At 43.9% G+C, this 72,089-nt stretch overlaps 4 protein-coding genes across 6 annotated transcripts in view; 2 read left to right on the top strand and 2 right to left on the bottom strand.

The window, feature by feature from the left end:
* The first annotated feature begins 15,859 nt into the window (after window positions 1-15,859).
* On the top strand, window positions 15,860-40,378 carry agbl5 (AGBL carboxypeptidase 5). Of its 3 annotated transcripts, none has more exons than XM_079290429.1 (17): window positions 15,860-15,916; window positions 17,593-17,862; window positions 18,004-18,175; window positions 18,301-18,467; window positions 18,626-18,803; window positions 21,065-21,243; window positions 21,819-22,350; window positions 22,553-22,722; window positions 22,921-23,056; window positions 27,919-28,136; window positions 28,249-28,451; window positions 28,976-29,137; window positions 37,667-37,803; window positions 37,932-37,984; window positions 38,213-38,406; window positions 38,559-38,692; window positions 38,786-40,378. In XM_079290429.1, exons 2-17 carry the CDS (start codon window positions 17,657-17,659, stop codon window positions 38,861-38,863), a joined length of 2,919 nt encoding a protein of 972 aa, XP_079146555.1. In that variant the 5' UTR covers window positions 15,860-15,916; window positions 17,593-17,656; the 3' UTR covers window positions 38,864-40,378. The 3 variants fall into 3 exon arrangements, with proteins under 3 accessions (XP_079146555.1, XP_079146554.1, XP_079146556.1); XM_079290428.1 differs by lacking the exon at window positions 15,860-15,916 and adding an exon at window positions 17,318-17,451; XM_079290430.1 differs by lacking the exons at window positions 15,860-15,916; window positions 28,976-29,137 and adding an exon at window positions 17,318-17,451.
* Window positions 40,379-40,779: 401 nt separating this feature from the next.
* ost4 (oligosaccharyltransferase complex subunit 4 (non-catalytic)) lies at window positions 40,780-42,608 on the bottom strand. Its single transcript, XM_079291049.1, has 3 exons — window positions 42,600-42,608; window positions 41,689-41,824; window positions 40,780-40,903 (listed from the first exon to the last, which is right to left on the bottom strand). Exon 2 carries the CDS (start codon window positions 41,821-41,823, stop codon window positions 41,710-41,712), a length of 114 nt encoding a protein of 37 aa, XP_079147175.1. The 5' UTR covers window position 41,824; window positions 42,600-42,608; the 3' UTR covers window positions 40,780-40,903; window positions 41,689-41,709.
* Window positions 42,609-43,013: 405 nt separating this feature from the next.
* On the top strand, window positions 43,014-58,247 carry selenoi (selenoprotein I). Its single transcript, XM_079290482.1, has 10 exons — window positions 43,014-43,177; window positions 45,529-45,597; window positions 49,117-49,225; window positions 51,254-51,328; window positions 51,739-52,001; window positions 52,083-52,191; window positions 52,281-52,329; window positions 52,420-52,600; window positions 52,711-52,890; window positions 57,589-58,247. The coding sequence occupies exons 1-10, from the start codon at window positions 43,121-43,123 to the stop codon at window positions 57,691-57,693; spliced, it is 1,197 nt and encodes a 398-aa protein (XP_079146608.1). The 5' UTR covers window positions 43,014-43,120; the 3' UTR covers window positions 57,694-58,247.
* A 10,259-nt stretch (window positions 58,248-68,506) lies between these two features.
* Window positions 68,507-72,089, bottom strand: part of LOC306793458 (uncharacterized protein) — a gene marked incomplete at both ends in the record, with an annotated part of 10,199 nt that continues 6,616 nt past the window's right edge. Inside the window, 5 exons of the mRNA XM_079291104.1 lie at window positions 68,507-69,291; window positions 69,384-69,663; window positions 70,216-70,299; window positions 70,403-70,580; window positions 70,940-71,075. Coding sequence (XP_079147230.1) covers window positions 68,507-69,291; window positions 69,384-69,663; window positions 70,216-70,299; window positions 70,403-70,580; window positions 70,940-71,075 — 1,463 coding nt within the window. The remainder of the gene's footprint in view (window positions 69,292-69,383; window positions 69,664-70,215; window positions 70,300-70,402; window positions 70,581-70,939; window positions 71,076-72,089) is intronic.

The raw sequence follows: 72,089 nt of genomic DNA, 5'->3' as shown, positions 1-72,089 counted from the left end.
CCATCCGGTCGGTTCTCGTGAACAGGAACAGGTTGAGCTAAATACTTCACACAAACATCCACTCAAGAATAAACTGATTAGTCAAGGTCACTGTGACCTCATGTCTGTCCGGCGATATCTAAGAGACACGTTGAGCCAATTTCTTCAATTTTTCACAAACATTCACTTAAACGATTCGATTTTTGTGATCAAAGGTCACTGTGACCTCACACAACACATTTTGGGCCATAAATCAATAATTCATAAGCTAATTATGACAATTTGACACCAATATCTAATAAATTATGAATTGATGACAGTTTGGACAGACATGGATGTAAACTGCATCATGACTGATTGGCAGAGGCATACAACCGCGAGGCGGACATTTTTTCATGTTGTTTTGTGAAATGCAATCATATTTATTTTGGTTCATCCATTTTTTGCAAATTAACTCCTTATTTACTGTTGCCACAGTTACAGTTAATACAATGCAGAATAAACACACTAATGCAGGGTTCAGACTACATGGTGACAGCCCAGAGAAAAACAACAATAAACATACAGTCAAATGAAATGAAAAGACATATGAAAACAATGGTTGGTGATGTTCATCAAGTAGCATCAACACCCTTTCCCTCAAAGGGTTATTACCCTTGGCTGCCATACAAATTGTACATTGGTAGAGATCAGCTATTTCTGGCTTATGCATGTACACAAACAAAAACATGTGCACCAAATACAAAATCTTCATTCTCGGTATTGACTGTAGGCCCAGTGTTTTATTATAACCTTGATAAGTAAAGTTTCAAAACTGTTTCCAGTAGTTTGTGGCACCATATACTATCTGATAATCAGTAAAGTCAAATGCAAAAATAAAAAATCCTGAGGTTTCCAAATGGACACACAGACACACAAGCCAGTAAGTCTGTCCACCATGACACCTCTACTCCACCACGCTGGTCAGATCAGTCAGAGCAACAGAACAGCACACATCTACCAGCCTCCTCTGATCTTACCAAGGAAGGAGACAACACCTTCATATCAATACCCTGTCATCTCACAATGTGGCATCTTCCCCTTTGAAGGCACAGCAGCATTGTTGCAGTTTCTCAGATGGGAAAGTCTGGCTTTTATCATCCTGTTTTGGGCAAGAAGGAGAGGAGTGGGAGATGAAGGAAGCGATTTCTTTTTAACTTGGACCCACCAAAGTGGAAAGAAACAGCATGTTGACAGGTGTGTGAAAGCAGTGCTGCTGGGTCAACTGGGGAACTTCAGAGACCAGTTTAGAAGGCTTCGTAAAATCTCTCCAAAGAGAAGGAGTAATGCAGCTCACTGGCAGCAGAGCAAGTATCAACACTACAAATCAGAAGGCTAGCTTTCTATGGATGCCCGCACATACTCTTACATAGATTATTGTTCTCTCAGATCGAGCCACATAGTGAAAGGCTTGCTAATGTGCCACCAAAGAGTCTTAATACAGAAGCAGTGAAAGATTTGCTCCTTGTCCTGAATTATCAGCCAGCTGTAAACTACAAGTCCCATTCCACAGCAGGAGGATCACTCCTCCCATTAGCCTTGGCATAGTGCCGGCAGCAAATGTGAGATCCGTGGTTGTCGGGAGCCCCAGTAGGGACAAGACCCTCTGTCACTCACGACGACGCATGTCATAAACTCATTGTCTTGCCATCAATCCGGGGACCTAACCACCTCCACAGCAGATGGAGGCCCAGCAGGAAGACAGGGGGCCATGCCCTGAGCCTCTGCTCTACACAGAGTGCACGCGGCAGGAGTGAGAGGGGCCTCAACTATAGGGGAGCCCCATACCCCAGACCGGACCTCCTGTGGATACACCTCTGGATGAAGTCCTAATGTTGTCCATGATTAATTAGAGATACATGTAAGTACGCCGTTACTGCTGTGTAAGAAAATAGGCTTGCTTCTGATATGAACATTTAGCCCATTAGATAACTATTTAAAAACGTCTCCTTTACGTCAGCATCATAGCTGCATCTATCAGTGAATACATAAAGGTGTAGAACTACAGTGAGCAACACATTTAGGAGTAGTGATAAACATGGTCTGCAAGGGATAAAGATGTCTTGCCTCTCCTGAATGGGTATGTAATGATATTCATAAAGAGACCACCTACTGGGGACACAGGGAAAACTGTTCCTAAGCAACAACATACACGCTCTTACAAGCTACATCTTGGGAAATTTTGACCGGATTGGGATGCAAACAACAGAAAACCCTTAACTAGGCCACATGTTATGTGTCTGTTCCCTATGACTGAGTAACTGGGTGTTTTGTCTGGCACAAATCCCCCCCAACCAATTATACATACTGTATTTCAACAAAAACAATAAAGACAATAGAAGCAAGCTTGTAGTATGTTGCCGAAGTAAATCTCAACCGTTGTTGATCAGTTCAAAATGTGAATGATTACAAGTCATATCAAATTCATCAATCCATCAAGGGTGAAGGTCAAGTGAAAGCTCTCATTTTATTTTGTTTAAGTCAAATGACTGTACAGTGGATACTTCAAAGGTCAAGAAGTGGTCAACCCAAATATCTAATAGCTGTTCTCCCTCCAGCACCCATAGACCATTACACAATATCAGTCAAACTCTGACGGCCCAGCTGCAAGGCTTATCCCCCTTTGATGTCATTAAGTGGTGAGTCGCTGCATCATGGGACTACTAACTGTCAGTGCTCCATTTGGTTAACAGAAAAATCACATTTTCGTTTGAGCATGTTTTTTACTGATGTTATGGAGGATTGAAGGAAGTAGAAGTAGGATTTAGACACTTAAAGCATGAGGTCCATCTTGGCGTCTGCACTACAATGCGGGTATTTCATGGCGTTACATTGAGTGTAAACTTGCTTTTATTCTCATCATCCGGAAAGGCCTAAAAACAATTACCATTCAAAAATAAGTGATGTTTGTTTCTCCCTGTCATTAATTACAGTGAATCAAAGACAGCAGATGACTTAAAAGAGCCACGCTGCAAAGAGCTCCCAGAGGTCAACTGACAAAATATCCTCGGTATAGCGCTTCCAGGAAAATGATCAAACAACAGCACAAAAAGAAATGTGTTTTTAAAGGACAGCATGATAGAACATTCTCACAAATGCATCACACAATTATGAATCAACAACTCACTATTCATTTCTCTGCAAATCAACACATTAAGCTGAAAAATGCAAGTGTTACAAATCGTTGTTTCTTTCTGATGACCCGACCATTTATAAAAAGATTCCGGAAGGCAAAGATGCTCCCTTAACTCTAATATGCATCAGCTTTTGCTGTCACCAAGTGATGAGTCTTTGAACTGTGTGTGAGTGTGGACCCAATCCTTTGCTATGGTTGAGGAAGAGGCCAGCAGAAAGGCTTTATTGCCCTCTTGTGGTGAAATCATGTGACATTCATCAAACTCTATACCATACAAAAGGCCTTTTATGAACCTCAGCATGAATACTGCATGTGAGGATGTCTGTCACATGGGGCACATGGCAAGGTAGGAAAGAGAAGAATGTTGACAGAGGGAACTAAGGAGGAGTTGCTATTCTTAATGCTCTGCTCTACCTGATGAGTTGAATTTTGATGGCACATTTCACAACTGTAGCAGGTTGGTGAGGCCGAGAGCCAAGTCAGACAGCTGGACAGTGTAATGATGAAAAATGTTTTAACATGTCCTCATCATATTTTCTGTAAAATATGCTGCAAAGACAGAATTCATAGCGTACCAGGAAATGACTGCTTTGACCACAAACGTCTCCATGCTCTTAGAGTGCACGGGTCGTGCATAGGTCGCAACACCTGTTTTCACCGCAACTCGCTCCATCTGCAGAGATAAGCGCTTCTCTGTCCTTGGACTCAGATAAGGTGTGAAACACGGCCCCCGCCTTCTGTCTCATTCTCCTGTTCTGCATGTCTCCTTTCACTTTTGGAATGTATAAATATCATGTTTGAAACTGTGTCTTCAGAGCATTTTCACAGTTCACTGCAATACGTGACTGTGGTTGTGTTCTCTCTTTGCAAACATTAAATTGACTCTTTGAAACTTTGATCATTCATCAAGACTCTGTTTATTTTAAACACAAAACCAACTTCTCTCCTGAACTTCTACATAGAAATATTCCACAACATCAGTGTGCAGACAGAGAGTGGGACGTCACAGCAAATTTGTCTCTTTACACTACAAGCAGTTTAACAGTGTATGTCAACTTTCAAGGAAAGGTTTGCATATCAGGTCCGTTTTGACTTTCTTGGTTGGTGACCCATGCGTAGGAGTTCAGGGTGTCTCACACTCTGAGACGGACTCCTACTGACAATCTACTCATGTAACACTTCGCAAAAAAGTGTATTCCCCAAAACTATTCCCTTAACATGTCTAGTACTCGTGGTAAGATGTACATCAAAACTAATTGCACCCATGCTAATGTAACAGAGTTCATGATTTCACTTGCCATCACTGGCCATTGGTTGCTAGTATTACTATATTATTTAAGTTATTGCTTATCCTTATCATTTTCATTTTATTTCCTTGTTTAAATATCATTTACAACGTATCATTAGTTCCCCATGGAGACAAGTGGGTTGTGTGTAACAGCGCCCTCTGCTGGCTGCTTGCAGACTCTAGTGGTGCGCCCAGCTTTCATGAACTAGTCTGAAGCAAGCTGTTTTCATGGTAGCTTGACCTGTGACAAGCTCCGTTGTGAAACATCTCATTCGATGTCTGATGTACATATATATATATATATATCTATATATATATAGATATATATATATAGATATAGAGAGAGAGAGAGAGATGTCGAGAAGTCCCTTTTTGTTTGTATAATTGTTTTAATTTATAATTTCTAGAGCAAATGGTTTTAACTGATTTAGCATTTAGCATGAGTAACATGCTAACAACAGTTAGCTTAAGTATTTGTCCCTTTTGACAGTGTTCCGGAGCTTGTGACCACAACGTTGTCTATGAGAGTCACTGAAGCTGTTCTGTCTTTTACCAGCTATATTCTGTCGTATGAATAAACGTCTGGTTGGAGCCATCAAAAGATATCGTGTCCTGAATTAAACACAACACAACCGAGAGTACGCAACTGCTACAATGGTGCCGTGACCCTTTTTCGCCGCCGGGGGATTTCTGCCGACTCATCGTGGAAGAGCAAAATAAAAAATAAAACGTTTTTTTTCCAAAACGAGGTGTAAAATGGATGCGGCTTTTGCTTGCTGCTAGTGAGTGTGTGAATTTATTTTATTTTCCACTCGTTTTTTTTTCCTGGACATGTTTAGAAGTTTAAAAATCTTAAAGTGATATTTATTTGTGTTTGTGAGCCAAGAGTGTATATTTTTTTTCTCCTCTTTCTCAATTTACACATTCTTTGATTTTGAGTTTTATGCTTTTCACTACCAATGGACAGGCCTGATTTGTTTGGTATTGGTAGGGGTCGGGTTTGTGGTTTGACTCACCATTACCGACCGTGGGTGGGCTTAGGGAGAGAACGCCTGTAACATCTACCCCTCATCATCCGATGGTGATTCAGAGTACATGTGATGACACATATGAGGCTGCTGATGTCGGATCGAGTGAGCAGTCTGCACCGTCTGTGGCTCAAGATGTGGAGCATGTCCTAGTGCAGCGGTTCCCAAACTTTTTAGGCCGCGCACCCCCTTCTACATCCCGACCGGGTTCGCGCACCCCCCCCCCCTCCCCCTTAATAAAAAAAGCAACAGAGCCTTTTAAGCCTTCATAGCCGCATAAGAATCGGACCAATGAGAGAACAGTTTGCTCGCGCGTGGCATTTGTTTACAAGATTTAGTCCGCTGTTAAATGTTGCAGTGTGAACACAAACCGAACAAAGGAGCAACTGCAACAAAGCAAACGAACTGAAGGTGTGAAAACGCCCTGAAACACTGCAACAAAGTTTCAATAACTTTCAGTGACACAAGGCGTCACTTTTAAAGAGCAATACGGATGCGAGCACACACGCACAGGCTCAGAGGCAGATTATCACATTTAATTTACAATTAATGAGCGACTAATGAAGCCAGGATGTCTTCGGACAAAGCATCGATGCGGCGCGACACAGTGTTGTTGGACACCGGGATCATGCACAACTTTTTTGCTTCTTTCTCCCCAATCATACATTCCACCATCTCTCTGGCAGCTGGCAAGCTCACGTCTTCGGCGATTGTGTGCGGTAGCCCCTTTCTCGCTGTTCTGTAACCAGATATGAAGCCCGTAGTGCGTCATTTATAGACCCAACACATGAATGAGACTCCAGTTGTTTTTGGCTGTTTTGTAACTCCTCCAATTTCGATATAAACAATGTAAGGGGCTTTTGACTTGCACTGGCATGCTTGGTGTTCAGGTGGCGACGTAAATAAGAGCTTCAGACTGTTAGCCAGAACCTCACTGCACACCACGCACTGTGGCTTTGGGGAATCTGCGTTGCCAATCCAAGTGAAGCCCAGACACAGATACTTTTCATCATATTTCCTCTTGTTTTTCCCAGTCTCTCTCGTTTCCTCTTTTTTCACCTTGACTCCGCGATGGGCCGATGTGCTCCTGATTTGTCTGTGCTATCCCTTCCTCCTTTTCGGTCTCCTCGTCTCATCTTCCTCTGACTCTGGCTCGATTTCTTCTCCCGGTCTCTCCCCAACGCACCTCTCCGTTCCCCTCGCCTCCGATTCCTCTCTCTCTCTCTGTCCCTCTCCTCTTTTACGACCGATAGCTTCAGATGTCCCACCTGACAGTTTTTAAATTAAAATTACATTTTTTTTTTATATTTAATATTATTACACCATCAGACCGCCATTACACTTTTCCTCTCGCGCACCCCCTAGAGGCAGCTCGCGCACCCCCAGGGGTGCGCGCACCCCACTTTGGGAATCCCTGTCCTAGTGGATGTTCTCAGTGACTTAGTGAAGCAGATAGGGACCAGCATTGGAGAGAATATTGTCTCATCTCTAAAGTCAATTTCAGCTAATGATGTCAGTGTGGCTCGTTCCACCATTGCTGATCTCTCCAAGGTTAACCTAACAATGATCAGCCACAGTTATGAACCACATCCTTTCAGGGGGGACGGTACTGACAACATTTCATTTGCTGAGTGGGAGGAATCCGTCAAAGTGTATCTGGTTAGGAGGGGCATTGAGGTATCTGAACAGGCAGAGGAAGTATTGAACAAGCTGCGAGGGAGGGGAGTGATGTTGTGAAAGTTGGGCTACGTAGCAAACCATCTTTAAACTTACAGTCAGGCCCTCGACCCATTTTTGAAACACTTAAACAACACTTTAGTGATAGTGTGACTTCTTTTATGCCCCTAGCTGACTTTTATGACACCAAGCCATTCCCCACTGAGACTGCTGTCGACTACTGGATTCGGCTTAACATAGCCATTGACACTGCTGTTGAGGGACTGAGAAGACAAGACAAGACACTTGACAACCCCTCTCGTGAAGTAACGGTCATGTTCATCACTCACTGTCCTGATCCTGAACTGTTGCTAGTCTTCAGCTGCAAGCCGCTTGAGGACTGGACAGCCACTGATGTTCAAGTCCGGCTGGATGAACATCACCGTAAGAAGCGACTCCAGCAGCGTCAGTCAACACGCCCAGTCAGTGGCTTACAATCTGCCCAGGCAGCGGATGTTCTGCACAGCCATGTTCAAACAGCAGAGAGCCGTCCTGCTCCTCAACCAACTGCAGCTGGTAGGCCCTTTCCAAGTGATGGTCAGTCTCTTGAGCATGTTATCACTGTCCTGGAGCGCTTGTTAAAGCAAGAGTCCTCTCAGCGTTCCAGGCCGCCGAGACCCAGAAATGACAATCACACCAGGTTTAGGGGTCCGTGTGTCATTTGTGGCAGCAACGACCATGACTGTCATGCTCCTGGACATCAAGCAGTGACTTGTTCTGTTACCCCTGGTCCTGACTCACCTGCTGTTCGATCTGGCGCCCCTACACAGCAGGAAAACTAGCTGGGCCATGCAAGGAGGGGACTTGTGGAGGGCCAGACAAAAAGTCCCCAATTGATGATGTTGACCGTGAATCTGTTTACTCTCAGTTCTGTGCCTCAACAGATTGCAAAGCCACAGTGGTATTTCAAAACACACAGAGACTGGCTGCAACAGATGACCTTTTCTACACTGGTGTGTCCATCCAAGATGCTCTGGAGCTGCGTGCCATACTAGACAGCGGCTCGATGGCCTGTTCTCTGAGTTCACGTGCGCTTCCTTTACTGGAAAAGGCCAACATTGTTTCTCCTGATTCTATCTCCTGTCTGATGTACATATATATACATAACGTATATATAGAGAGATATATGTAGAGATATCTCTAGAAGTCCCTTTTTGTTCGTATAATTGTTTTAATTTATAATTTCTAGAGCAAATGGTTTTAACTGATTTAGCATTTAGCATGAGTAACATGCTAACAACAGTTAGCTTAAGTATTTGTCCCTTTTGACAGTGTTCCGGAGCTTGTGACCACAACGTTGTCTATGAGAGTCACTGAAGCTGTTCTGTCTTTTACCAGCTATCCATATTCTGTCGTATGAATAAACGTCTGGTTGGAGCCATCAAAAGATATCGTGTGGTGAATTAAACACAACACAACCGAGAGTACGCAACTGCTACACTAAAACAAAAGCTAAAAACATTTCCTTGTTATCTACAGGAATCGGTGTCTGTGGCTACCAGCTCAGCTGTCCAAGTATCCATACTCAGCAAACCTGCTTCACCCTCCACGAGTTCACAGGCGACAAAGAGACCTCCGTCTCCTCATCCTGTGCCTGGCCCAAAGGTAATCCTCACAAAAAGTGTTTGATCCATGCAAAAAGGTAAGTGTAAAAATGTCTCACTGGGGTTTCTCAGGGGCTTATTTTCCTGACTCTCTTGGCACAGTAACTTCCTGGAGTCTTGTCGTCACTGTGACGGTGCCAGGCATTAGGGAGTGACTCTGACCGTCCAAGAATTAGTCCAGCAGGAAACCCACCGCAAAACCACAACTTGTAATTCTTACACTTTAGTTTTTGTACAGGTTAAACAAATGAGATATAACAAGATATAGATGAGCTAACCTTCTGTAATTACATACATATATAAGTGGTATCTATCTTCTCACCTAAATCTTGGCCAAAAAAAGCATATCAACATATTTCCAAAAATGTGTAAAAAATCCTATAAAATTACATTTTAGACATTTTCACATCCAAAACTAGTCAATATGGCATCTGAGAGTGAGACCAGCCTTTTCTCTTTGTAGCTGGTGGTCCTGCGCTGACAGGTGGTGAGTAGCTGGAACAGTGGCAGAGATGTGACGGCTCGCTGTGCCGTGGGCTTCGGTTTTGGACTGAAGACCCTTTAGCATTCTCCATTCTCCATCTCCCAGCTGAGATGGTCCCTGGCCACGTGTGCCTGATATGGTCATCCCAAGTTCCATATCTTACAGCTTTCTGCCTGACTGTAGACTGCAGCAGCACAAAATACACATTTGCACAGAAGAAAACACAAAGAATTTGACACATTGCTCGATTTCTATTAAATTTAGAAAAGTATAAAAACATACTAGTATCACAGAAGGGAAGGAGGTGGGAGGTCAATATTATATATATTAGTAAGTAATAATATAGTTTTTAGACCCCTCTATAATAAAGACAAGTCCATTCAGCCACCTTGTGCTTTTCCCTCTCTGAAACAAACAGAAATAAGTTTTCACATTTTGTGACTGTAAATTGATAGAGCATAAGCACAAAACCCAGTAATGAGTTTATAGAAATGATACATTAACATCGCTCGTTAAGAGCTAATACTCCGCCATTATTAAGATATAACCTAAAATCACATGTTCTTGCTGGAACCAGGGAAGGACTGGAGATTAATGTGGGCCGGGGAACTTCCCACCAGGAGTCTGATTTTAGACTCCACCAGGCCTGACCGTGTGTACAAAACATCATTTTCAGATAGCACTTCATCGGTGGAAATAAAATATGAAAAAAGAGTTTTGTCCTTTAGCGAGAAACACGGGCATGAATAAGCAGCATTCTCACACAACAGACTGTCAACAAAAAGGCCTCCACTGGTTCCAGCTTTACTTCAGTTTGGCTTCTCATTTTCTTTGTTCTGTGTACTCAACCTTTCAGCATGCTGCTTCTCTGTAGGTGACGTATCTTGCAACATAATGTAATGCCTTGACACATAAGAGACAGAACAATGGCAACAGACATCACAGCAGTGCGCCTTTGCACACTGGCTGGCATATTACTACATTAATCATATTTCCTGTTTTACCAATAGTCAGAGTTGAAGGAATTTCTGATCAATATTTAAAGCAGGCCAAGTTGCAGCACATTGTGTGACATCAGAAAACAAAAGATATTCATCGTCTTGTTATAAACTTTAAACACAACACTCCTGCAATGAATCTGCATGTAAAATCTCATTACAACACAACTGCTCACTGCTTTCTTAAGCTGGTGCTACACCATTAGCCACATCATGGATACTACCTGTTCTGACCTTCCAATTGCAAAAGACTTGTTTGATAAACAACAAAACGATCATGAAGAGTTTCAGCACAAAGTAGCACTTTTTTTTTGAGGGTTTAAGTTTTAATAAATCTGCACAAAGACAAACAGAGAATCCATTTCTTCTGAAATCACTTGAACACAACTCTCTCGACTTTTTCAGTTAAAAACAGTAAAACAAACACCTTTGACAATCAAAATCAGCACAAAATCAAATCACTCGCACAATAAATAAAAAATAAATAAAAATAACAGCTATGATGATAACAGCGGATTGCAAACATCCGTTTTACAAATTCATTACATCAAAGGCAACAGTTCATGTTAACAATTTACAATAGCAGAAGCGTATCGGTTACACATGATGGTAAATGGTAAATGGACTGTACTTGTACAGCGCCTTTCTAGTCATCTGACCACTCAAAGCTTTTCCTGTCGTGTTCGTTTCTCCCCCCCCCCCTTACTTTAGTGTTTAGTGTTTTAACTGCTCTTACATTAACACAAAAAACATTCATCATCACCATGGCGATGGGCACATAAGCGCGGTACAGAGATGGGTTCCCATAACAAACACCTGATTTTTTGTTTGAAGTTTGAAATGTGTACAACTTTATATATGGGGCTGTGAACAGGTGTTCACACAGGTCTGTGTGTGGGGCTGTTTTCAATCTGATGAATGGACATAATCTTGTCACGATCAGGCTTTGCCTTCTGTGTTCTGTGTGTAGCTCCTCCCTCCTCACTCTATCAGCCACTCCCTCAGCACCATGCCTAACTCCCTTCACCTGCCTCTGCTCACTAATCAAGCACTCCCTCCTCATCAGCACAACTCCTCTCGCCTGTTCAAGCCACTATATAAACTCCTGCCTCTCAGTCACTCACTGCCAGATCATTTCCATGTCTACCCGCCCGTTTGGCTCGTCCTGTTCCTGGTTCCCAGTCTGCCTGCCCTGTTGGAATCAGTAGGGAACAGCTAAACGCTGCGGGGAGAATGTAGCGTGAGTTTGTGCGTGTTGTTTTGCTTCCGGGGTCAGACGCTGACCCGGAAACTAAACAGACAGACAGACCGGTGTCCACCGAAAACATTATATTTACCACAATTTAAGCTTCTGCGTTTTCCAAATGCACCAGTAGTATTGTTCGGTTTGTAAGCCTTGTACCGAACGGTTTAAAATGAATACGTGATGTTACACCCCTAGAAACAAATAACCGTAGCTGTGGCGCCATCATGAGGTTATTAGGTGGTAAGACAGCAGTGAAGGCCCAGGTATAAAATGCACGGCCTGCCACTGTTTAATAATAACATGAAAATGGAAATAACTCCATTTGTAATATAGATTACAAATGAATACAAATGTAATACATTTAATACAAATGAAATGAATGCATTCCTTCAGTTGCATATGTAAAGGTCTCTATAAGGACACACATGCACTATTTGTAGGAGGAAATGTATTTATATATATATCTGGGATCAGAAATACAATACAAATAATATGTTCACCGTCTTCAGTAACAAACAAAACACGCACACAAATGACACCAACAAAGGTAATGAATAAGGAATAAAGACTTTAAACTAGTGCTGGGCAACGATTACAATTTTTAATCACGATTAATCGCATTGTTATGCGCAAAATTCAATAATGAATTCAAAGGAAGTGTATTGCTCACTTTTATTTTAAAAGTACTGCTATATGAACAAAAGTGCAGTAACATTTGGTTTGCAAACACTTTAAACACATCAGGTTATTTTTAACAGCAGTATTCCCTTCACACAGCAGCAGTTACAATACAGTTATAATGATTCTGACAATAGATATTCAGCCGGTGTTCACAACTTTATCTTCATGTGTGTTGTTAGGGTTTAAACAGAAGGATGCGAGGCTTCGGCAGGCTGCAGGGAGATTTCCGCTTCAAGCTTCCTACTGCACACGCGCATCAGAAAAACGGAACTGGATCCGGTTTCAAAATTAAACAATATTTAATGTACTACACAAAGTTCACTTACAAACGGAATTAACTATCAATAGTAATGTTCTCGAGAACAGAGACCACATGCACGCATCTCACTCACAGGTCTGAATTCAGGTACTGAAACACGAGAGCGGATGTGGTCTGAGGAATGCTCTCCAGAACAGTCTCTTATATGCCCCGACAGTTGGAAATGTCCGAAACAGTCATAAAACATCTGAATGACCCTCCGTGGCGATTAGTGATTGGCTCCATTTGACTTCTGTCCCCTCCCATTATCGATCCTTTAGCGAAACATCTTCTCTCTGGTCAGCTTGTCCTCCCAACTGACCACATCCTCCATTTGCTGCATGTCCCACTCAGAATCCCTGTCTGACCCTCAAACTATTCTTACAGTGTTTTAATACCTTTAGTGACTATACGTTTATGATTTAATACATTCAATTAGTTAATATACTGTAACACATAATATCTTCTATAAGTAAGAATATTGAAAACATATTGTGACTGACATATTATTATTGTGACACTTCTACTCATCAATAGGGGGGTTATTTAATCGTACTTATAATGCGTTTAATACTGAAATTCTCCACAGTGTAATAGATGCAATTTGAAATATACTTCTTGAAAACTGCAAACCTATCTACGTCATGTTTGTTTGTTATGTTTGTTCAATTCTCAGTAGCGATAACTAAATGATATGCTTATTATACACATTCCAAACAAAAACACTTTACAAACTCAAAAAAAAAAAAAAAATGAATCATTTATTTTTTGCTTTTTTGGTATTTTGGTCAGACACATAAGCAACGCTGATTACCGTAATATGTATGGTATTTGTTATAAATGTACGTTGGTACATAGAGGGTGATAAGAAGCTGTACTTGGAGGGACTTAGGACCCAGGGGAATGTAGGTGAAGGAAACAGGAAGAGACGGAAGAGATGTCACACAAACGGCTGTTCCCCGCACCGTTCACGGGCGAGGGGTTAGGGGTTAGGGGTTAGGGGCGTGGAGTTGGGGGTGTGGGGTCACCATTCGCCAAGCAGGGACTGACCGCACGCGCCAAACAGGGACTCACCGTTCACTGGTCGTGGGGTTAGGGCCGTGGAGTTAGGGGGGTGGGGTTAGGGGTTAGGGCCGTGGAGTTAGGGGTGTGAGGTCACCATTCGCCAAGCAGGGACTCACCGTTCACCGGGCGTGGAGTTAGGGGCGTGGAGTTAGGGGTGTGGAGTTAGGGGTGTGAGGTCACCATTCGCCAAGCAGGGACTGACCGTTCACCGGGCGTGGGGTTAGGGGCGTGGAGTTAGGGGCGTGGAGTTAGGGGTGTGGAGTTAGGGGTGTGAGGTCACCATTCGCCAAGCAGGGACTGACCGTTCACCGGGCGTGGAGTTAGGGGCGTGGAGTTAGGGGCGTGGAGTTAGGGGTGTGAGGTCACCATTCGCCAAGCAGGGACTCACCGTTCACCGGGCGTGGGGTTAGGGGCGTGGAGTTAGGGGCGTGGAGTTAGGGGTGTGGAGTTAGGGGTGTGAGGTCACCATTCGCCAAGCAGGGACTCACCGTTCACCGGGCGTGGGGTTAGGGGCGTGGAGTTAGGGGCGTGGAGTTAGGGGTGTGAGGTCACCATTCGTCAAGCAGGGACTGACCGCACGCACCAAGCACGGACTCACCGTTCACCGGGCGTGGGGTTAGGGGCGTGGAGTTAGGGGCGTGGGGTCACTGTTCAACCTCTAATTTTACTCCAGCAGGTGTGTCACAGGGTGCTCCACTAAGTCCTGGTTCTGCCTGCCTCTTTTCCCTCCAGCGGGCCAAAGAATATAGCCTGGATCTCCAGCAGTGTTCAATCTGGGGAGAAACGAGGCGAAGCTCTGCTCTTTGCCTGGGGAGGAAGATACAAAGCAAAAACATAGATGCAAGTCATATCGAAACAATTTCCGTTGTATTTCATCATCTCCTTGTACATTGGACTTGGAAAGTCCAAACCTTTTGTATACTCAAGATAATAAAGAGGTTATGAGATAATGAAGCCCTTTTGCCATCAAGCCAAGAGTGGCTTCCATACTATTTCATTTATCCTAAAGAGAACAGTTCGGCTGCTCATGTTGAACCTCTGAAACCACTGATATACCTGAACCAACTCTAACATGCTGCCCAGGGACTACAGACGAAAATGCGCTCTCTAGCTAACTTTGGCATATTTACATTGAGGTGGTAACTGAAATGTTGATTAATGTGCACTATCCCAGGTAAATAAATACATCAAAAAAACTCCAGCTATATGCAAAAAATAAATAAATAAAATACAAATTAAAAATAAAGAAGATATGACATGAACTAATTTGTCAGTTTTTTAGCCCCTAGAACAGAGGTCTTCAACAGTGGGTCCGTGACCCCTAGGGGGTCCGCGGAGGTACTGCAGGGGGGGGGGGGGGGGGGGTTGTGTTTTGTTAAAAACATTTACTTCACCAACGAATCCTTGTGCAATCATTTTTGCAAGATATTCCTGTCTAAAACACTGCAGCTCCGATCCACAACAGCCAACTACTGAGGCCAGTATATTATTATGCCAAGTGTTTGGACATTGTTATGAGCGAAAATGGATCGTTTTGTAACTCAACCAGAAAACATGAATCTGTCCATGACTTGAATAGTTCAGTATTGTATGAAAGATAACAGGTATGTTTATGTATGGCAGTGGCACTAATAGGCCATCACTCATTTTCGTTTCCACATTTATGTTTAAAATACAAACGTCAATTTGAATAGCTTGTATGCATGATTATCATGCAATTGACAGACAATGTTGATATTGGCATTTGTATCAGTTGACAAGGTATGTTTATACATGTCAGTGGCACGGCCTCCCAACTCACTGTACCTTGCACATGTTTAAAACAAAAACATGAACATATGAACCTGTGTATTATTAGAAAAGATTAGTATTGAATGCACAATAAAGAGGTATATGTATACATGGCACTCGGACCAGTTTAATATAAAACACAATTTTATACAATATATAGAGTCGGGGGTCCCTGCTCCATCTCTCTATCAGTTTGGGGGTCCTTGGCCTGAAAAACGTTGAAGACCCCTGTCCTAGAAGACATCCAAACCTGATTTGGGTTGGCAGTGAACCTGCACTGCACAACGTTGTTTCTTTGTTTTCGATAAGATTGGAACATTTAGTTTGTCTCTATGTGAAACAGTGTGTGTATGAATGCAACTATGGCTCTTATAATCTTTAAATGCTAATATCGACACATTACTTCTACAGCTTGTTTACACATCCCACTATAACGATCAGCGGCAACGTTTCCAGTCAGCGGTCATTTCCACAGAGAAACCTGAACGCAGCATCCAGAGCAGCGACGTGAGGGTTGAGAAGGACGATGAAAACAAAGATGGACATCGAATCAAAATAGCGTAGTAAGACTGAACATTCATTGTCTCGTGGAAAAGCATTGGCGTCGCTAAAATGTATTAAGCATGTAACGACTGAAGCTGTGCATTCGTTCAAAAATACTGTCGTCTCAAACAACGACTGCTAGTTCGGTAACCGAGCTAAATTAGCCTTCGTCGCCTAGAAACGTATGCTAGCGTTATTAGCGGTGTGTAACATTAGCTATCTGACGGTGTCCACTGAGACTATCATAGTAGAACCGTTAACTATTAGCTGACATTAGCGTGTTTGGAAAAGAACAAAGAACGCGTCTTGTTAACCGACTCTACCGCTTACAGTCGTTAGTTCCCACTCTGTGCCAGATCTCTCGGTCAGCGGTTGTTGTTGCTCCATGACTGAAATCAAACAGCAGACATTATGTTGTAGCACTGGACAGAGGAGCGGTCATGTTGTCATGCATGATAAATGATAAATGATAAGCGAACAACCATGCAATAATGTATCTGCGCCGTAGATCCAGTGAACATTGGTTTGTAACCGTCGAACATATTGTATCGTTTCGCCATGGTTGTATTTTCTCTACCCTCCTCAGATTGTCGCTGTTATTAATTTAAGCAAGTTCAAAAGTTTTCGTCTTGACCTAAACGATTTAATTACATCTTTACCAGTAAGACTGGAGTTGCATGTTTTGCCCTAGTTTATGTATGTGGCCTTTATGTAATTACATCTGCAATTCAATTTTTATCTGAACTGTGAATTCCAGGTACCTTCATCGTTATAATTAAGTCATCATTTCAATTATAGATAGCCTATATTTAATTTCTTAATTGGTGTTTAGTTACCAAAAACAAAGATCTTACTACCAAAGTGTTAAGGCCACAACTTCTGGACACAGGGAGAAGCGAAGTTCCCCCCCCCCCCTTGCAGCCATGCTGTCTCAATCGCCTCCAAAACACAACAGCAGGTTAAAGTAAAAATCAAATGGATTTATTATCCAAGAAGCATAAAAACTGTTACAAACCAAATCACACAATTATTAACAAAACAAACCTATGTATAAAATCAAATGTGAGATCCAATCCGAGCCACCCAGAAGGCTGGTCTGCCTCCTCGGTGGCCAGCAGAAGATCTGAAATCCCCCAGCGCTTCAAACCCTTTGTCCCCTCAAAGTTGCATTCCTCAGCTCATCGATCAGCTCACTGATTGGCTGAAGTCCAACAAGCCCCACCTGGGCCTATGCCCCATTGTCCTAAACTTCACAACTCTCCCTGCCACTTTCACACCACCCCCACTCCAGCACATTCCTCAAACCCCATCTCACAGACACTGAATGCATGAAATAAAACTTAAAACCCTCACAAAAGCCCACACATTACTACAACATGAAATTTCCGATATTTAGAACTGGCATCAAAGTTTATCAAAATGAATACAAATATATTCTTGCAGTATCCCTGTCCTGCATCCAGTAATGTGCATGCGTCACAAAGCAGTGACTTAATCAACGATGACAACCGTTTTGGATCAAACAATGTGTCGTTGCAATACAAGGCTGCACCATGTAAGACTGAGGGGCTGTTTGGGGTTGTTGGATTTGTATAGCATTCCTATTTGAGTTTGTCTCCACCAATAGTGCACCTTTTTCCTCCTTTACATTTTTTCTCTGTATAGATTTGATTGCGTTTCTCTGATTTCATTACAGGCTGTATGTCAGACGTCTGACTGTCACCCGAGGGGAGAAAAGTGAGAGCCTAGAGTTCAGAACCATGGAGGCTCGCTTTGGGAATATTGTGTTCAGCTCCAAGTTTGACTCCGGGAACCTGGCACGTGTGGAGAAGGGCAGCCATAGCCCTCCTACTAATGCAGCTCCCAGTGGGAGTGCCCTCTCAGGGTCAAACCTTACCCCTGACTATGAGTTCAATGTGTGGACGCAGCCAGACTGCAGTGGCACCGAACATGAGAATGGAAACAGGTATAAAAGAAGAAAACAACTTCTGCTTATGTTGCAATTATATTTAGTTATTCACATGATAATTGTGTTTACTAGCTGCACACAACCCGTACTATTGGTTACGTTGCTTTTAGAATCCCAAATCACATTTTTGTGTTTCAGATCGTGGTTTCACTTCAGTGTACGGGGTGCTGCATCTGGAAAGATACTGAAGATCAATGTGATGAACATGAACAACCAGAGGAAGCTCTACAGCCAGGGTATGGCTCCTCTCGTACGCACTTTACCTGGCAAGAACCGGTGGGAAAGGATCCGGGACAGACCCACAGCTGAGGTAAGTCCACTGTCAGGGAGAGGATCAGGAGCCACTCAGGCAGATTGCTGTCCGTTTGTTTCCTGACAGCTATTATTCTCTTTCTCATAATATGTCTCTTCTTCCTTTCTTCTGTCCCTTTGCAGATTGTGGATAACCAGTTCATCCTCTCATTCTCTCACCGGCTGTTGGAGGCGCGAGGGGCGACCACCTACTTCTCTTTCTGCTTCCCCTTCTCTTATAGTGAGTGCCAGGAGATGATGCAGCAGTTTGACAAGAGCTACCCTAATGCTGCTCAACTCATTCCGAGCAGGTACAACACAACACACACAAATGCCTAAAACACACACACACACACTCACTCACACACACACACAAAATATATGTTTGACACTGGTATTACTTTTTAAATTACCTCAATTGAAGAATTTCTGACTATTTTCTCCCAACAATCTCCATCCTCTCACTCAGTGCCCCGGACAGTGTGTATTATCATAGGGAGTTGTTGTGCCACTCTCTAGATGGTAATAGGGTGGACCTGATCACTGTGACCAACTGCAACGGGATGCAAGAGGAGAGAGAACCCCGTCTGCCGAAGCTGTTTCCCGACATCAACATGCCAAGACCACACCGCTTCTCCAGCAAAAGGGTATGACGGAATCATACTTGAACACACAATCAGTATTCTCTTTCGTAATGTGGCAACTTTAATGGAATACACTTAAGGCTCATACCTGCAAACTTCCCGCTTTTCGGCGAAATTTGCCGTTTTGAATCAAAATATATCATCCACGTGAATCGTGTAGATCCGTAGAGGTTTTTTTTCGGGGGGGGCGGGGGTCAACTGGCCAGCCAGCGTTTCTCAGATTGGAGTGAGACGAGGAGAAAATGTGATGTCGTGATCTTCGCAATGGAACATCTTTGATGTGACGAGTCTTGACCAATCAGCATTCAGATGTCTACAGCGTCTTCATTTCCCTCCGTTACAGTTTAAGTTCCGTTATGTTCCGCTACCGTTCATACTTGCTGGGTTAAGTTAACGTCCACTGCATGCGGAACTTTGTCGACTGTTGCCGTTCGTCATAATCGCGAGAAGGAAAAAACGTAACATGATGAAACGTGCAGCTCCCCCGTGTTCCGGTTCAGTTAACGCGGTCACTCGTTAACGTTAAACCGGAACACCGGCGCATCTTGTTGCAGGTTGTTTTTTTAACTCAAAGTAGAATGAGGATGATTTCGTGGTCAAAATAACTTTCATGACCACGAAACATGAGGCTCAGATTCTGATGAGATGATGAGGTCAAAGAGCTTCAGGGAGAGGAGGCTGTCTGTAGCGCAGCTTGACGCAGGGCTGAGCTGTGAAGGAGCTGGGCCTGGATAAAGGTGGAGGTCTAAACAGACGTGAGTACAGCTACCCGCTGTCACAGTGTTTTAAATACATTGATATTCAGGGTATGCTAAATGCAGCCTCTGCTCCAAGGAGATAAAGTACAGCAACAAGGGCTCACGTGTCCTCTCACATGTCCCCTCGTCACACTGTTCACTGTAATGACCACAGCCAGTGTACTAACAGTCCCAACAGTCCCACGTTGCTCCCAAGAACCCTGAAGTAATGAGAGGGTTAAGGTGCCTGTACCTTAATTTCGGTGGGTTGCTAATGCAGAGGAGTGTATAGATCACAGCTATTATTTTACTCTTGATAAACTACTTTAGCCAGAGTAGATTATCATTTTCATTTAAATAATTGAACTGGATTGAATGCATATTAATTGCAAATAGAAGATAGGCCACAATTCTAACAGCTTTACAGTAACAGTGGAAGTTAATATTAATATTATAAATGAAAACGAATCACTTTATTTGTACAGGCGATGGTTCTCGCTACTCTTGCTATCTTTGTTTTTATTTGACCAAAACTTTTGAAAGTGAGACCTCGGTCTCAATGGATTGTGTCTAAATAAAGGTTAATAATAATAGAGCTGGAAATCGTGATTAATAACTGAATAATACATTTGTTTTAAAGTAAATGTCTTATCACTTAATTTTCTTCTCAGAGTACACCAGAATGCTACATTTTAAAGCTCATATTTAAAATAAAATTCTTGGAGAGCACCCCCCCCTGTGGAGGGAAAAATCTCCTCACAATGAAAGTGGAGCAGGCCAGCACACGTGGACTGATAGCTTTTCAGTCACACGGCGCTAAAAACGTGACCGAAACTGGTTTACAGTGAAAAGGATTTAATCCCACTGATGCAAGTACGATTACAGTTAAACATTGGAGTACATACTCCTATGAAATATTACAATATTAACCCACTTTTGAAAAAACTACCTCTGGTCCCAGGACACAGCCGTCCCAGGGAACCACACGCTAAAAGAGGCAGAAAAACACTTCTATCCCCGCCCACATATTCGTTCGCGACTCCTCCCCTCCCGTCTATCTCAATTTCTATTGGCTAACTTCTCTATGCACTTCTGTAAACGCCTGTCTCCATGACTCTCTTTCCCTGAGTTCCTAACACAGTCAATGACCGTCAGTTATTGTTTAATCCCTCTATGCTAATCCTTCAGTATGAAAGTTAAACTTCTGCAACTTTGGCAGAAGCTTCATGTCTTTTAGCTACTAATCCTAAAACACTTTATGTTTATCTTAATTATGCATTTCCAAAACCCTTATGTTTATGACTAATTATGAATTCTTAATTATGAATTATTAAACACTTTTATTATATCTACTGAACATACAGTTCTTTGCTCAAATTTCTTACACCCCCCCCCCCCACCGCCGACAGGGTTTAGGGCTTGTCACCTTTTTCACCCCTCATGAGTTTGCAGGTCTGAAGGCTGATGTGGAATCACTGAATAATGTGGAAACAGTGAGGCTGACCCGTGGTCCTTGTGTGTTTGCAGGTGTTTTTTCTCAGCAGTCGAGTGCACCCCGGGGAGACTCCCTCATCCTTTGTGTTCAACGGTTTCCTCAACTTCATCCTAAGAAGAGATGACCCTCGTGCTCATGCGCTTCGGAACATGTTTCTTTTCAAGCTCATTCCTATGCTCAACCCAGACGGGGTTGTCCGTGGGCACTACAGGTAAGAATTGCACCATCCTCACTGCAACAATGTAAACCTTGTTTGACTCAGTGATCGGTAATATTTAAACTGATCTTAATTGCATGGTTTGCATTGATTGATGCACTTCTTGTTTCTTGTAAATGTTTCTGAAAGAGTTCTCTATTTCTATTTCTAATGTCTTTTTGGGCTTTGGAATGTGATGTCATGTGTTGGCATGCTGCACTGATCCACCATTGTCATCACAAAGCTAGCTTGCTTTCTCTCATCATATGGCTCAGTCTGGAGCAGGGCTACAGTTAAAGCTAGGGTGGGTTATGTATTTAAGAAACCGGTTTGTTAAGCAAAAAATCAGCTATACTTTCCCTGTCTGAAGTCTATGTTATGCACATGCTTACACGTTAACTCCTTATTAGAAACTTGGTTACCTTTTCAAGGAGAAATCTCGCTGGATAAATCTGGTTTCTTCAGACCCCTACTCCAATAATGGAAACTGTTTGTCCCGTCCACATGCCATTTAAAAGCACAGGTAACCCTGTTACCTCTTACCTGTGCTTCAACAATGTTAAAAGGCTTCTTTTGAATACTTTTTGCAGGACTGATTCCAGGGGTGTGAACTTGAACAGACAATACTTAAACCCCAGCCCTGAGCTGCACCCTTCCATCTATGCAGCCAAAGCACTTTTGCTCTACCACCACACACACAACCGCCTGCAGAATACACAGTCCAGCACTCACTGTAACAGCCCCACACACATGCAGACCCCGCCCCTTACCACCAAACCTGACAATCAACATCCATCTCCTCCGTTCACCTCCCTTGAAGTCAGCTTGAACCAACGAAATGCAGACAATGACACAAGTCCTGCGCTCACAGAAGTTCTGATGGTGATGGAGGAAAACGCCTGGGTCACCACAGAGATGGAGAAGGGGGACCACAACAGCTCATCAAGCTCCTCGGAGACTGTAGCTCCTGTTACTGTAGAGGTAACCGTACCAGAGGTGGAGGAACAAGAATCAATTCCACCACAGGAGGGGGGAGTGGCATACTATGTGGACTTACATGGCCACGCCTCTAAACGGGGGTGCTTCATGTATGGAAATAACCTTCCTGAGGAGAGCCAGCAGGTGAATAGTATTACATTTACTTACCCTCCCTCTGAGGTTTTTTCTGAAAAAGGTTTTAGCATTTAGTTTCTTTCATTTCAGTAGTTTTGATTTGTGTCAATGACATATTTGTTTATCACCATACAGCAGTCACAGAAGATGGTGTACTTCTTTCTGTTCCATACATCTAATGTTGTGTGCACTCTGCTTCTTCTCTCTGCAGGTAGAGAACATGCTGTATCCAAGGCTGATTGCTGTCAACTCTGCCCACTTTGATTTCCTGGGCTGTAACTTCTCAGAGAAAAATATGTACGCACGAGACAAGAGGGATGGCCAGTCTAAAGAAGGCAGCGGGCGGGTGGCCATTCACAAGGCCACAGGGCTGCTTCACAGGTCAGATTCACAAAACGTCAGTTTAGATTTAGGGCTGTCACCTCAAATAGTACATGGCAACTTTTGAAAAAATCGATTTTGAAGACTTCTTGGTGATATAAATGAACTTTAGTTCAATTCAACAAAAAACAACATCAGCTTGAATTTAGGTTTCCAGTTGTATATTTTGAACATGTTTTGTTATTGGGTCCCCACCAGCTATACTTTGGAGTGCAACTACAACACAGGAAAAACCATAAACACCATCCCACCTGCTTGCCATGACAATGGACGGGCAACCCCACCCCCACCCTCATCATTCCCTCCAAAATACACTCCAGAAATATTTGAACAGGTAGGTGGGTTCTTTCCATTCAGAGAGGAATTTGAGTCTTTGTTTAAAGTGAAACTTCACACCGATCATTATTTAGAAAGTGCAGATAATATGGGCAAGGGGCTGAGAGCAAGCCCTCGGGAAGAGCGTCAGGCTTTGAATCTATTAGCATAGTGGCCAAACCGTGGAATTACAACTTCCAGAATCAGAATCAGAATTACAAACCGTTTATTGCCATCGTATGTTGAACATACAAGGAATTTGACATGACGGGAGGTGCGTAACATTTAACAACAATCAACAACGAGCAACAATGCAAAGTAGAACAAATTCAATTTCCAGAAAATATAAGATAAAGTAAAATATAATAAAGTGAAATATAAGATAAAGTGAAGTTGAGTGCACAAGTGGTGTAGTGTGAAAGTGTCCAGTGTGATAGAAGGGATGTGCGGGGGAGTGACCGGAGGGAATTTGTCCTGGGGATGACAGAGTCAGTGGGGGTCCCGGGCTCTGTTAATGAGCCCGACTGCTGACAGGAAGAAACTGTTCATGTGTCGTGAGGTCTTGGTCCTGATGGACCTCAGCCTCCTACCAGATGGAAGGGGCACAAACAGTTCATGTCCAGGGTGAGAGGGGTCAGCTACAATCCTTCTTGCTCACTTCAGGGTTCTTAAAGTGGACAAGTCCTGGAGGGACGGCAGATTGCAGCCAATCACCCTCTCAGCAGAGCGAATGATGCGTACCAGACCGTGATGGAGGAGCAGAGGATGGACTCAATGATGGCTCTGTAGAAATGCACCAACATTGTCTTTGGCAGGTTGAATTTCTTCAACTGCCTCAGGAAGTACATCCTCTGCTGAGCCTTCTTGGTGATGGATCTGATGTTGAGCTCCCACTTGAGGTCCTGGGATATGATGGAGCCCAGGAAGCAGAAGGACTCCACCACGTCGACGGGGGAGCCACACAGGGTGATAGGGGCTGGTGGGGCTACGTTCTTCCTGAAATCCACAACCATCTCCACTGTCTTTAGAGCATTGAGCTCTAGGTTGTTCAACCTGCACCAGGTCACCAGATGGTCATTCTCCCACCTGTAGGCGGACTCATCCCCACCAGAGATGAGTCCAATGAGGGTGGTGTCATCCGCGAACTTCAGGAGCTTGACGGACTGGTGACTGGAGGTGCAGCTGTTGGTGTACAGGGAGAAGAGGGGAAAGAACGCAGCCTTGGGGGGAACCGGTGCTGATGGTCCTGGAGGATGAGATGTGCTTTCCCAGCTTCACGTGCTGCTTCCTGTCAGACAGGAAGTCTGTGATCCATTTGCAGGTGGAGTCGGGCACCTGCAGCTGGGAGAGCTTATCATGCAGCAGAGACGGTGTTGAAAGCAGAGCTGAAGTCCACAAACAGGATCCTGGTGTAGGTTCCCGGGGAGTCCAGATGCTGGAGGATGAAGTGATGGGCCAAGTTGACTGCGTCATCTCCAGATCTGTTGGCTCTGTAGGCGAACTGCAGGGGGTCCAGGAGTGGATCGGTGAGGGTTTTTAGATGGGACAGGAGGAGGCGCTCAAAAGACTTCATGACCACAGAGGTCAGGGCGACGGGCCTGTAGTCATTAAGTCCTGTGATCCTTGGTGTTTTAGGGACGGGGATGATGGTGGAGTCTCCAGGGAGGTGTCTGTAAACACCGGAGACAGCTGGTCAGCACAATACTTCAGGGTGGAGGGGGAGATCAAGTCTGGGCCGGCTGCTTTGTGGGGGATTCTGTTTTTTAAAGAACCTGTTGACATCGCTCTCCTGAATGGAGTGGTCTCGTGTGACGTCACAGTTTAGCTGTCGGCCATGTTGGAGTACATGTTGGAGTACACACAGCCACTGGCATGCACGGCTGAGTCGCAGAACCTATCGATCATGGTGAACTTTTGTGCTGTCTTTGGTTGTGGCAGCAGAGCTGATAGAGACAAGAAATCATTCTTTGGTTTGCCAGCGGTCATTACACATCAAGGAAATGACACGAAGGAGCTATCCAAGCGACGTCGCCAGAAATGGCTGTCGCGCATCTCTCGAGATATAAAGGAATCGAATTTGGGGTACACTCGAGTATGTGCGGATCACTTTATAAGTGGTCAGTGATTTTATTTGCAAATTCGTTTGTGAACAGTATTTAATAAAGGAAATATAAATTAAACATGGACATGAGAAGGTTACCGAAGCTTCATCGGCCCGTGACAGCAGTCGGTGCCAGAGACGTGTCGAGCGTGTACAACAGGCGAAACACAGAGATGCAGCCTCAGCATTGCTTGATATGAGTTTAACGTCGTATCATGTATATATATATATGTGTATATATATATATATATGTGTGGGGGGGGATGAAGTTAGGAGTTAGTTGAAAGTGAATTCCTACACACACGCACACAATGACATGCACGTACAATGTAAACAAACACACGTGTCTGTTTGCGCTGAGTAAACATTGAATATTGCTAAATATCGGACCAGATCTGTATATATTTACCCTTCCAATGACGAGATGAGAATTCTCGACGACCGTTGCTTTGACGTCTCGGACCCATCCACTGACAAACTGATTATAAGCGTCGAGCCCTTTGTAGCACTCCAGCTCGTCTTTCGTGTAAGGACTCGGGGTGTTCACGAGATACGTGTAGATGTTGGTGTAGTTTACCGATGGAAGATAAGTAGGATCGGCACTGAAACGATCTGCACTCATCGTATAAGGATCCAAGTTACCAATAACCTTCAATTTGGCAAGGTAGCGAACCTTTGATGCACTATCCAGTGATTCAAAGTATGGTATTTTCGCCGCACTTCCTTGTTTACTCGCCGCCATGGAGGATCTGTATGTACTCCAACATGGCCGACCGACCTGGTAACTAAGGAGATCGTGACGTCAGTGAGACCACTCCATTGAGAGAGTCGTCACTAGGGTGGGGGCGCTGGAATGGGTGGTACAGAGGCATGGGCCCCTGCTGAGCTGGGGGAGGGGGGACTGGTGATGGTTGATGGGGCTGTGGGGGATGGAGTCAGGACTGTCCCATTGTCTTTCAAAGCGGCAGCAGTACTCATTCAGCTCGTCTGCCAGGCGGAGGTCGTTCGTGGAGTGGGGGGTTTTGGGCTTGTAGTTGGTGATCTGTCTGAGACCTCTCCAGACAGAAGCAGAGTCGTTGGCTGAGAGCTGATGTTGCAGTTTCTCAGAGGACAGTCGTTTAGCATCTCTCACTGCCTTGCTAAACCTGTATTTCGACTCTTTATATAAGTCCTTGTCCCCACTCTTAAAGGCCTGATTTTTTTTGGCAGCCTTAGCTGTCTGAGTTCTGCTGTGGACCAGGGTTTGTCGTTGTTGTAACTCACCCTGGTCCTTGATGGAACACAGCTGTCCTCACAGAAGCTGATGTATGAAGTCACAGCCTCTGTGTACTCATCCAGACTGTTGGTAGCAGTCCTGAAAACATCCCAGTCTGTACAGTCCAAGCACGCCCGAAGATCCTCCATAGCTTCACTGGTCCACTGCTTGAATTTCCTCACCACAGGTTTACATAGCTTGAGTTTCTGCCTGTATGAGGGAATCAGATGGACCATGACGTGGTCAGAGAGTCCCAGTGCAGCCTGAGGGACGGCGTGATAGGCCCCGCTGATTGTGGTGTAGCAGTGGTCCAGAATGTTCTCCTCTCTGGTTGGGCATTTAATAAACTGATGGTATTTAGTGAGTTCATGGCTGAGGTTACCATTGTTAAAGTCACCAAGGACAATAACTGGAGAGTCCGGGTAGGTCCGCTCCACACACAGTATCTGGTCCAAGTCCGTCACGTGATCCCGTTAGGCGGCAACCTACAGGTCTGAAAAGTGAAGCCAGTGCAGAAGTGCCTTCAGCTTGCGTAGTTTCTAATAGCTAGCACGGAGAAAAGGACTCTGCTTCTTAGTAAATGATAGACCATAAAGAGGAGTGTGCTTTAGGGCGGGGCTACCTTGTGATTGACAGGTCCCTACCATAGAGTTGTCCGGTCTGAGAGTTTCTGTCTTACAACTTTAACACTTTATTAAAGTTAATTGTAACATTTTGGTCGCCTGCAAATGTCTTATTCAGCGTTCAGTTGTACTTAGCTCCACCCTCTTGTGGTTGCAAACAAGATAACAAGAGTCTTCAAAACGTCAGGCCACAAACCAATGGATGACTTCACTGCAACTATGTCCACTTCTGACATACAGTTTATATGCATTGCCTGAAAAATACTTTTTCCCACAGACCAGTAGTTCTCAAAGTCAGTTCTCAGCTGAAGGTAATTAAAAGAAAATATGACCAAGTAGGGCTGTACCGCTCCATCAGAGCTTTGAATAGAAAAGAAGACATTTGGTAGAGCCCTTATGTAAATCATTATGTGCTCAAAGTTGTGAAATGCACCAATGTCCAAATGGAGAGTTATTTCCGTGCTGCCGTTCATGTGAATGAGCCTGAGACCACGGTTCAAGGCAATGTTCTGTGCTTGCTCTATGGGACCATAGGCGCAGAAGATCCGTATCACTTTAGCTTCATGCACCGCTGAGCCACTCTCAAAAGAATGAACGGGAGCTTGCCAGTTCTCTGTATACCCCCATGACTGAGAGGGGGGTCAGGAAGGGGCTATGGAGAGGGGCGGGGTATATTATAGGGCTTTAATATTGTTTTTTAAACATAAAATTCATGACGTAGATAAGTCCCAACCGGTCAGCTCTACTCTTATTGGCCTTGCGAGGTTCATGGTTGGCTAATGTTAAAAAAAACAACACACAAAAAAACGTAAAGCTTTTGTACACTCTGCAATGTTGCCCTTTCAAAATAAAATGAGATAAAGATCTGGTGCTGAAGTGGACTAATGGATGTTGTGCATCAGGTGGGCCGTGCCGTGGCTATCTCTGCCCTGGACATGGCAGAGTGTAACCCCTGGCCACGGCTGGTGCTGTCGGAGCACAACTGCTTGATGAACCTCCGAGCTTGGATCCTCAAACACGTCCGCAACACCAAAGGCCTGAACACACACATCCACGCTCATCCTCTACCAAGAACACACCACAATGGCAGCAAGGCGTCACCGCCAAAGAGCTTCAACAGGTGAGTGTACACACCTCTCTTTATCAAACTCCAAAATAGCACACACTTTAGTTCCCGTGGTTTGTAACATTTGGTTCATGGGTTTCTGTGTTTGGCGTGATCTTCTGTCCAGCTGTTTGTCTGGCTCAGCGTCTGAGAACACACTCAGTCGCATTCGCTGCAACAGTCACAGCAGCAGCAGCCAGACGCCGTCCCCGAAGATGCACAGCTCCCCGAGCTTTACTTTTGGCTGCCCCCCATCCCGAACTCACACACAGCACAACGGCACACACACCAGCGGACGTGGAGTCAACAAGACACTCGGCCCAGTCAGGGGTAAGTTGATCTCCCCACCATCTGCTTGTGTTGCTGGCTGGCATTTTCTCTCCATCACCTCCATCACCTCTTCTTGGATGTACCTCCGCTCCTCTCTTTCTCGCTCTACATATCACATATTCTGTCATCTGCTTTCTCCTTGCCCTCTTTCTGCTGTTGGAGTTGTTAAGAAAGGCTAATGGGTGGTTGATGTGTCGCTGTCTGTGCTCCAGGTTTATTGTGATGTCAAATTGGGCTCAGATTTGAACACGTGAACAGATTAATGTGCTGGATTTCTGTGGTCTGGAACATCAGTATGACCCCTGCATGACGTGAGTGCATGCTTTGAAGATTAGTTATTGACAACATCAGCCCTGTTTAGGGTCGACCAATTCTTGAAGCATACTGATATCATTTTCAACTTCGACCCAAACCTATGCATCTCGTCTCGCATCGGGACATCTGGCTCATTGAAGGGCTTTAGCGTGTGCGTGGCCACCCGCATGTCTCTGAGCAGGTGCATGTGTGTGTCTCCCTCTCTGTAGACCCTAAGCCTCAGGAGAGGAGACGCCCACCCCACCACCGCTCCATTCTACGGCCTCCCAGCAACAGCCACACACCCTCCCACCCCCCACTCTCACCCCCTTCCTCGTCCTCCTCCTCCTCGTCTTCCTCTGTGTGTGCAGCAGCCTCCGTCAGTATGACAGGTCTGTACTCCCTCCAGTCCCCAAGTCTCTCCACCCTGCTCCCTTCCCTGCAGGCTCTGCCCCGTCCCGGGCTGCTCACCAAACTGAGCCCCCTGCTCCTTCAGGGCCTAACGCCAAACACCAACACTCCAGCTGGGCCCACCCGGGACTCACGCTGACCTAACCAATGAGAGCTTGGTCATAGGTGTGTGTGGGTGGACTGAGTGAATGTAAGCTCGTACTGTCGATCAAAACAAGTGCAAATCACTATTTGATCCTGTGTGTGTCTGAAATATCACTGGTGCTAGCACTTCTAAATTTTCCTCAACTATTATTGTTTTCCTTCTGCAAATATGTGTGTAGTGACATGTATCTACAGTATTAGCACCGAGGGATGTAGAATAGACTTGGGAGTGCATGTGTTGTGTTGAAGCCATGACTCAAGCATTGCTGGTTTCATAGCACTCAGTGAGTAGTTCTTGTGCTTGTTCTGCACACTGTTTAATGTGTGAATGGGTTTAGCAGAGAGTCAGGTGCTCGGCTACATAACCATCGTTGCAGAACTTTGGGTAGATATTTGCAGTATACATTAATATTGGAACTATTATACTCATGGATTACCTTACATTGACTGTATACAAGTAATAAGCTAGGGAGAATACCACATTAGTGTGCTGATTGGGAAATAGTCGGCGCTGTCAATGGTTCAATGTAGTTTTACTTTTGCCATGTTGCACTTACATTTTTGAATATTTTATTGGTTTTATTTTATTTTTAAGAAACATAGTGTGGCTGTGTCTGAAAAATAAGATTACGTTTTTCTTTTTTCAATGTATTTGTATTTCGCTCTGTAATGTTTATATGTGAAACAGTGCACGTCACAGTGCACATCACAACGCCCACTTCTAGTCCTCTGAGCAGGACAGAGCATTCTGTAGACTCAATTTCATTTATAATGACTGAAAATCACATTTGAAAGGAGTGATGTAGTTCTTAGTTGTGAAACCTGTATCATTCCAGTGTCGGTCCAATGTTGGTGTTATGATGTTCACAGTGTAGCCCACTGCCAGAAAGCTCATCACCGGGTTCTCTGAGGGGGGAAAGGTTGCTTTATGGAGCTGATTGCCAACAAGTGTCATATGAAAACACTTTGACTACATCAAAGCTGTGTTTAGAACATTTCAATATATGATTCCATTATTGATTTGGATGTAAATAAAATGTTAAGTTCTTTAATTGTATTACATGTTTCATCAAACTGGTGAATAAAATGATGATTATTATTTATTCAAACACATTTGCGTGTTTCCTAGTGTAACGTTTATTTCGCAGGCTGTGCACAGTCAAAGGTCATGTGTTCTATTTCATCCTTACTGACCGCCAGAGGCAGTGCTTAACACTGGATGTATCCCGTCTCGCGCATGCGCAGGTCGAATATTTATATCAACAAAGTCACGTGTGACCTCGGATGACCACCGTCATCTATAAGTTCCGGTGTCATCCTGAGCTCAGTCCTTTTTTCTTCTCGCGTCGCAGGTTAGCTACCATGGTAGCTTAAACAAGGATGTGTCTACGATCAAGACATATTAGAGCTCGTCGCTGTAGCCTTGTGACTACCGGTCGGAGTTGCGGTTCTCTCGCCCTCCAAAGGCTGCGACGAGCTGTCCCTCTTCGGAGGGAACGGTGTGTTCGCCGTTCGGACATCGAGCCCCGGACTGGTGGACGCCTCTATCATCGGTCGTCACCAGTCTGATAAGGGTCAGCTAAGTCGTGATGACAGCAATCGGTAAGATCGATTAACATTGTTTTCTATAACAGTTGTTTGTTCCACGGTTGGCAGAGCGCTTCCGCTCTAGTAATCGAGTGGCGCGCTAACGAGAGCGTAGAATTACGCTGTCGGCCCGCCCTTCACAGTGTTACGGCTATCACAGTTAGCAGAGTGTTCCTGCTCAGGCAAACTTTGTGAGACACTAGTCCGCATTGGCGTTGTGTACATGGAGATTTAATCTTTACATCTGACGTAATTCGCAGTTAGCAGTGTCTTCACTCAGGCTAACTTGGATGCTAGCTGGGACTGCGTCCATCAACTTTGTAAACCTTACGGCTGTCACAGTTAACAGAGCGTCCTCGCTTAGGTTAACTCAGTGGGAAACTAGCTAAACAAAGCTGATACTGGGGCTGTAGCCATCAACTTTGTATCCTTACAGCTGTCACAGTTAACAGAGCGTCCTCGCTCAGGTTAACTCAGTGGGAAACTAGCTAAACAAAAGCTGATACTGGGACTGCGTCCATCAACTTTGTATCCTGACGGCTGTCACAGTTAACAGAGCGTCCTCGCTCAGGTTAACTCAGTGGGAAACTAGCTAAACAAAGCTGGTACTGGGGCGGTGGCCATCAACTTTGTAGCATTACAACGATCACAGTTAGCGGAATGTGCTCGCTCAGGCTAACTCGGTGAATGCTAGTTATACTAAATCAACATTGAGGTTGTGCCCATTGATGGTTTTTACGCATTACGGCTGTCGAGTTCGCTCCGGCTAACTAGACTAAGCTAATACTCGGTGTGTCCATTGATTGTTGTAAACATTATGGACATATCGGTAGCGGATATCAGTTAGCAGAGTGCTCTCGCTCAAGCTAACTGGTAGGACACCAATATCTGCAGCAGCTGTCTTAGTGAAGAGTGTCCTCGCTCCCCTCTCACTGTAAGGACTGTGTTCTTTTTGTCAGTTTTTCACAGTAGCAGAGTGCTCTCGCTCAAGCTAACTGGTGGGACACCAATATCTGCAGCAACTAGCTTAGTGAAGAGTGTCCTCGCTCCCCTCTCACTATAAGGACTTGCCTGGCCTGTTTCCACAGTGGCAGAGTGCTCTCGCTCAAGCTAACTGGTGGGACACCAATATCTGCAGCAATTAGTTTAGTGAAGAGTGTCCTCGCCCCTCTCACTATAAGGACTTTGCCTGACCTGTTTCCACAGTGGCAGAGTGCTCTCGCTCAAGCTAACTGGTGGGACACCAATATCGGCAGCAACTATCTTAGTGAAGAGTGGCCTCGCTCCCCTCTCACTGTACGGACTGTGTTCTGTTTTGTCCGTTTTTTACGGTAACAGAGTGCTCTCGCTCAAGCTAACTGGGGGGACACTAATATCTGCAGCAACTATCTTAGTGAAGAGAGTGGGCTTAGAGAGTGCCCTCGCCCCTCTCACTATAAGGACTTTGCCTGACCTGTTTCCACAGTTGCAGAGTGCTCTCGCTCAGGCTAACTGGTGGGTCACCAATATCTGCAGCGGCTGGCTAAGGGAAGAGTGTCCGAAGGATCACTCGCCACTGACTGCCCCCTGCCTGTTCTCTTAACATTCAGCAGAGCGCTCCCGCTCGGACTGATTTGGAATTCCGCATAAACTAGTGGGACAAGGGTTCCACCAGAATCGCGGCCATGTTAAACTCTCCCGGCTGTAGGACCTGTATAGCTCCTCTTCAGCCGGAGGACGGCCCTGACCTCTTGCCCTAGCAGGGAGAACCCAGGCAGGACCTGCGGCATCACGCCTTGAGCAGTAAGGTCTGCTAGGCTGGCCGAAGTGGAACACCTGATGCGGGAGGGCTACCTCCCCCTGTCAGGGCAGCTGAATCCAGACCAACCTACCCTGGTCATTTGTATGGCGCTTGCACGCCGGGCATACACAGCAGCTGGAACATCCACCTGTGAGTGCCTTCTTCAGGCACCTTCCCGCCCTCACCACCTTTTCTGTTCCTCCCTCCGAGGAATATCTGAGGGAGTTGCGTGCATGGTGGAGACACCAGGGCTCTCTCCCGCCTTACATCAGACCATGCAGGAGGTGGCAAATCTGGCCTTGCACGTATGCCAGCCAGTTAGACGACTATGGCGTCCATCAGTTTCCCCTGAGGAGACTCTGAGGCCCGATGCCAGGTGCCCTCGACCCAATGTCGGGTCAAAGATGACCTGCTATCCAGGGCTTGGGACACAGCAGCGCTGTGCACCGTATCGACAACTCCCTCTCCCACCTCATGCTTTCCCTCGCAGATTCTCTGCAGCGGGCTACTTCGACGCTTCTGCTCAGTGATGCTTCATTGCAGGCGTTTGCGCTCATATCGAGGGAACGTGGATGTATGATGTCCACCCTGGTTCAGACTCGCCGCCAGGTTTGGCTGGCGCAGTCACCCCTATCTGAGACATGTAGGAGGACCCTCCATACTGTCCCAGTGGAGCCTGGTGAGCTGTTCGAGTCAGCTGCTGTACAGGCGCTTCAGCGGACTGTTAGAGCTAGCCAGACCTGGCAGCAGTTCTCTGGTCTTTGCAGGGACCTGCCTGCACCCCCAGACCTAGGGGTCCCATTTTTGGCCCACAAGGCCGTTTCTCAGCCTCCAGCTTACCCTAGTAGCGCAACAGGCCTCGGCGTCCTGCTGAGAGGCCGGACCGCTACCTATACAACCCAACTTACGTCCCCGTCCCCCCCGGCAGGGGTGCCAGGAGATGTCTCCAGGCCGGCTGTCGGGGTTCTTTCTCCCATCAGCGGATTTCCAAGGGAGAGTGGTTCACGTCTATCGACGCCTGTTCCCATGGTGCATCACCACAACTTTCAGTCCTGGGTGCTTCCATTCGGACTCTCCCATCTCCCCATGGGTGTCCACAGTGTGTTACTGCTGTCCTTTCCCCCTGCAATCGCAGGGCGTGAACATACTGCCGTACTTAGACGACTGGCTGACCTAGGCGCTGTCCCGGCTTCAGGCGCCACAGGACACTGCTCGCCTTCTCTCACGTGGCCCGGTAGGCCTCAAGGTGAACATGGAGAGGAGCTACCTGAGCCCTTCTCAGAGCATAACCTTCATTAGGGTGGCCCTATGAGGGCCTGTCTGTCGCCCCAGTGCGGATGGCTGAACAGCCTTCACTTGGATGCCAAGTGGCACAGATACAGGGCAATAATATTATCGAAACAGTGTCTATTCATCTATTCACTATCCCCATGGAGGGAGTGCATATCTGGCGAACAGTGTCCCAGGAACCGAGCCCCAGGGGCTCGGTTCCATTCCACCAGGAGATTGTCACAACAGTTACCTGCCTCTCAAGGCGGGTGCAGGGTGACAGAACGGGACAGCCTGGGGGCAGTTGTCTGCTGAAAGACCGCAGGTCCAGGTTCTAGAGCTAGCGCTCGAGCACTCCCTTCCATGTTTGAAGGGAAAGCATGTGCTTGTCCGGTGGACAGCACCTCTGCTGTGATTTCCCATGAACTATCGATGGGGCACCAGATCTGCAGAAGTTGCTACGGGGATCACCGTGGCCTTCTGACTTGGGAGGCCCCTTGCCTGACCAGCCTGTGGGCAATGTACCCACCAGGAGAATGGAACAAGGTTGTGGTTTTCCTGTTCCGTTACAAGCCTCCACCGGGAGAGTGGCGGCTGCATCCAGACGTGTCGACCCACTGCCCCCACTGGGTCTCCCTGACGGAGAGGACCAGCCCTCTGGGTCAAGATGCCCTGGCTCACACGTGGCCAGAGGATCTTCTTTATGCCTTTCCACCAGTCCCTCTGCTTTTGCTATAAGCTTGTCAGAGTTCTTCCCCGACAGGAGGGATCTCCTGTCGCAACTAGAGGGTCGGATTTGGCATTCCAATCCCTGCCGCCTTCAATTAGGGGTCACGGGAGGGCCCGACCGGATGCTGAGTGGCTGCATAGAACCAGTCTGATGGACTATTCTGAATGCCAGTGCGCGGTCTACCTGCCTGCAGTACAAGAAACAGGTGGAAGCTGTTCTCCGACTAGTGTGCGGCTCAGAACAAGGTCCCAGTACAGCGCCCGTGCCTGCTGTACTGAGTTTCTACAGTCCCTCCTGGATAAGGGCCGTTCTCCCCTGCATGGGACCTACCCTTGGTACTGGACAGCTTATGCTTGTCCTTTTGAACCCCTGGCACAGGCGGAGCCTAGATGGCTATCAGCAAGACGGTTTTCTCCTTGCTGTCGATTCAGCTCAATGTGGGGGCGAGCTGCATGCCCTATCAGTGGAAGAATCATGTCTGAGGTGGAACTCAGATGGCTTGGGTGTCACTTTCTGGCCTAAGGCAGTGTTTCTCCCAAGGGGGTGGATACGTTCACATATAAACCGGCCTATCCAGCTGGCAAAGTTGACCCCCCCCTCCCCCATCGGGAGAGGAGAGGTCAAGGCTGCTGTGCCCAGTGTGGGCCCTCAGAGCTTATATGGAAGCCACCGCCTGCATAGTCAGTTATGGTGAGCCTAAGAAGGGCTGTGCTCCTTTTTAAGAAAAAAAAGGAAAAACGGCACCTGTCCCACTGGATAGTGGAGGCCATTGCCGATACATACAAGGCGAGCGGCTGCGCTCGGCCATCCGGGGTGAAGGGTCACTACCAAGAGTGTCTCCACACCGAGGGCAAGCCTGAGTGGTGTGCCTGTGGGGGATACATGTGCGGCGGCCTCATGGGCATCACCGAGCACATTCACCAAACACTACAGAGTTAACGTTGCCACCCCTCACCCACTGGGGAGGGTTCTTGGCCAATTTTCTCTGCCGGAGCTATAAGGGGTAGTTACTGTGCTTCCTCGTGACTCTTTTGGTATAAGTCATCCAGTGTTAAGCACTGCCTCTGGCGGTCAGTAAGGATGAAATAGAACGAAAGTTACGAACGTAACTACGGTTCTATGAATCCTGGATGACCGCCAGAGTTCTTGGTCACTCGGAATCCCGTGAACTCGCGAGAAGATTCCATAGGACTGAGCTCAGGATGACACCGGAACTTATAGATGACGGTGGTCATCCGAGGTCACACGTGACTTTGTTGATATAAATATTCGACCTGCGCATGCGCGAGACGGGATACATCCAGTGTTAAGCACTGCCTCTGGCGGTCATCCAGGATTCATAGAACCGTAGTTACGTTCGTAACTTTCGTTTTGTGGTCAGCAGAGGTGAGGAAATAGCTTGTTGTCTTGGTCTATATGTGGAATTCTAATGTTCGGGCTGTGACTTTGTGTGCTGTAATCCTAGTACTTGATGATAGTCTGTGTTTTAGCACCAGCCACTTTAGCTGCACTGAATATGCAGAGGTGGAGCGTGTGAGACCTGGAGAGGGTTCTGGAGAGCAGATGAATATCTGGCTTCGACTCCCTGTAGCGCTGTAGGTCTGGAGTCTGTTGTAAGCAGTAGGTTGTGGAGGCTCTGCTCATTGCTTTTTTCTAGTAGGACATCCTTCCTGCCTCCTCATCTTCTTCATCATCAATAGGGAGACAATTGGCATCACAAGCCGCAATGAAGAGTGAAACAAGTTATCATTTATTTATAATTGAGTGGCTTTTTGAGTTTGCAGGCCTAAACCACTCTGTAGTTACACATATACATGCAGATAATGTTTGCACACTTATGTGTGTGTATATGTGGTACTGTTCTTGACCTTTAGTTTAGAGCAGATATCAAGCTAAAAAGAGGTGGTGTGGTGGATAGCACCGCTGCCTCACAGACGGGCCTTCTGTGTGGAGTTGCATGCTCACTTCGGGTTCTCCGGCTGCCTCCCTCAGTCCAAAGACGTGCAGCGCAGGTCAGGTAGACTGTGTGGACGTGATAGTCTGTAGACAGGTCCAGGGGGTGCCCTGCCTTCGCCTCCCCCCCGCAGCCCTCAATGGATCAAACTAAAAGTGATGCCAGTGACTGTCTTGCAGCCCCGTCCTGTCATACATAGATGGGGAAAATGTTTCCTATGAAATATGTGCTCTAAGAGAACAAATGATCACTCCTATGAGTGAAACCTTTGAGGGTTGTTTTGTGCTCTGGAGACATAAAAGTCACTTACTGCTCCTTTAATATCACCAAGACGATGATTTCCCTGTAGCCTCTGTCAATGCATTCAATGCAGTGGGACGGCTGTCACTATACATCAGTGCCATGGAGACTAGAGGATGTCGATTTCTGTAGTTGTATTCCGCTTTCTTTCTGTGAACATGTCCTGTTTCCTAGTTCTTTCAGTCCTAACGTTTATGTGTCTTCATGAAGGATGACAAACTCAACTTTAGGTTGAGTCCCACCTCATGCACAGTCACATGTTCACCAGGTCTTTCTGCTCCTTATGAGAGGTGTGCCGGTTCCTTCAATGTGGTGCTAACCTTCTGCACCAGACTAGGGTTGTAGTTAGTGTTTGTCTGTGTAGAAGACCACCTTCTTCAATGTGCTGCTGTCTGTTTAACCATTGGAATAAAAGATATCCCTGTGTGAAGCAACTTCTGTGTGTGGGTCCTCTGCTGTCTGTTGACTTAGTTTGTGTGTAATCTTTGTTTCTCAGCGTCCATGTAGAATGTAGTGGGTCAGAACTGCTGAGAAGTTCAACCTCTGTCCTATTAGATTGGATGAGAGTGTTAGTCCAAACACTAAAGATAAAGAGAAGGATCTGTTGTACATGCATGTGTTACATTTGTTGATTTATGAATCCATTTCCAAATAGTTTTTGTCTTGAACCATGAACATTGTGTTCCTCCTCTGTTACCTGCTGTTTCTCTGTTCCTTGTATTTATGTCCCTCCGTCTGCTTATCAGGCCTCAGCTGCCCAGACTTTCAGGCTGGCGGACCCACTTCAGCGGGTTGGTCCAGAATGCCTTTCCCCATGCGGCATGTGGGGAGAGGGTGCCGGACTCTTACAGTCACTCATCACCCCGCAGAGGACCGTACAGAGGTTAGCTGGCCTTGCTGGCTCACTCACAGAGAGCAAATGCTCCTCATTTCTTCTATTACTAGTTATTTTACTACAATTTCTCCTAGAGACAACATACTGTCTCACTGTGATGTCTCCATCTGTTGCAGACTGCTAAAGACTTGGGGCCTGAACATATCCTTTCCTCCATCAAATTTAGCAAGTGAGTCCAATCTTGTCTGTGTATTGTGGGGTTTTCTAAATCTCACAGGGAACATTCTAAGTCAAACATGGGTTGGAACTCACAAATTGAAGGAAATCCAAATGAAAAGCAGTACACACTATGAAGGGAATTCTGATTAAAAAGGTTACACATCTGCATTGTATGTTATCCCTACTATGATTTATAAATGAGTGGTGAACCATATTGACCTCTCTGTTGCCCGCCCAGGTATGAGCTGCAACCTCAGATGAGCCGCATCCCCATCCGGAGAGCAGGGTCGACTGAAAGCCATCCTGCACATGGCAGTAAAATCTCCCCTACCAGCATTAACCCAGTCTCATCTGGAGAGGAGGAGGAGTCTGCCACCATGAAGGTCTGGAAGCTGCTTAGACCTGGCCTCCATCGACACGCGTCACTGTCAGGCATGTATACATACACCAGAGAGGGTCATTGCTGAAGATATTGTCCTTTGTTCCATAAGTTTCAAGTGCTGCATGACACTGCTTTTAGAGTTCCTATTCCCAGTTTGTAAACTACCCATATCCACAGTTAACACATGGATTTCCTTCTACAGGTGTATCTGGGAAAGAGGGTGCCATGCCGCTGGCCTCTAAAGCACAAATGAAGAAAAGCCCAGAGAACAATCTCCACCACAGAGGAACTACTATTGTAGAAACGGCACACGAGGAGGATGAAGCGGTGGAACAGGTGAGAACAGACACGCATGAATGTACATTCAGACAGAAAGGAATGCATCAAATGAATAAACCTTGACCAGGCTGTGTGACGTTGTCTTGGAAGGGTGCGGAAGCTCCAGCGGTGCCTCTGCCTGAGACTGTGAACATGTGTGAGACAGTGGCCCTGTGTGGAGAAGCCTAGCAGCTGCACAGAAGAGGAGCCACTTGTGTGTATGTCTGTATTTCCTTGTGAGCCTAAATTAGGATATTGTGACCAAAACCATTTCAACTAGGAAACAGGAGGGGGCAGTCATCACAGCAGGGTTACTTGGGGCATCTTAATATGCAATACAGCAAGTTTAACAGTATTTATTCAGATTCCAGAGCATGCATGATGTTTTCACCCATGCTGTTCAATATAGTCCGACTGTGGAGCTGTCCAACCACTGAGCAGCTTCACTGGAGCAGCTAAAGGTTTAGTGCCTTGCTCAATGAAACCACAGCTGTGGTTGAGGTAGAAGTACACACCTTCCCCATCCAAGTTTTCCAACTGATCATGAATCCATACACTTGAAATATTCTGTATCCTTTCAGCTACCACCATTGTTCTTTGTAGTTTTAGTCCTTGCCACCTGATGTCCCATTGCACTCTGACCAACACTGTCATGCACTGGGAAGTATTTATACAGTCACCCACTTGTACAATTACAGCAAAGGGTTGATTTTTATTCAGACTGATGAGCAGCACCTTCATAACCTCCTTGTTTCAGTTGTGACTTTAGAAACAAATGTGAGTGAAGTGTGTATTTAATGTCGTTATTCCAGAAGGTTGTGGTGTTTTGCATATTTTGCCTATAAAAGGTTTGCTATCTCGACATTTTCAAGGTTTGTTTTACACTGATTTAAGTATGTTTTACTCCAGCAAAGAAACTGTAAAATAGTGTGTAATGAGTAAGTGCAAATATGAAACAATAAGTAGCTACACACGTCCTACTTAATCGAGATAAATGCGTCTGAAAGTACAGTAACACTGTTAGGTTACTGAAAAAGAACAAACCAAGGCTGTGAATATTGCTTAGTAACATAAAGAAAACAAAACATGCTGTATATCTGCCTGCAGCAGGTCAGCCTCAAGTGGGAATGTCTGTGAAAAAATCCCTAGCGTGGACACCAAAGCCCACGAGGCCCGGCAGTGGCTGCATCTCCTGCAGTCCATCAGGGGACTTGTGGGGTCCTTGAGATGTCAGTCCTGGTTGCTTTAGTTCCTATTTGAGTGAAAACAAAATAATGGAGCTTTGGGTTCAGCAGTCTCAAGTCATGGGCTGTGTCTGAGATCTATACTATTCTTCTGCATAGTTCCATTCTTTTGTGCGTATACAATGAACTGTTATGCAGCATTTTTTTCTGGAATGTCGCCACAGACACCCAGTTCGTAATACTGCAAATATATAAATATTGCAATACTTTCATCAGTGGGCTCAAGCTCGATTGTGTTACCTCCTTCAGCTATAGTGACTTTATTGAAATGGAAATCTTCAAAATTGCCACTTTAAAATCCATTTACAGATAAACATTATGCGGTCCAACGGGTGGGTTCATATTTTTATACTTTCCCTGTCATAATGTAAAAACTTGTACTATATATGTACAGATTCATGTGATATCAATATTTTGTGTAAGGTAAATGGTTAGTTGTTTTTTAAATGTAATATTCAGATCCAACTTATTTTGGCAAATTACTTACACTGACTGATACTGTGTTGAATCAAACGTGAAGTAAAAATAAATGAACTTGAAAAACCTCTTATTTGCGTTTTGCAATATACCGTAATGTGTCTAGTGTAAATGGACTGGACTTGAATTTCTCTTTCCTAGTCTTCCGACCACTCAAAGCTCTTTAACACTACATGCCATTCACACACTGATGACAGGGCTACCATGTAAGGTGCCACCTGCCCATCATTCGCAGTACGGGAGCAATTTGGGGTTAAGTGTCTTGCCCGACACATCAACACAGACTAGCGGGGATTGAACTGCCAATCCTCTGAAGGACGCAGGATTGCAGGACCAGTGAGCCAGTGTGCATGCATAACTAAAGGAATACATGAAACATTAATACAAATGGCACACACATTTTTATTAGAAAAAAACACTACTGTGCAACCGTAGAAAGAAATTCATCTCTTGGGACTTGAAGTGGGGAATGTTGTTTCCTTGGTGGTGGCATTGAGTCCTATCTCACCTGTGGGGAGGAAAATACTTTAAACTGGTTCACACGTGTTCAACCTCAGAAAGAATAATCCACTGTCGAACGAGACTATGAGGTCACCTACAAGCATTTATGTTTCTTCCACATATTCCACATATTTACTGAGGCTCAATAATCAAGTGGCAACTCATTCAATTCATTTGTATAGCCCAGTATCACAAAACACACATTTGACACAGAGGGCTTTACAATCTGTACAGCACATAACATCCTCTGTCCCAGGATCAGGGAACCCTCCACTGATCGGGGATCAGAGAGGGATCCCTCTCCCAGGATGGACGACACAAGTGTGATAGATGTCAAGTGTTCAGAATGAACAACAGAGTTAATCCATAAAACAGAAATGATACCTTTCATGATAGCAGTAGCACTAATAGCAGAAATATTAAGTAAAAAAAGTATAACTATAATAACAGCATCGGATATAATAGAATATCCATGATAACAAAAGCAGTAATAGTAATAGAAATGTGACAAATACTAGTATAGCCGTGGGTGTCAGGCAGGTGTAACCACGATCATGGAAACATGCAAGGCACCATGATTCCCTGCGTCATACAAACAAATTACGACACTGCAGTTTTCACTTTCATTGGTATACAATTAGAGGGAATTACTGAACTAATTAAACAATGTCACATTGAGTTGAAAATGTGACTTGTTGGAGGTCACAGTGGAACATGACTGACAATGGCAACCACAAAGCTACCCATCACAGTGCTGCACCGTGTTCGAGCTTTCACACTAGTGGTCCTCACCTCTCCTGTCACATTGGTCCTCTACTCCTGCTTCTTGGGGTTGTTCACCGCAACATAGTGATACAACACGACCAGCAGGAACAGCGACACGCCAAGCATGTTGGCAAATATAGCCAGCTGCACGTCCGTCACCATTCTGTAAAGCATGAAGACACGGATGCTGATTCAGTCTTTAAAAAAACCACGGATACTTTCGAGAAAAGCAGCGACGGAATATACCAGTGTTTAGCTCACTTTAGTCACCACTATTAAGTAATGTTTACTTCGCATCATTTATCAGTTTCCCCAAAGTCAAACGCACCTTTTACATCCATGACTATTTGATATTCACAATAAGAGGAAGCATGATGTTGACGTTTAAATCTCTGAAAGTAATTTACCAATTTCTAATGTGTTGAAAATGGTAATATAATAAGACTGTCTGGAAAGTTGGAAAAAATGCATTCAACATTAAAAAAAAACAAGAAAAAAATACATCTTTAGAAAGTGTTTAGCAGCGAGATTAACGTTGTATACGATTTAATGTACGATTAAGCTAAAGCATCCAAACCCACTGGCATAACGATAATCACAGCTCCAATAGTTAGCTGACGGACGCGTTCAGCTCACGTAGACACACCGCTAACACCTGCTAGTCGCAGTATTCTGTACATGATTAGCTTGTATGTGAATCCAAAAATCATCGGAATTATTGTAACAATCTTCGCTTTATCATGGATTACATGGTCGTCAATAAATCTGCCAAATCGTGGTCGATTTGGACCATCAATCTGAGTAACTTCAACCTAGCTAGCTAGGTACGTCAGAACCAGTACTGGCGTTAACCAATAGAGGAACGCTACATATGAAGATTTACTAAAATTACTAAATGACACCTATTGCAATACAACTTAACTATTGTTGGTACTTACATTATGCCTTCGGTTGGGATTTTTACTCTCGGATCGAGGAATAACTCAACTGGTCAGCATCAAACAAGCAGATCTGCCCCTTTCTTCCGGCTGGAGCGGAAAGCCACGTCACGTTTAAGAGCAGCAGAGCACTAGACGGCGGAACGCTGTGACCAACTAACACAATTAAATATAGCGTCAGCTGCGTCATCATCAGCAAACATTGCCCGTATTCGTTTACTCAAGTGAGAACATGAATAATAAAACCGTGTCATTTTGGACCATGAGACATCGTTTCATACTGATTTGTCTTTGTTTATCGCAAACATCCAGGCCAGAGGTGGCAGTAGTGAGCTCCAGTCCGCTAACGTTAGATGTTTGCGCTCCGTAGGAGTGGCTCAAATGTTTCGATATCAGCTCACCCGGCGTGAACGACAGCGGCCGAACTAGATGGTACTTCGCCTCGGAAGCTAACGTGTGGATTAGCTTTTCCAAAGGAACAGATATCCATTTATGTCCTTTTGGAGCCAGCCTGTACCACCATGGCTCTTTACGATTATGTCACTCAGGACCAGCTTGCGGGCTTCGACAAATACAAGGTATTATTAATGTGTTGTAATAGCATGCTAGCAACTAGCCATTGAGCCTTGTGTGATTGAGTGCGCGCGCGCTCTTGTGCATGCACGTGCGCGTGTGTGTTACAGTTAGCGCTCACAATCTACAGGGTGCATCCCTGGCAACAAAATGAAGGTAGCCAGAGTTAGCTAAAGGCATACCAGATGCCCCTCAAATTTACCCAAGAAAATAAAGGCGTTCCTCGTTCGTTCTAACTGCAGTATGATATGATTATGTTTATTTTGATTGTATCTTGAATGCTGATATGCGAATAATGTTGTTTATGGAGTGGTCCTCCCTAACCCCTGATGTGATAGCCGTCAAGCTTGCAGTCGGAAGGTGAAAGGCACCCTTGGAAATTGGAAGTATTTGCTCAATGTTCTGTGTGGTGATCGGACACTCAAGCTTTATGCCTCTCGAAATATACACATTGTTCACCGTGCTATTATAAGACTGGCAAATAGAATAAAACAAAAAAACGAGGACATTTCTTAATGTTGACGAACTAGAAACGTAACTATTTTGAAAAGTGACTGCCGGAAGTCTCATAGTTTGCCATGTTTTGCTTGACATTGACGCAAGTGTGCTAATAGTTAGCTAGCGACTCTTTCTCCTCGGCTGTGCTTGGCAATGAAAGACGGCGTTACTTAGTCTTTTCACACATTTCAGAGGTCCACCGTACGTCTGCTCGTTGTATCGAAGGCCATGTCTTTGACGTTTGCTTATATTGCAACCACAGAAGAGAAAGGAAAGCAGATAGCTGGTGTAATGGTAAAGTGAGGGGAACCAGTACACTGCCGAGGAAACAAACACTGACATTAAACCAGGACTGACAAGTGAAATCACTTTTCTCAGAAGTCGAGCGACCATAGCACTGTGTTATTGAATTGTTTAAAACAGTAGCATCTTCTCTGCATATTACAAACATTTTAGTGTTCAGTTTTTCCCCAAAAAGATAAGCATCAACATGGCAGAACAGATACAAAGAGCCTTTCACTGTCCTGTCACTGGCCGCTATTAAAGGACCGATCAACACAAGCCAATTCAGCTTTAAAAAGTGTCTTCATGTATTAGATATACAGCTTTGTGCCATGTGTTAAGACTGTGCTGTTGGTTTATTTGTACATAATGGCTACATTTTGTATGCATGCAGAATACTCATTATTTTACGTCTGCCTGTTTTGCACCAGCTCTTAGCGACATTTCTTTACTTTTGTAATTTCCTGGTCATCATCTCTGCCCTTAAATGACGTACGGATCTGCCTCCTTTGATTGCTGCTGTGAAACTGTTTACCAAGCGAGAGCTTTTCCCAATAAGGCTTCTTGAGTGACTCACACGCCATGCGTTGGCTACTATGCCTCGAGCATCCATAGCTGGTGGAGTGTCAGTGAATGAAAGGACTCTCTGTGCACAGTGCTCGTACTACACAGGTGCACAGAACAAGCATGCAAATGGAAAGCACATGAGATAGTTTCACTAATCCTCTCGCTCTGTCTTTCATGGTGTCATCCATTTTCCTGCCTCTCATCTTTTGTCACACTTAACAAGAGACTGCTGCCTCCCTTGGGAAGTAACTTGTATGTCTTTGTGGGCAACTGTGCAATGCACGTATGTGCTTTCATGTTTGTACAAGTTGAGAGTGTGGATTATGGTTACAGTGTGTGTGTGTTTTGTATATTTGGTGATTATTAATCACAGTGGTTATCGTGTGGGTTTGCCATTAGCATCATGGCTGTGTATCCACAATGAAGATTCTAAATGAAGTGTTTGAGTTATTGTCAATAAACCTGTAATCTGGGATTATTCATTTTTGATAATTGATGAGATGATCCATTGTGCAGACCCAGTTCAAGTGTGAACGTATGAGCAAGAGTACTGTGTAGTAAACTGGGCCCTTGGTTGGCTGCTGTAGGGTTAATTGCTTTGGTATATCTTTAGTAAACATGTTTGTAGCTGTTAATATGAACACCAGTCAGCATTTATTCTGAAGAAGAAAGCATAGCACAACAAAACACGAAAAAAGGACCTTAAATTGTATGAACACAAGAGAGGGTACATTACACTGTAGCACGCACACATTTGCGTCATGTCCGGATGAAGTAACAGACTGGGATCAGGTTTGTTTTGATCTGCATGATGACATGCCACCAAAAAGATCCAGTAAAGAAGCTACACGTGATGCCATGTGGCCTTTTTATTTTTAATTTAAAAACAAGCCGTAGTCTGCTTGCATTGAGATGAATCCAATGTAAGAAAATGTAACCAAAGAACTGTTTTTTTTATAAAAAAAATTTTAGTCTCACCTTCTGACTACTGATTTATGTCTCTTTGCAGTACAGCGCAGTGGACTCCAATCCCCTGTCAGTCTACGTCATGCACCCTTTCTGGAACTTCGTGGTGAAGGTGAGAAAGACCTGTTGAGCTCTGGATGTGTGTGTTGTGTGTGGGAATACATTGATGAGGCTTCCAACCGCCTGCTGTGATACCATAAAGCTAGGTTTATGCTTGTTGTAGTGAAGCCGGCGCGAGAGGCGTGCTAGAAAAGGACATCATCGCGGCTTGAGCATCATACGTGCATTTTTGAATTGTTGTAACTATGTGCTCGTTTCAGACACGACTGTCACAAATAGTTCACTGATGAAAGCATTATTAACATGTCTGAGTAGTTTACAAAGATGGTAGTATAAAGGAAGCTTAACAAGACGAGCTTCATCAACCTTCTTTTTCTGTGTAACAACACATCAGTCTTATGTTTTTTTCTAGTCTCTGGAGACACTCTTCTTTTGAATGCAGTTGTGTATCTGATAAAATACTTGGGCACTGAAACACATATTTGCTTCTCTATATCAAGACTTTCTTTTTTCTTTTTAATCTCTGCCTGAATGCAACCTGATATTGGTATGACAAAATTCCCATCCCTGTCCTAAAATAATTTGTTACATTACTGTCATTTAGCAGACGCTTTTATCCAAAGCGACTTGCAATAAGTGTATTCAACATCGGTATTCAAGAGAACTACTAGTAACCAGAAGTCACAAGTGCATCCCCTTATTTACGCAAGCATCTAAGAGCATAAACCAGAGCAGAAGTACAGTGCAGAAACAAACTAATACGAATACAATAAGTGCAACAAACTAATACATAGTTATGTAAGTGTCAATAAAACTCAATTCAATTCAGTTTTATTTGTACAGCCCAATACCAAGAATTACAAATTTGCCTTGGACCTGCACATCACAACAGGAAAAACTCCCCCCAAAATATCTTGGAACAGGGAAAAAAGGAAGAGACCTTAGGGCAAGAAAGCACAAAGACTCCGGAGAAGAAGCAAAGTTAGTAATGCACATTAATGGGACATTAATGCATGATGGAGAGGAGCTCAGTTTATCCTAGGAAGTCCCCCAGCAGTCTAGGCCTATAGCAGCATATCTAGGGCGGGTCCATGGCAAACCTGAGTCAGGCCCTAACTCTAAACCTGAGTCAGGCCCTAACTCTAAACCTGAGTCAGGCCCTAACTCTAAACCTGAGTCAGGCCCTAACTCTAAACCTGAGTCAGGCCCTAACTCTAAACCTGAGTCAGGCCCTAACTCTAAACCTGAGTCAGGCCCTAACTCTAAACCTGAGTCAGGCCCTAACTCTAAACCTGAGTCAGGCCCTAACTCTAAACCTGAGTCAGGCCCTAACTCTAAACCTGAGTCAGGCCCTAACTCTAAACCTGAGTCAGGCCCTAACTCTAAACCTGAGTCAGGCCCTAACTCTAAACCTGAGTCAGGCCCTAACTCTAAACCTGAGTCAGGCCCTAACTCTAAACCTGAGTCAGGCCCTAACTCTAAACCTGAGTCAGGCCCTAACTCTAAACCTGAGTCAGGCCCTAACTCTAAACCTGAGTCAGGCCCTAACTCTAAACCTGAGTCAGGCCCTAACTCTAAACCTGAGTCAGGCCCTAACTCTAAACCTGAGTCAGGCCCTAACTCTAAACCTGAGTCAGGCCCTAACTCTAAACCTGAGTCAGGCCCTAACTCTAAACCTGAGTCAGGCCCTAACTCTAAACCTGAGTCAGGCCCTAACTCTAAACCTGAGTCAGGCCCTAACTCTAAACCTGAGTCAGGCCCTAACTCTAAACCTGAGTCAGGCCCTAACTCTAAACCTGAGCCCGCCCTATCTCTAAACCTGAGCCGGCCCTATCTCTAAACCTGAGCCGGCCCTAACTATAAGTGAGTAAAAATGTGTCTTTAGTCTTGCAAACTATACCACCCCTGCTTTACTACAGTTATTAACGAGCTAACGCTAACTTGTCAAGGTGTGTGTGTGTGTGTGTGTGTGTGTGTGTGTGTGTGTGTGTGTGTGTGTGTGTGTGTGTGTGTGTGTGTGTGTGTGTGTGTGTGTGTGTGTGTGTGTGTGTGTGTGTGTGTGTGTGTGTGTGTGTGTGTGTGTGTGTGTGTGTGTGTGTGTGTGTGTGTGTGTGTGTGTGTGTGTTATATGGTACAAACAATGAATAGACGCTGCCGTATGTGGAGCTGCTACAATGTTAGCATAGCCTAGCACTAATCCATCCAAGCTAAACAGCGACGTGTGGCTTGCTAGACACAGTGTGAATACACCGCGATAAAATCCACGGAGCTCCTCTGGTCAATGTTATGAACCAGACATGACGGCATTTAATTTCCCGGGATATCTGTGACTTCCACAACACGTACTAAGCAGAAATAGGTTATTTTTCCATGGTTGATGGCGGACAGTTGAACGGATTTCAGGGCGATAAGCCCCGCCCCCTCTCCAGCGCGAATGAACACAAATGGTCCCCGGCGAGACTGGCGTTTGGTGTGAACATGGCATTAGGTCGTACTGATTTCTCTGCCTCCGCCATGTGTTTCAGAACAACGGGTCTCTCAGACGGTCTTTCCTCTACCTCCGCTCTGCTCTTTTTTTTTATACTCAACTTGTTGAGTGGCATAATAATCGCGCGACACAACGAATCGATAATGAAATTTGCTAATCGATAATGAAAACTATATTAATAATCGATTTTATCGATTCGTTGTTGCAGCCCTAAAGCTAATACAGGAGTAAAGACTGATAATATTGCCTAAAGGAAGCATATAGAAGGTGAATAGAATTGGTCCAAGCACAGAACCTCGTGGAACTCCATGACTAACTTGTACAAAATGAGATCGATCTGATAAATAAGACTCAAACCAGCTTAGTGCGGTTCTTTTCCTTTACCAATATAATGTTCTAGTCTCTGCAGCAGGATGTAATGGTCTATGGTGTTGAACGCAGCACTAGGGTCTAACAAGACCAGAAGAGAGACAAGTGCTTTGTCTGATGCCATTAGAAGGTCATTAGTTATTTTTACCAGAGCTGTCTCTGTGCTATGATGCTTTCTAAAGCCTGACTGAAAATCCTCAAATAAACTATTGTTACGCAGAAAGTCACACAACTGATTCGCAACTGCTTTCTCAAGGATCTTAGAGGGGAAGGGAAGGTTAGACCTAAAGACCTCTGGATCAAGAGTGGGCTTCTTAACAAGGTTTAATTACAGATGTTTTAAAGGACTGTGGTACATGGTCTGTTAGTAAAGACAGGTTGAGCATATCTAACTAAGCAGGCTAGTCAGGATGGGGTGTGAGAGATGGGTAGCATTGAAGTTGATTGGGGTGTGTGTGTATTAAATAACTTCTTTTTTTTTTTTATACAGCTGTTTCAAAGTTTGAGGATAGATCAGTACCAGTTGAGGGCAGAAGGTGATTAATATTGTCTCATACAGTTAGAATGTTGTTGTAAAAAAGTGTGACAACAATAATTACTGTCTAGATATCAGTGTCAGTATTCTGATTAGAAGAGTCTATTTATGAGCCAAGGGACTTGTTCATGAACTGTTACTCACTATGTTGTTGTCTCTGTCTACCTCTTTCCTAACAGTTCCTACCAACATGGTTGGCTCCAAACCTCATTACATTTACAGGCTTTATGTTCCTTGTGTTGAATTTCCTTATGTTGGCCTTCTACGACTCTGACTTCACTGCCTCTGGTAGGTCCTCAGTGATACTTTTTGTGTTTTGTCTAGTGCACGATGAAGTGTGTGTATATATATATATATATATATATATATATATATATATATTAGTGCTGGGCAAGTTAATGCGTTCATTTTGCGTTAATGCATTCATTAATTAACGCCGACAATTATTTTATCGCGTGTTAACGCAAAAAAATTTAAAAAAAAAAATTAAACTGAAAGACAAGAGACAATACATGTACATAACAAGAGGATGACAAGAACAGTGGGATACAAGCCAGCAAACATCCTATAGTCAGACTGCCTCATGTTTATGGTTTTGTATCAGAGATATGATGTCCCTTCAGGGTTGCCGTAGAGAAAAGGCGACTTCTGCTGCTCTCCCTGGAGACTACTGTACATCGCTGCGGTAAAGTCAGCAGACACTCAGATCTCCGTGGTCAACTCAGCAGACACTTACATGTTAGTGCACCTATATGCTGACATTCACCGTAAACGCATTTAAACGGCACAGATCGGGAGCGAGCGAAGGACTTTGAAAGTTAGCGGAAAGATTAACGTGAGACAACATCCGGTTTCTTCAGACGAACATCCGGTTTTCAGAATAAGATGCCAACAAAGTATGAATTATATTCACATTAAGTATGAAACATGCTGCATCTCGTGAACCAAATGTTATTGCCCTTTTGTTCATACAGCAGTACTTTAAAATAAAAGTGCGCAATACACTACTTTATAATTCATTATTGAACTTTGCGATAACAATGCGATTAATCGCAATTAATCGCAAAACATCCATGCGATTAAATATTTTAATCGTTGCCAACGAACATATATATTTCAAACATATTTTGCTAGTTGAATTCACCCATCTGCCCAGAGGGTGGAGAAAAACTAAAGGCATGTACGTTGCCACTTTGTTTATTCAACACAAAGTCCATCACATACTGATACACGAGTGATTGTGTGTAATCACTAACCCATTGCACTCCTACACACACACACAGAGCTACTACTCGCATGTACAACTAGATCTGTAGAACCTAGACAAAGACTGACGCACTACTCTGTAAAGATACTTTGCTCTATCATGTCTGCATTATATCTTTTTGTTCACATGGGTGCAGACATGACTCTGACCTGTCAAGATGTCCTCACAAGAACAGTCAGTCCATGTTAAGCCCACATGTTAATGCTTCACCTACACATATTCTCCTCAGCAGTTATCATGCTATACAGCTGTCTGTGCCTCCCCTTCACTTTAGGGTGACCATGAACAGTAGACTATTCAGTGATTTGATCTACAAGGAGCCTGATTCGACTGCCAACATCACAGTCGAATCGTGGCGGGGAAACAAAGGATCATAACAACATGGGTATTTCAAAATGTCTGCATTTATTAATCGAGCACTTCCAAAAGATTGTAGCACTATCAGAGGGCGAGATATATTTAGAATGTATGAATGATTCTCAAAAGTCAGCAGGGGGAGGCACTTAGGAACAGCTGGGAAATAGAATTTGGACCCAAAGTTTCATTTACAACCACGTAGAGCAAGAAGGACTAGAAACCATGTTTCCTTCTATTGATGTCCCCGTCAGTGCTACGGACAGCGCTCCAGCTACACTCACACATGCACACACACACAACAAACAGTGCTGTCGATTATCTGACACAACAGCTAACCAATAGAGAAATGTATGTAAGCCAATCTTTTTTTTTGTTGTTGTTTTGTTTTTACAATATTTCTATAGATGCCTAATGCTTAAATAGAGGGGGATTGACGTGCAAGGAAAAAATACACAGTTTGATGTTCATCCGACTATAGGCAAGACTTGACCAATCAGATTCGACAATGTCAATTCTTAGTCAGGGACACCCCTACTTCCGTTTGAGATAAGATCAGTTTTAACCAACCCCTGAAGACATTTGAGCTAAGTGAGAAAAGTGAAAGTTTGTCTTTCTTAGATAGGTAGAGATATATCTATGTCTATCTCAGTGTATGTGTGGTGTGCTGCATATTGAAAGTGTTTGTGTCCCAGCTGCAGGGCATGAACACGTACCTAGTTGGGTCTGGGTTGCTGCAGGGATCTTCAACTTTTTGGCCTATACGCTCGGTGAGTCCTAACCCCTGCAGCCCTTGTGTGTTGTTCTTCTGACCTTTTAAGAGGCGCACAGGCAAATTCTTCCTCATGGAGGCTGTTTGGCTGCTAAAGACATACAGATTCATGCGTTTGTCAAACTCCTTCTGTGTTTTTGTTTGTATGTAACCATGTACTCTGTGAACACACTAAAGTGAGTCAAAATCATTATGTGAACCATAACAACAATACAACTATCTATGTGGCAACTGATCTGAGGGTATGTTTGCAGATCACTTCCATGTGTGGATGAAATGAGCGTAGTTCAGTTGCTGTGGAGTGAGTTCAGTGAGTGTGGGCAGCAGCTTAGGCTGTATGTTTATGTGTTCCTTTATCAATGTTCACATGTCCTGTACTAATAATCCATGTCTTATTTTTATGTGTAGATGGTGTTGACGGTAAACAGGCACGTCGCACCAACTCCTCCACCCCACTAGGGGAGCTGTTTGACCACGGCCTGGACAGTTGGGCCTGCATCTTCTTCGTGGCCACAGTCTACTCCATATTTGGGCGTGGGGAAAGTGGCGTGGGTGTGGCCACACTGTATTACATCCTGTGGGTGGTGCTGTTCTCCTTCATTCTGTCTCACTGGGAGAAATATAACACTGGCATCTTGTTTCTGCCATGGGGATACGACATCAGCCAAGTGGTAAGGACACGCAAACACCGGCCCCCACCATGACATACAGCCTTCTGATGACCTGACATCTTATGTGTCCTCTCCTTCCAGACAATTTCCCTCGTTTACGTGGTCACTGCTGTGGTCGGCGTGGAAACATGGTACCAGCCAATCCTGTGGAGCCTTCTCTATAGAGACCTTTTCACCTTTATGATCATCGGTGAGCTGTGATTGGTCACTCTGAGTACATTCATTCACTACCTCACCTGAGCTGTGCACCTATAATAATGAATATCTTTTGATTGCCAGCCTGTTCCTTTACTGTGACCGTACCCATGAGCCTCTACAATGTCCTGAAGTAAGTCAACATTTCATTAGTGGTTCATTATATTGGAGCGTCATGAGTTCACACAGCACTCTGAACTCCTCCCCCTCTGTGGTTCTGCAGAGGTCACCGCAGTAACACTCTGAAGCACAGCAGCCTGTACGAAGCCTTCCTGCCCTTCCTTTCTCCCGTCCTCCTCTTCGTCTTGTCCACCATTTGGGTGGTGTTCTCTCCATCCAACATCCTCGAGCTGCAGCCCAGGATCTTCTACCTCATGGTGGGGACAGCCTTTGCTAATGTTACGGTGAGTCTCTGCTGATCTCTGACACGCATCATTACTCTTATTTTTGTGCTTTCAACAACCACGCAATGCATAAATGTCTTTATTCATGTGTGAATGTATTAATCTTGCAGTGTAAGCTGATTGTGTGTCAGATGAGTAACACACGTTGCCAAGCGCTCAGCTGCCTGTTGCTGCCCATGACTCCAGTGGTGGTGTTGGCGGTAACCGGGGCGGTCGCCAACGAGACCTTACTGCTCTATCTGTGGACAGCCGCTGTCATACTAGCACACATCCACTTCGGCGTTTCAGTGGTAAGAGCGTACACATATAGCACCTCTGTTGAAATACAAACATAATGTGTCTCCAGTAAATATGAAGCTACAGATAGCAGCCGGTTAGCTGAGCTGAGCACAAAGACTGGAAACGGCTAGACTGGCCCTGACACGGAACATCCACCTGGCAGCTCAGTAACAAACATGTTATGGCTGAAATGTAATAGTGTCAATGTCGCATTTTACCGAGGGTTATGTGCCGGACTGGTTCGTTCCTCTAAGTCGGGGGTCGGCAATATCACGTGACTCTTCACGTACACTGGGCATGCGGGTGGGTGGCGGTGTAAACAGGAAGTAGATGTGGTTGTTTAGTTAAGAAATACGACAAATAATGAATGTCGTGTTTGATACTTCAGATCTTCTCTGAAATCTTCCTCTATGAACTCAAACAGACACATTTAGTGGAAAGTTTTAGAAGTTTTATTTTTCAGACTTAGTTACAGCGCTGCAGGTCTTGCTCTATCTCTCTCTCTCATATCACATTTACTTTAATATTAACACTTACACATAAAGGTTTACTAGATTATGGTCCATAAATGTGGTCAACACACGTCTCACTCCTGTCCTTGGTTTCGTTATTGTCTGTTCTCACATGTAGGTCTGCTGGTGTCTGAAGTCTCTGTCCTAGAGAGCAATTCATGTTTTATTCCTTTAGTTTATCTGCGGACTTCATAATAGTTGTGCAGAACTAAATAAGCATTAATAAGGATAGCAAAGTCCTCCGTTTTGCGTCCGTCCTCCTCAAAGCCGCTAACCGTGACTTCAGACGTCTGCTCCGTAGGTCTGATAACACTACTGGTCACGCTCACTAATCGCTCCAATAACAGCTGCTTCCTCCGTAATAATGCAGACTTTAACAGAACAGCTGCTAGTAAAGACAACAAGGTCAGCAACACCTGTAATCAGTTGGCCATGTTGAATTAACCTGCTGGGCGATCGGTCATCAATGTTGTTGTTTGTGAATTTCCGGGTAAGGGTCACGTGACAGGTGTGTGACGAATCAGGGAAGGACACGACGTGACTGTTAAGAACCAATCAGGTAGTGAACACGTGATTGTTTCCAAATGTATGCGTCGTCCACACGAAGAAGCAACTCTGAGTTTTCAAACGTATCCGTCCTCTGGAGCGTTTTCAAACTCCTCCGTTTCCAGTGCTCTGAAAGTAGTGTGGACGCTCAGTGTAAACGTAGCAAAACATGTGTAGTGTGGACGCTCGGTGTAAACGTAGCAAAACATGTGTAGTGTGGACGCTCAGTGTAAACGTAACAAAACATGTGTAGTATGAACGCTCAGTGTAAACGTAGCAAAACATGTGTAGTGTGGACGCTCGGTATAAACGTAGCAAAACATGTGTAGTGTGGACGCTCGGTGTAAACGTAGCAAAACATGTGTAGTGTGGACGCTCAGTGTAAACGTAACAAAACATGTGTAGTGTGGACGCTCGGTGTAAACGTAGCAAAACATGTGTAGTGTGGACGCTCGGTGTAAACGTAGCAAAACATGTGTAGTGTGGACGCTCGGTGTAAACGTAGCAAAACATGTGTAGTGTGGACGCTCGGTGTAAACGTAGCAAAACATGTGTAGTGTGGACGCTCGGTGTAAACGTAGCAAAACATGTGTAGTGTGGACGCTCGGTGTAAACGTAGCAAAACATGTGTAGTGTGGACGCTCGGTGTAAACGTAGCAAAACGTGTGTAGTGTGGACGCTCGGTGTAAACGTAGCAAAACGTGTGTAGTGTGGACGCTCGGTGTAAACGTAGCAAAACATGTGTAGTGTGGACGCTCGGTGTAAACGTAGCAAAACGTGTGTAGTGTGGACGCTCGGTGTAAACGTAGCAAAACGTGTGTAGTGTGGACGCTCGGTGTAAACGTAGCAAAACATGTGTAGTGTGGACGCTCAGTGTAAACGTAGCAAAACATGTGTAGTGTGGACGCTCGGTGTAAACGTAGCAAAACGTGTAGTGTGGACGCTCGGTGTAAACGTAGCAAAACGTGTAGTGTGGACATGCTCTCAGGCTTTGACACAAATAACATGGAAATAAATATAACGGTTATTTTAATTTTATTTTTTGCACAGTGGACAATCTTTCAAAGGGAACAGCTCTTATCTTGGAGTTTGAGGTGATACTGTCACTGAAAAATAGCGATAAAATGTCAAGAGTTGTCTTTATTCTTGTTCTATAACGTCATCTGGGAGAGACTTCAGACTTGACTTGGTGGTGTGGTCAAAGAGCTCTGTGACCTCACAACACAGATTTTTGGCCATAATGCATTTAGGTCATACATTCATATGCTAATTATGATTGCTAATTATTGTCAAATGATGACATTTTGACAAGTTTAAACTACAACATCAGAATCAGAACCGTTTATTGCCATGGTATGTTGAACATACAAGGAATTTGACATGACTGGAGGTGCATAACATTTAACAACAATCAACAGTGCAAAGTAGAAACATATAAAATATAAAATAAGTAAAATATAGAATAAAGTAGAGTATAAAGTGCACAAACGAACAGATAGCAGGACTATCTTTCACAATTATTTAGTGTATTTTCAAAGTACGATCGTCACTGTATAATTGTCCAAAAATACATTTGTTTCCGTCAAAATGCGTCGCTGGTGTATAGTCGAAGCCTCGCGAAAAAGCATTGATAAATATGTCTTGAAGTGTTCGGAGAGACGCCCAAGCCCTAAACCAAAACGTTCCCTGGGCAGTAACGAGGTATGACCTAATGAATAAATACCTGAATGACTGATGCAGCTCTGTGATTAAGTGGCGGATCGCGGAGCACGACCATCTTTGGGTTTATTACTATTTTGCTCGCCAGAGTTCGAATCCAGGTCTTTCCATAAATATATTTTCTTCAATGTATTTCTCCATACGTGGCTGCAGCCGGATTACGATTGTGTAAGTGAGCACTACGATCACTTATCCATCACTTATGTGTCACTTATACAATCGTAATGAATATGAGATGTGGTTTATAGCTCGCCAGCAATATGTTTGTGAATGTTTGGCGACAGACACAGAAAACAGCTGCTGCGCACGGAGGGGAAACCAGTAGGCACGTAACACCGGTGCCAGAACGATCGCCGGCCAGCGGGCGTTCGGCATGGGCGCGACGGAAGCCGGCCGGTGTCCCTTACCGGTAGCCTTAAAATATATTTTGAACAGTATTTACAAACTAGCTTTAATTTGAAAAAAGTTGTTCTCTATTTTAAGGCACAATGTAATTTCCACCCTGTTACTGTGTGTCACCCTGTTATTGTGCAAAATAGTAACTGGGTGGACGGTAACAGGGGGGACATTTTATGCTAAAGTTAGCCATTACTACTCATGAGATAAACAAGCTAGCATTTAGTGACAACAGAGGAAGATTTTTAGTACATTTATTAACCTTATTTTCAAAATTACCAAAACTGATTGGTTTCCACTATGAATGAGCGTAACAGGGTGGACATGTTATGAGTTACAACATCATTCAAGCATTCTAACACATTGATTAAAAAGGTTTATTAAAGAGTGATACTTACTCTGCTACTTGTAGATTATTTCCCCCCAAAAAGTGTATGCTACTTCCTCAGTCACATGACTTGAGGAAATGTCAGGGGGCTTGTGCAGGGAGATTTGCATCATAGTAACAGGGGGGACAGTCAACTCAGGGACGAAACATATCTTACAGATTCTAAGCATTTAAAAGCGCATTAATAACAAAAAACATTTGGTGAGGAATATTATAAATATAGCTATACAACAATGAGGAAAATGTGGAATTTGTTTGATTTCTATTACCTCTATCTGTATCTTAATTTGACCAAACATGATTGGGGACATGGCAGTTTAGCCTACTTGTGCTAAAATTGGAGTAATTATTTTCAATTAAATTATTCCTGTGTACATATCATTTTCTTTTATGGTAGAGGGGGGTTAACCATGCAAGACAAGCTTTTAGAAAGAATTATAAGGCCATCTTTCCACAAAATATACCGTATTATGTAGTGGGGACTCAAATGGCACCAAATGCTAGGCATGACCCTGTTATGTGAGCGCAGTCCACCGAAAACATTATATTTCCCACAATTTAAGCTTCTGCATTTTCCAAATGCACCAGTATTATTCAAACGTATTGTTCGGTTCGTAAGCATCGTACCGAACGGTTGAATATGAATGCGTGTATTATTACACCAATAGAAACAAATAACCGTAGCGCAGTAGGACAGCACAGAAGGCCCAGGTATAAAATGCACGGCCCGCCGCTGCCTTTACCCATTTCCTATGCTTGTGCTAAGCTAACTGGCTGCTGGCTGTAGCCTTCTAGTAATGGACAAATATGCTAGTGGTATCAGTCTTCACAGCTTACTCTCCAACATCTAACTCTACCAGAAAGTGAAAACCAGAAATACAGTATTATAAGTTAAACCCTGACAAGATACAAACGGCATGTGGCTTAAAGCTAGAGTTGCTGATTTTCCTGTTGAAATTTTTGTTACTTAAAGCAATTAATAAATCAAATGCTCTGACAAAAATAGAAACAATTGTGTATCGCTGTCTGTCACAGGACTATGATGATGATGAGTTAATGGCCTGCTGGCCCAGATAAAAACTCAATGTTGAAATCTATGAAAGTTGTTTTTATTGAATGCGGTACAAAATAATGTTTTCCATTGATAGGTACAACAGCTCAGCAACCACTTCAGCATCCTGGCCTTCTCCCTGAAGAAGCCCAACAGTGACTGACAGCAGGAGCACATCTGCTTGAAAGAAGCTGAGGTTTAGACTCCGCCTCTCCTCGGCTTATCGACACTTCACTCTCTTCACCACGGAAGCCACATCCCCTCCATCCATGAGGACACTGCAAGTGGAATGGACTGTCTTTCCACTGTCCCCAAACACACACACACACACACACACACACACACTACCAACCAAACTCTGGTGTCTGCGATGGGGCGGGCCCAGGTGCTCTGGCTTGCGTCATTGGTGATTGGCTAACTTGGTTTAACCAATGAGGTGCAATTGTTTCCTACGGAAATGTGCTTCAGTCATGAGGACAGGAGCCACGCAAACACAAACATACATGCACATACATTATTCTGCTTTAGTGCAGGTCATTTATATCTCCAATACGAACACAAACACACGCAAACAGTTGCACTCACATAGTATTATGAATGTATAATATGCCTTGGGGAAACATTTCAGTTTTATTATATTAAAAAGAATGCTTCAAATAGTGTTGTTTTAACTCAACCGAACCTCTAAACTGTGTCCATCCACAGCTATGTCCACAGTTTAAAGGTTCAGTCACCTTTTATCATTACATGGGCTGAATCCCATTGATTATATGTTCATTAATAAATATATAAATATATATATATGTATATATATATATATGTATATATATATATATGTATATATATATATGTATATATATATATGTGTGTATATATATATATATATATATGTATATATATATGTGTGTATATATGTATATATATGTATGTGTGTGTATATATATATATATGTATATACATATACATATATATATATATATGTGTGTATATATATGTACATATATATATATATATATGTGTGTGTATATATATATATATGTATATACATATACATATATATATATATATGTGTGTATATATATGTATATACATATATGTATATACATATACATATATATATGTATGTATATATATGTATATACATATACATATATGTATGTATGTATGTGTATATATGTATATATATATATGTATATATATGTATATATATGTATATATATATATGTATATATGTGTACACATATATGTACACACACACACACACACGTACGTTAAGGGGGTTGGGGCATTTTATTTCCAAACTGAAAAATATGATTAATCCTGTAAAACATTGTATAAATTTCTCTCTAAGTCCACATTCTGCTCTGTGATGACTGTTGTTGAGGGTAAACACAGTTGGATTACTATCCCTCAACCTGGACCTCTGAGAGCCCGGCTCTCCTTCCTTCTGAGGTGTCGTGTCTTCATGCTGATGGGTTCTGTTATTTTCTTCTTTTTTTAACTTTTTTGATATACATATATATTTGGCAGTATTTTGTTAATCTGTTGCCATGGCAATGTTTTGTGGTTTAGTTGCGCAGCGCTTGAATGAAGAGTGCGTTCAAAAGCCGGTAACGGAGCGGACTCACTCTGAGGGAACGAGCCGTCGCACAGGACGCAAACGGCTCACGCACACATCACACTTTTTATACTGTGGGGCCCATCACTTGTGGATTGTTGCGGTTTTTCTTTCCGATCTGTGAAGCACTGTTTATCTATGTAATTCAAATGATGGTCCCATGGTGAGATTGCAGACTGGACTCTGCTTACCGATCATCAGTGTCACCTGTCATTTTCCTCTTTGTGTGTAGGTCGGAGGAAATCCATTCTTTTGTGTTTGGTTGAAAAGTGACTTTCCCAGATCTCCAGTATGTGTTGACAGGAGAGTGAAGCCCCAGAGACACTCACGTTGTCCACGAGGTTGTCTTCGTCACCAATATTTCTAAACGGTGGTTTTCAACCAAACTGGACAATTCTAGCCCACAAAGTCTGTTTGTGTTCTAGTTTCCATGTCACGGCTCAGTCGTCCCTGTCAAAGAGGTTCCAGTCAGCTGCACCGTCAGCCCAGAGTCTGCGTCTCAGACAGCTGTTGGGAAGCCGCTGCACTTGCCTTGTGAACGGTTATGTACCGGTAAGTCTGAGTGTGAAGTTCCAATAATAGTCATCTCGTATACAGTAAGTGTGACAATGCTCTATGATTAAGAGGTACAAGGAAAGCTAACATACACTGGCAATGAAAACTATAAAAATGCACTTGGAGCTTAATTTTACTTATACATTTTACCACTTCAGAAGTGTTGTACTTTGTTTTTGAAGTGTTGAGGTAACCCTGATTTAGATGGTCACGGCGGCGGTGTAGTGTCCCTATAGTGCGGTCATGATGGGGAGATCACACTCTACTACCAGAATACCCATAAAGTAGCCCCTGTTGGTTTGCAGCACCTCTGCACTGCAACTGGGGCTTTACTTGCAGTCATAAGCAGATCATATTAGTTGAAATTTGATTTCCCCCACGACTGACTTTGGACACTATTTTAGTGGCATTAGAACAACTGAGATATTTCTGGTGCACATGAACTGTCGGGGTATGTGCACATCCATGTGTACACGTCTGTTAATGTTTGGGAGTGTTCTATGTATGTGAGGATGTCTGTGCAAATACATTGATTGTTTCTTCATTTTAATTGAATCTTTGTAAACTACTATTGTTATCCGGTAGACCAATTTCTAGCATCTCAGTGGCAGTTCCTCTTCTAACAGTTCTCTCTGCTGCTCCACGGGCTGGTCTGGATCAGGTCTTGTCTCTGGGATAGCTCTGGGTGTGAGGACCTTCATCCCAGGCTGCAAACACTACAAACAACACTGTGTTAATAGAAACATGTTGGCTGGCTGAGGAAATGTGTGCCATTGAACAAAACAAACTCAAATGAGGCAGCAGAGAGAGAAGATCGAACCCAATAAACCAACTGTCATCCAGCTGCAGGTGAATTATATTGGATGAAATGAAAAAGACTGGTCATGTTGGTGATGGGCTCCCCCTGCGATCAATGACCCCAGCTGTTCAAGTTGTTTGCTTTGGTGTGGCTCCGTGTGATGTATTTAACATGTGAAAGAGGACTGTGCAGAAACAAATAAAAGTGAATTTCCTTTAACTACTTTACGCTGTCGTAGCCAGAGACTTCAACTTTCATGATCGTTTTTAGAAGGTTGAGTAAATCTCCAGTTCCTTCTATATCCATGCGGGACCAGCAGAGAGCAGCATTGGGCCTTCTGTGCTTTGACAGGTAAAGCCTTTACATCTCAAGTCGTTGTATTTGCTCACTGTAAACATCTCCTGTGCCGCAGTTGCATCAACGACATGTAGCAAGCTCTAAACGGAGCTCTCGTTCATAGCAGAAGAAGCTGCGCTATACAAAGCCTCCAGCAGGTGGAGCTGCAGAACCACACACCTTGTAGCCGACATGCTTTTCTTCTGATGGTTGCAGCAGTTGAGGACAAAGAATGGAGAATGATGATCGTAATGTTTCTGCACACATTTCCCTGTAAATGAGTTTCACAGGTAAAGCAGTCATTGTAACGGTCTTCTAGTGTGACCGTGTGCTGAACTTGGCACCTTGAGTCAGGTGCCTCTGCTTCCTATAACAGACTTCATTAATAATTGAGTGTCTCCTCACTCACAACTTTGTCTGGCAGTAAAAGCTTGTGCGTGTCTTGTTTTTATCATCTTTGCTTACAGCAACTCTTAAGACCCACAGGGATCATGTGCAAGGCCTTTGTGACGTTTGACTCGGAGGGAGTGACACATTTCAAACAGAAATCATAAATCCTCCCGTAATCCTTAAGAGAATCTGCCAGAGAGCTTTAAGACAAAGTTCAGTTTGAACGTGGAGGCCCAGAGGGTCGTCTTGGATCATCTAGTGTTTATGTGTATGTGCTGAGGTCTGGCTGTCCAAACAGCTGGCAGCCGATCATGACTGTCACTTAACTTGATGGAATCTCTTTCATTCAGAAATATGACTAGTGGAGCAATGATTCATTCAAACAGTGCGGTCAGTAAGCCGGGGGTTCGCTCGTTCAGCGGGTTCAATGTGTGCTTTGACTTCAGATCATCACACAATATACTGAAGTACATGATGGGCAATCTTTTTATGCAGATCCTATTAAACATATTTATATAAATCTGTGCATTTAGGCTCCTCTAATTCCACTTCTGTGTCAGCAAAAAGGGAACTTTAATCGAATGAATTATCAAGTTTCATTTGAGAATATTTTTTATTATGTTCAAAGAAAGAGAAAATACAAAAAGTACCAAAAGTCTATAGAAACATCTCCAGTTATTAATGAATTATGAGTATTTACAATTGCAGACTTGTTGGATTATTGTAACTGACTTGTCATAAAATCAGCAGCAGTATCGCACAATACTGACGATGGAAATGAATAAGTGCTTCAGAACATAAAAGCAAAGAACTAAATTGCAAAGTATGTTAAGATAAATAGTAAAAACTATAACAGTGAAAAACAAAACCCAACATGACAGGCTGATAACAATTACATAAAAATATATAAAATTAGAGAGCCAAATAAAGTAACATCAGCGTAAGCTATTTAATAATATGTGATTTAAAAGACAGAGCTCAGCACATCTAAAGCTGATTCCACCAAAGTATAAAAACCTTAGAGATGACTTCTTAAATAATGATTGCAGATGACTCACTAAGTTTAGCTTAAAAAGTGAGAAACTTTAATATTTCATTTTGTATTGTGTAACTGCTAAATTCAGGTTTTCAACTTTAAAGGGATAGTTTGTGTTGTACGAGCTACTTCCTGCAGATCTACCCCCAGTACTCTCTCAGGAGCAAAACAATGCACTGATACAACACAGCTAAAGAAAATCTATCAATGGCGGTGTATGCTATATTTAGAATATTTCCTTCGGAGAACTGAACCGTTTCACATGAGTCTGGTGGCCTTGAAGAGAGCATCAAAAGTTTCACTTCACTGTCCCGTCAGAAAGGGCTCTCCGAGGGCAGGAAGAACCTTAAAAACTATCCTAAATGCACTTAACGTGACTTACTTAGGTGAGCCTTTCTTCCACGTGTAACAGGTTTTGCTGCTGGCCCTGACCATTACAGTACACTTCTGTTCTCCATGCTGGTAGTCCTGCCTGCTTCTTCCAACTCCTGTGAGCAGTGCACTGACTATGGATCAGTCCCTCATACAACCACTCTTCAAACCATGCAAATTATCTCAAATAAATGACTTATCAGCACTTATAAATGAGAAACTATAAGAGAAGAACTCATGAGCATTTATTAATGACTCAAATATGAACTTGCCACATAACCTGCCAACTTACAAGTTTAGATCTATAAAGTATTCGTTAATGACTTGTCACCCTTCCATGAAGAGTGCCTTTTGATAAAGAATCTCTGTTTTTTATTTGTAACTCAAGTCAAATAATCAAAACTGGACTTTGGCGCCCCCAGTGATAACAACACTGAAAGACAGCAATGCATACCATTGCTCATGACGTTTCTCATTTTTGTACAGATGAGACAATCACAATAATAAAAAGTATGCCATCATGTCATTTTCAAGATATAGGCTTTAAATGTGTCTTAAGATCAAGGTTCGCTATTGTAACTCCGTTGGGCTTTCCCTTTAAAGTGAAGTTCATCCCGTGTCATAGTTGAAAGCTTTGAGGAGCTTAATAGGAAAAGCAGCTTTCCCTCCTGAGACACACGCTGCTGTCTGCCCGGTAGGTTGAGTTCCTGTGTGGAGAGGTTAACGTGACACAGTGCCTCCGGTCAGGGGGTCTTTCAGTGAATTAGCTGGTGTTGATCCTGAACTGACAGTTAATCAGAGGTGGCATGAATTAAACAGCGTTCAGCTCGGGTTGCTGCTCTGTGGCGCTGGACGTTTTGTGCGCTGCTGACCCTGTGACTCAGACACACGCTGTCATGGCGAGCAGCCGGAGCCCACTTAACCACTGGACTGCTCCCCCTGTGATGTGACACTCAATTATGGATGACCATCATTAGAAATCAGACACGCACACAAACACTGTTATGGGCATGGCGATTATTCTCAGACACTCAAGAGTATTGAAGTGCTAATCGAGTAACAGCATCCATTTCATCCCATAACCTCTGAACCCGTGACCCCTCACCTCCAGGTGACCACCAGTATGAATCTTCCATATCGGTATGCAGTGTCAAGCTATGATACGCCAAACTAATTACATTTCATAGCAAACATTTTTGTGTCCATCATACAATAACAGCATGGTATTCATATCCATTGTGTCTGAAAGGACGTTGGGGGCAGATGCATGTTCGTTATTTTGTCTCGGCTCATAGTCCTGCATTCGTGCTATGAAAAAGCAAACGCAAAAGACATATCTCACTTATTAATAACAGGGATTAAGCTGCAATCCATCAAATGATAGCATAGACAGTCACCATGTGCTCACACACACACTCACACACTCTCAGACTACAATCTGCGTTTGTCAGTTTGCATTTCTTTGCTTTCTGTATTCGCACCTTGTCTCTATTGACTTCATCTTAGCTATGACAGCTTTAGGGACGACAATGGCTGAAATATCTATATAATATCTAAATAAACATTCTAACATGCTAAAATAAGATGGTAAACATTGCTTCACCATCTTAATGATCAGCATCATGATAATTCAATTCAATTTATTTTTGTATAGCCCAAAATCACAAATTACAAATTTGCCTCAGAGGGCTTTACAATATGTACGGTGTCAGCATACAACTTAAAGCACAGCATGGCTGCAGACTACTGTGTGTAGTACATAGTGTTATTGGTGTAGTCAGAGCGACCTCATTCTCTAATCAATAACTAGCTCATCCCCGAAATGACAAACATCAGAGGATGCAGTAGACATGTCCAGGCATGTTTGTGCCTTTCACAATGCCAGCAAACAGAAGCATGACTACCTCCTGGGGCCCACAGCTGGCTGTCTTTATAGCGTATACCTGATGGAGCATGACAGTGGCTGAAACTTTAATACAACTTAATAACATACATTCTTTCACATTACCAACTGAGAGCGGGGGAAACTGAACCGAGTTTTTGTGGAAGCCACATGGGAGAGGTTTGCCTTCAAGCCTTTTTGCAGGAAATCTCCTTTGATAAAGACCCCACGCGTCAGCAACCCGCGGCTCCGGAGCCGCATGCTGCATGCGCCCCTTCAGCCCCTCTGTTGCAGCTCCCTCAGTCTACAGCCACACTAATACGTTTTAAAACCATCTCCGTCCACACGGCGTTTCAGCATCGGTTTCGAGATGATCTCGTCCAGACTAAACCGCCTGAAAACGAATATCACGTGACTCTTCACGTACACTGGGCATGCGCGTAAGTGTCGATGTAAACAGGAAGTAGATTGGTTGCTTGGTTTAAAAAAATACGACAGAGTAATATAGTAGTCTTTAATAATGAACGATACTTCAGATCTTCTTTGAAATCTTCCTCTATAAACTTAGACACATTTAGTGGAAAGTTTTAGAAGTTTTATTTTTCAGACTTAGTTACAGCGCTGCAGGTCTTGCTCTATCTCTCTCATATCACATTTACTTTAACATTAACACTTACACATAAAGGTTTACTAGATTATGGTCCATAAATGTGGTCAACACACGTCTCTCACTCGTTTCCTCAGTTTCATTGTGTCGTAGCTCTGCCGGTGGCTTAACTATCTGTCATACTGAATAGCATTTACTGCTTTTGTTCCTTTTGCATTTTATCTGCGGACTTCACAATAGATGTGGAGAACGAAAGGAGAACAAAATAAGTAAAGTCCTCCGTTTTCCTAAAGCCGCTAACCGTGACTTCAGACGTCCGCTTCGTAGGTCTGATAACACCGCTGGTCACGCTCACTAATCGCTCCAATAACAGCTGCTAGTAAAGACAACAAGGTCAGCAACACCTGTAATCAGTTGTCCATGTTAAATTAACCTGGTAGTCGATTATGGGGTCAGATCAGTCTCAATGATCACAAATGCACGCCGAACGATTCACAAATACATTCCAATGCACAAATGATTCCGCGGTAGTTTAGCCTTTATTTGTCGTTATTTGACATTATGTGACAATAGAGTGGTCTCACCTACGTCACGATCTCCTTAGTTACGAGGTCTGTCCGCCATGTTGGAGTACATACAGATCCTACATGGCGGCGCGTAAACAAGGAAGTGCGGCGAAAATACCATACTTTGAATCACTGGATAGTGCATCAAAGGTTCGCTACCTGGCCAAATTGAAGGTTATTGGTAATTTGGATCCCTATACGATGGGTGCAGATCGTTTCACTGCCGATCCTACTTATCTTCCATCGGTAAACTACGCCAACATCTACACGTATCTCGTGAACACCCCCAGTCCTTACACAAGTAGAATATGGGATGTGTGGTTCTATAAAATGGTATAGAATTTGCAGGGTTGAGAAGTCCGGCAGTCCAGTATAATATCTCACTTTTTCATCATTATTTTCGAAAAATTCTGAATCAAACATGGATCGTTCATCGGAAAGTTCCTTTTTCAAATTCAGATTTTCCGAGAGTAGGCGCTGCATCTCAGCTTGCATTGCTGCAATCGTGGCCCCACCGAGGTCTGTCTGGTTGGCTTGGTTATTCTTATCCTCGTCCTCATCCTCTGCTGCTGGTGGGCTGTCATATGCATGATCCGACGTTAAACTCATATCAAGCAATGCTGAGGCTGCATCTCTGTGTTTCGCCTGTTGTACGCGCTCGACACGTCTCTGGTACCGACTGCTGTCACGGGCCGATGAAGCTTCGGTAACCTTCTCATGTCCAAGTTTTAGAGACGGAGACCAGTCTGGATTATCGGCATCTTGGAGAGTAGAGGGTTTACCTGAAACAGTTTGTAATTAACATTGAAATACAAGTTTACCGAAGTAGTCTTATCGGATTGATTTATATTTCCTTTATTAAATACTGTTCACAAACAAATTTGTAAATAGAATCACGTACCACTTATAAAGTGATCCGCACATACTCTAGTGTACGCCAAATTCCATTCCTTTATATCTCGAGAGATGCGTGACAGCCATTTCTCGCGACGTCGCTTGGATAGCTCCTTCGTGTCATTTCCTTGATGTGTAATGACCGCTGGCAAACGAAAGAATGATTTCTTGTCTATCAGCTCTGCTGCCACAACCAAAGACAGCACAAAAGTTCACCACCGATAGGTTATGCGACTCAGCCGTGCATGCCAGTGGCTTTGTGTGTACTCCAACATGGCCGACAGCTAAACTGTCACGTCACACGAGACCACTCTATACATTCAGGTCTTACTTGACTTGGCCAGTTGACCATTAACCAGCTATTGTTGTTGAGTGTATATATTGTGCAGTGTGATTGTGTTTGTTTGTCTGATACAGTATCAGAGCTTACTGCTTCGTATTGTTAAGTAGCCTGAGAGGTAATTGGAGTTGGAGATGTATCCACCTCAGTGGGTTCAATCTGTCCTCATTAGGCTCATGCAACATGAACCATACCCCAACACACACACACACACACACACACACACACACACACACACAGGTTTGAGTATCAGGTAACAGCCCTTCGATTATTTAGCAGCCACGAAGCAGCAACCAGATTCCTCCACATCTTGGTATATGAATGAACCAGAGACAGTGACATGAGCAAAGAACAGACAGGAGTGTATGACGGAGAAGATGCTTGTCAGAGATTTGGGGTACAGATTTTTTAAGTTACAATTTTGTGGTATGAATTAGTTTTGCAGAAGTATGACAAATCATTGAGCAAGCACAGCTGACATCCTCACAGTAGTGAAAATTGGTTGTGTGGTGGAAATTTAAATAGGGCTTCAAATCTGTGTTGTTAGTTGCTTTATCAATGTAAAAACAATGTTTAAATGTTATTAAAACGTGTCAAAAATGTTTCCAAGTATATGTTACCAGAGCTCACCGTATCTATTTTGGTGCTTGTCCACAAAACACACGACACATTGTAAATTAAATAATGAAACAAAATAAACGCACATTTCACCTAATTCTGTGAGGCGTTGATGTGTAAACTAAACCTTATACTGTAGTAAAACATGGCCACAGAGACTCAGGAATCCTCCAGTTTGCGGCCATTTAGTCCTTTTTCTGGAGGCAGAAAGAATCCATATTTGGCTAAAGTGGAGATATCACAGCTGAGCATGATAGGTTGAGACAACTCAAGTAAACATGACATGTCAAACATAACTCTATTTTCGCCCTTAAAAACAACACTCAATTGAGCAATAATTTTGCAAATAAAACTTGCCACGAAGACACATAACACGATAAGGTAGCATTGAGATTTGGGGTGGCTGTAGCTCCGTGGGTGGGTCGTCCTCGAACCTTTCTTGCCTCCGACTGTATGCAGGTTGAAGTGTCCTACAACAAAACACCGAACCCAAAGTTGCTCCGCAGGCACTTCACAGGACCCCACTGCTCATAGATGGTTGAATGCAGAGGTCAAATTTCATGTATACGACAATTCGAATGAAGTTTAAAGTTCTGTTTTACTTTGACTTTGAATGTTAGAACACAAATGTATTAAAGGACAATGAATACTATTGGAAGCATACATCTGTGTGCATTCTGCACTTCACATTGTGACGGGTGGAGATGAACATGGAGTTCCACAGCAGGCAAGTCTTGCTATCAAAGGCTAAATTAAAATTGGTGAGCTTAGAGTTAGAGGTTTTGGCACTGCAGCATATAGAGGATGTATACTGGATGCTGTTTGTTTGGGAAGGAGCCATAGCGGTGAAGATAATAATAAGTTGGACCTGCCATTACACCTGTTCCACAAAATGTCTCAACACAGTTCTCAACTGCAGCCCTATATTTACTCAGTATTTCATAGCATCCAGCCTTATCCCTCTCAGCATCTTCTCTTCTCTTGGCCACTATCACTGCCTTTCTATGGGAGGACACGATACTCCACACTGTGTAGCTGCTGCTTGCTATCTGTCTTCCTCTGCAGAGCTGCAGGAAGCAGTGGCAGATTCAGGTCTGCCACCTGACGCTGGAGAGATGAACGTAACTGAACTGAGTTCCTCTTTCCAGTCAGCCCTCCTGCTGGGCCTCGCTCTCCTCTTCCTGATGCAGACAGATCTCTCCTCTTGCCCTTCTCCTGCCTGAGACTCTTAATGACCAAAGTATGTTGTCTCTGTGAGGGGAAGGCGGGAGGTTTAGTACCATTCACCAGGAGTCCTGGGGCCCCAGGTCGGGTCAAACCTACCCATGTCATCTTTCTGCCTCGTCCATCTTTTAGCCCCACGTTGCGCAAGCGGGGCAGTGGGGCAGAGGGTGACGTCTGTGTCGTCTCCGTGGCACCCAGGTGGTCTCTGTCTGAGGAGTGGGTGGTGTGTGTGTCGGCCTCCACGACTCCCGTCCTGGGAGAAATGCCGTTCTTCTCTGAAGAATAGAATGTCTGCAGCTTCTCCAGACGCTCGTTGATGCTCAGGTGATGAGAGTGGTCGTCTTGGTGGCGGTTGTCATGGAAGCACTTTGACCCAGGGTCTGCTGCCCCGTCTGATTGAGTTGTCCTGAGCAGATGTGTGTGTCGAATTGGCCTCAACGTGCTGCTGTCTCTGATTGGCTCAGCAAGTAAAGGGACTTGGCAGGGGGCGGAGTCACAGAGTTGAGATGCAGAGCTTTTAGGAGGAGAAAGATGGACAAGTTCTCTGTCTCCGAACACAGACACTGGAACACAAACATAGAGAGACAGTAAAGTATGTCACACTGCACTGTGAATGTGTGCAGCTTTTGTTTGTCTGTATGCGGTAAATCCTCACCTTCGGGAAACAGCGTCTCTCTGGTGTCCAAGCTGGAGGCGACCTCCTCATCAGTGGCCCCATCCTCTGTGGACTGAGGGGCGGGAGAGGCAAGATGAGGCGGTATTGTGGGGGAGGTAGATTGAGGAAGCTGGGGTAGAGATGGGTTCTCCACGTCCTCTCGGTGGTCCTGTCTGTGCAGGTCCTCAGTCCTCTTCTTGTTGATCTGACATTCAGTTGTCTGTTGGGCTCTCAGAGGCTTGCTGGACTGCTTCGATCTCTTTTCATTGGTCGGTTCATTCTAAAAACAAGCTTTGATTAGTTATCAGGAGGCCCAAGAATGTTTTCGACACAAAGACGAGTGTAACAAGGACATCTCATATCACCTCTTTCTAATACAGCCACAACACTGCACACAGTCTATTGGCTATTTGCTGCTATTTTTGATATTATTTTACTTGGATGTTCTGTTAATTCAAACTGAATTTCTCTGCATCAGTGATCCACACCATTGCATTGGGTTGTACGAGTCCATTTCCCCTTGTTTTAGGAACATTTGCTAAAGTTCTCCAGCAGTTCTGAAGAATTATAAATTAGCATTTTTATAAATAAAACTATATTTGTGACCCATATATTTTTTAGATTTATGTCTATAGGATCAATGGGTAGTTGGTTTATTGACAGGCAAAGTAGGGGAAGCCAGTACGAGTGATGGACTAAATCCTTGTTGATTTTAGTCTACTTTGGGATTTCTTGACAATACTAATCCTTATCCCTTAATGGCTGCATGGCCTTTTTAACATATCTAAATGATCATAGTATTTATGTTTATGATGTAATTGATAAAAACGACCTGTTGCAGAGTCTTTGATTCCACATTATGCCTTTCTCGCCATGTATTCTTGCTTGGAAGATTCCAGTCGTTGCTCTCTATTTTCTGCCAAAACAATCATTTTTAGCTGTTAAAATTTCACCGCAAAACATGAGAATGGTTGTAATTCTGACTCACTCGTGTCTGTGTGTGCTTAACAGTGAGGAACCTTGCTGGTCTTGGACCCCTTCTGGCTCCTACTGAGCTTGTTGAGCAGCAGGTGATAAGAGGCCATGATGGCAGAGGGTCGGTTGATGGTGAGTGTGTGTGTGATTTCAGAGAGAGAGTAGCCCAGTGTCTCTGTCATGTATAACAGCACAGACGAGTTGAGATCCTCTGGACAAAGCCTGGGAAATAACCAGGGGGGGGGAGAGAGTTACAAAGATCAAGTTTGAAGAGTGAAGCATAGAATGTTCGGGTCCTTAAGGATTTGTTGAATAGAAGGACCAGTAGTTGAAAGATTTTAGTTTGATGATTTCAACTGTGAGCAGAACAGACCTGGAGTTCTTGCATCATTGGTGATAAAAGCCTTCAATTCATGCTCAAATACGTATGATAGAACCTTTTACAGTACATAAATGAGTCAATTCGGCTAAATAAAGCATTAACGTATTTCAGATTGTTACATCTGCATACAAGGAATATAAGCTTGTGTTGCCTCAGGGTATGTTCGTGTCAAAGTGTAGTCACGCAGTAAATCCTCTACCTGTTTTTATGAACGTGTGTGTGTCGTGGTTTCCTGGCAGGTCCCTCGTTGATCCATCTGTCCTCCATTGCAGCCCTGACACTAGGTCTCTTAGCGGGGTCGGGCTCCAGCAGAGACAACACAAACGACACCGCACCTGAAGCAGGAGCATTGATGAATCAGTGTTACATTTGTTTTCCTCATTTTCAGAATTTAAAATGATCTGATTTCTGCATATGGTTTGGTTTGAATGCTTGTTTTCCAGGTAACTTGGATCAATTGTGTGATTGTGCAGTTCCCATCAGTTGGACAGAGAGTTTTAGCCTCCGGCCTGCTTTGATTCACTCTTCCTCTTTGCATCGCTTTTTGGATAAGAAAACACCAAATAAAGTTGTGGAGACCAAAACAATATCTCAAAGGAGGGTGACAGGTTTTAATGCAGGTTTTAATGTAGGTTTACATGCGATAATCATCGAGCATAAATGATCACGTACATCAAAAGCTGACACCTGAACATGGTTTGGTGGCGGCATTCATCATGTGTTCAGTCAAGGCCACACAGGAATAGTATTCTAAGCTCAATCAACTGATGGTCAACAACTGCTTGGAAGAGGTTATGCTAAATGGACCCGTATATGTAAAGTGCTTCACCATGCCTCACATTCAGCCATAGAAGGCTCTGGCCTGCTCATTGGGAGCAGTGTCTAATGAGGCTACGCACTTTTAGGATTTGTTCATGCACAGTTTGTACTATTCTTGCCTGGACAAAAAGGGCCGAAACGAAAAGAGCAAATGTTGCACAACTCCTTAAGACTGACAGACTGATGTGGCTTATTGTGACTTCACTGAAACAGCATCAGAGAGGAAACGTGGAGAGAAGCAGGATTTCCTTTAGAACCAAATCAGCCTGTCAGTCTGTGACGTGGAGCTGTGCTGTGACAGCCAAGCAGGGTTGCTAGTTTGACTCCATGAAGATTGATGAAGATTCCTGATAAACTGATTCAAACAGGATGGTTGCCACTTTCTCAGATATACAAGCCAAGATTGCTCCATTCAATTCAGTGTTACTGAATCAAATGAACTATTTGTTGATTTTAATCGAAACTTCTGCATGAAAATAAAAATATATAGAAAATAGAAATAGAAAAAAAATGAGTAGAAAAAAACATGA

Source organism: Melanostigma gelatinosum (genome assembly GCF_949748355.1).
Source record: "Melanostigma gelatinosum genome assembly, chromosome: 19".
In the NCBI taxonomy this organism is placed as follows: domain Eukaryota; kingdom Metazoa; phylum Chordata; class Actinopteri; order Perciformes; family Zoarcidae; genus Melanostigma; species Melanostigma gelatinosum.
This window is presented reverse-complemented; position numbering and strand designations above follow the sequence as displayed.

What these genes read in the sequence shown, in the direction of transcription:
- agbl5 (XM_079290428.1), top strand. An exon ending in ACCGCTTCTCCAGCAAAAGG is followed by an intron (nt 18,804 to 21,064) that starts GTATGACGGAAT and finishes GTGTGTTTGCAG; the next exon opens with GTGTTTTTTCTCAGCAGTCG. An exon ending in GTTGTCCGTGGGCACTACAG is followed by an intron (nt 21,244 to 21,818) that starts GTAAGAATTGCA and finishes TACTTTTTGCAG; the next exon opens with GACTGATTCCAGGGGTGTGA.
- ost4 (XM_079291049.1), bottom strand. Translation starts at nt 41,823, where the DNA reads ATGGTGACGGACGTGCAGCTGGCTATATTTGCCAACATGCTTGGCGTG.